The 69,721-nt window shown below is 42.0% G+C and overlaps 1 pseudogene; it reads right to left on the bottom strand.

The window, feature by feature from the left end:
• Window positions 1–14,582: 14,582 nt before the first annotated feature.
• Window positions 14,583–53,398, bottom strand: LOC118622483 (annotated as a pseudogene).
• Between the last annotated feature and the right edge of the window lie 16,323 nt (window positions 53,399–69,721).

A 69,721-nucleotide genomic window follows, 5' to 3' on the forward strand; every position in this document is an offset into this window, starting at 1 on the left:
TTCCTGGGGAAAATAAGATGTGGGAGAGGCGAACTTCCCAATATCACATAAAATGCATTTATTTCTCTTTCAGCTTTCTGGGCCTGTTATTGAACTTTCAAAATCATTTTTCCTCAGAATTTGAAGGCATTGCTTCAGCATTTTCTAAGGCACTGTGTTGCTGATGAGAAAAATGTCTGAGGCCAGTTGGATTCTTACCCCTTAATTGGTGGTCAGTTTTTTCTCTTTGAAATATTTTCAGATGGTGTATTTATTGTTATTGTTACTGAAACTTGGATTTCAGTAGTCCCATTCCATCCGAAGACACAGCATTTTCAGTTCTGAAAAGTTTTGTCCTCCTCGCACTTAAAAAGTATGACTTTTCTCTCTTAACTTTCTTCTTAGAACTCCTGCTGGTCAGAGAGTAGGCACCCTGGACTGCCTTTTCTCTTAATGCTTTTTAAATAATTTCCCATCTCACTTACTATTTACATTTTTTCCCCACGTGTACTTGTAATTCTGTGAAGTTTGAAATTCTTTCTTTTGACGAACACATTTTGGCAATCACATTTTCATTTCATAATGCTTTTTTGGTTTTTGTTTTTCAAGACATCCTGTTCTTATATTCACATATTAAAGGAAAAAGTACTTGAATCAGAAAAATATTTAAAATTTCTCCTGTTGAATCTTTAATAAGCCAGTTAAACTTTCTTTTAAAGTTCTTTTCTGTTTCCTGAATTTTTTTTTTTTTTTACTTCAGATCTCTTGCTCTGACTATTGTTTACTGTTTTAGGCTTTAACTTTCCTCATATGGTAATTGTTATTTGTTGAATGTATGTATGAATGAATAAATGAATGAATGAAGTAGTTGATTATTCTCACTAGCTAGTGTGGGGTAGCCTGTCGTTTAAATAGGTCCGATTTTCATGCGAGACACTCACTCGAGTGGAAGGTGTGACCGGAACTCGTGTGTGACAGGGCTATGCTCAGGGAAGTGTACTTAGACTGTCTCAGGACACTGCTGGTGGTCTGCAAACCATTTGTTACTGCTCCACAATGAGATAAATATAGAAGTTTGTGATGCTTGTGCAGATACTTTTGTAACATTTTAACACATTGCTGAGAAATGTGCTAAACCAAGCTCAAACCACTTGTTCCTGCTCCACAGTGAGATAAATATAGAAGTTTGGGATGCTCGTGGAGATACTTTTGTAACATTTTAACACATTGCTGAGAAATGTGTTAAACTACGCCGGCATGCTTAATGTCAGAAAATATGGTTGTACATCTGAATTTTGTAAAGGAGTATATTTTCATGATTCAATTAAAATAACAGGAAAATATTTTACCCACATTAAGGACATTGTGACAGAATGCAGTTCAGTGTACTACTTAATTCATGGAGACTTTTTTTCTTTTAAAAAAATCAGCCCAACTGAATTGTGCCTTAAGACCTAGTAAAATTTGAATTACGTAAATGCAATGTGTTATATTTGAGATTATTTTATTTATATTAGTGATAATATGGAAGTTGATTATGAACAACTATTAATGCTTGCTGAGCAGTATGGTTATAGAGGTGAAAATTCTGTTAAAAATGTTTGCAGTAAATAATGAACTCTTATTCTTTCTGCAAGACAGAAACAATTGTAGTCTCCATTTGAACAAGATATGAGTTGGCAGTCAGTCTTGCTAATCTTTCAATATCTTTAATAATTTAGAAATCATGACCAGACCTTTATGCAAAAGAGGAAACTAAGATGATTTTCCATGTCACATAAGATTAAAGAACAAAAATGATATTTTGATGTTTGAAAGAAGAGAGTCTGTATGGAGTGTTGTGAAATGTACCTACCTTATCAACAATGAAATTGGAGCTATTGATATTGTAGATCTGTTAAAATTTATCATCAAACACCTTAAAATTTGATAAAATATTATGAATTTTGTTTTCTACAAAAAGATGACTACATAGGAAATTCATATTCAGAATTCCTTTCTTTCATCAAAGGTAATTTAAATTTAAATAAAATTTAATAATAAATTGTTGAAACTGGTTACTATTGAATGGTGGAAGATAAATTTTGAAAATACATCATTATTTTGAATTAGAGTTAGAAATGAATATTCTGATCTTATTAAATTTCTTTAAAATCTCTTCTTACACTTCCATGAACATATTTCTGTGAAGCCTGTTTTGTACTGCATAGGTTATTAAAACAAAGAAACAAGTAATATCAGTGTAAATGGTAGAGCAAAGACACCCCAAAATTTGCCTCTGCATAAAAACAATGAAAAAATGAAATGCATCAGATTCATTTTCAGATCTCTTAAAATGCACCAAATGCTTGCAGCTACTCAGGGAGCATTTATTTGAGAAAAATATCTGACTCTTAGTAAAAATAGTAATCTTTGTGGGATTTTAATTTACCCTAATCCCACGTCCCACTCTAACTCCACAGTAACCCAGAAAAATAACAGCCACATTGCAAGTACTGAGTGGTAACAGAGCTGGATGTGTTTTCACCTCTCGTTCCCTAAGAACTGACCATCTAACCTGCCTGGGGGTTCCTTGGAGACTCTCCTCCAAGGCTCACCTTTATTCATCCTGACGTTAATCACACCAGGTGCTAAAAGTCTCTCCCAGCAGTGAGGAGGCATTTGTTGAAGCCAATTTCAGGCACGTCTTTTAGCTAGGAGGCTGCCTGGGATGGACAACAGTTGAGACAAACAGTGGACAAACCCAAAAGCTTAAGTGGAGAAATTGTGGATTAAGATGTCCATAGGCATTTTGAAGAGCTCAGACATATTCCTGAGAATCTGAAAAGTCATGGCTGTGCACATCTGTATATTCACTTAAGAAAGCCTGTGCCCGGGAGGGTGCGGGAAGACGCGGGTAAGGCTGACCCTTCTTACATCTCCCAGGGCCGGAATGGAGATGAACTGAGGCAGGGGACATTGGCATTACCAGTGGAGGTCCAGCGGAAGAACAGACACAGCAGGGGTGATGCCTGAGCGGCAGGAGGCCTGGTCCCGGGGCTGGGCTTCCCAGTCTGCAGCACCAGAGCCCCAAACAGCGGCCAAGGGGACATCCGGCTGTGAAGGGCCACAGGCCTCTGGACGCCAGACAGGAGCCAGGCAGAGAGAACGCCACAGGTTTTTTGTTTGTTTGTTTATCTAATAAACAGAAACCAGAGCACAGGATTTTTGTTTACACTCACTGTAAACTTCACAGTGACTCACCGGAGACCTCAGGGGAGAGAGGGCGGTGGGGACCCGCGTGCCCGAGGACAGGCTGGCGCGGGAAGTACTGGGGAAGGAATGGAAAGGCGCCGCAGGGGGACTTGAATCTCGCGGTGCCTCCCCTAGACCCAAGGGGCCACCTGTCCTAAGGGGCCCTGGCCCCTCCCAGAAGCGTAGCTCAGGTAAAGGAAAAAACCCTGCCCGAGGGGATACGGCTCACCCCACCCTCCCGAACCTGCCTGCCACACCCTGCATCTCGACCTTGCAGAGGAGACAGCAGTGGGGGCCCGGCCCAGGTTTGAACAGGATGGGGCATCGGTAACCGGCTTGTGGGTAGGGCCGTCTGCCCCACTGCCCTGGGAAGCTAACTGCTGCTTCCCCCTCCCGGGAGAGTTGATGGAGACTCCCCGTTTTCGGCTGACCCTGTAGGACCGCGCGCCAGGACCTCTGCCCGGCTGAGGGCGGGAGACGTTCTGGGTCACCCTTGGAGGAGCTCCAGCCCCAGGGCAGAGGCACACCCACCGCATTCCTTGAAAACTGAGTAGCATTCCCCTAAATGGAGACCCGGAGGTTTTCCACCCCTGATGACGCCTAAAGCTCGTTCAGAAACACTTTTCAGTGAGTAAGGTTGACAGCTGGCCAGCAGGCACAGGTGGATAGAGCTGGAGCCCCAGGCCAAGCTGTGGATAAACTGGCTTTAGAGTGCAGCTTGGCCTCCCCCTCATGCGCCCAAGTCCTGTGCACTTAGAGACACAAACTGTGCAGAGCTTGAAGCTCCAGACAGACAAAGGAGGATGGTTTCCGACTGTGGTTGGCGCCCGTGTAGGGCAGGATCCAAAGGGAGCTCCCATGAGGCACTAAAACTCTGCTGAGACCAACGCCCCTTCATTTTTTTATTTTTATTTTTTTTGACACAAATGCCACTTCATTCTCTCTCTCTCTTTCTCTCTCTCTCCCCCTCTCTGCATCGTCTTCTTTATCTTTCTTTTTTATTGATTTGATATTATTTTAGTTTTTGTGTTCTTTCCTTTACTCTAGTTTTTCTTCTTTCTCCTGATTAATCTTCTTTTTTCCTTTTCTAATGTTTGGCCTTTCTGCTTTCTCTTCTATTTTCCTTTTCATAATTTTTTCTTCCTCTTTTCTTTTATATCATTTTCATTCCCCCATTGTTTGTTCTTGTTTTATTTCTTTCACCTTTGCCCTTTCATAGTAACTTTTCTTCTCCCTTTTTTCTCTCCTAGTCTTTTCTTCTCTTTTTTTCTATTATTCTTATTCTCCTTTCTCCTTCCTAATTCTCTCTTCTTTTCTGGTCATTTTTGTTGTAGTTGTAGGGGTCTTTTGTACGTCTTTGCTATGTTGTGTTGTGTTTAGTTTTGTTCTGTTAGCACCTGCACAGCATTTCACATGATGTGGTCAGGGGCGAGCCTCATCATCAGCCAGCCTGAAAGCAGATCCCATTCATGAGTGGGACAACAGCATCCAATTATAACAGGAGCACCCAAATAACTCACACAAGGGTCATTCCTAAAGCACCCTGTTCAGGAGATCTAAGAGACTGTACCACTGGGTCCCACAAAACACTTTTACATAAGGCCACTGCACGAAAACTGGGCAGCATAGCAATTTGATCTAATACATAGAAACAAATACAAAGAGTCAGTAAAAATGAGGAGAGAAAGAAAAAAAATCCAAATAAAATAAAAGGAGGAAACTCCAGAAAAAGAGCTATATGAAGTGGAAGTAAGCAATTTATCAGATATTGAGTTCAAAGTAATGGTTATAAGGATGCGCAAGGAACTTAGTGAGAATTTCAAGAAACTTAATGGAAACAAGAACAGCATGAAACAAGATGTAAAAAACATAAATAAGAATCAGGTAGAAATGAAGAATAACATATGTGACAGCAAGAACACACTGGAAGGATTCAAAAATAGATTGAATGTGGCAAGAGACCAAATCAGTTATTTGGAAGACAAGGTACAAAAAACACCCAAATAGAGAAGCAACAACAACAAAAAAGAATTAAAAAAGTAGGAGGATGGTTTAAGAAAATTTTGGAATATGAAATGTAACAATATCTCCATCATAGGGGTACCAGAAGGAGGAGAAAGTGAACAAGGAATAGAGAACCTATTTAAAGAAATAATGACAGAAAACTTCCCCAACTTGGTGAAGGAAAAAAAAAAAATCACAGAAGTTCAGAAAGCATGGAGAGTTCCAATCAAGATGAAACCAAAGAGACCCACACCAAGCTGTATCATAATCAAAATGACAAACATTAAAGACAAAGAGCAAATCTAAAAGGCAATGAGAGAGAGAAAGTTACCCCCAAGGGAATCCCCATTAGGACGTCATCTGATTTCTCAGCAGAAACACTACAGACCAGAAGAGAGTGGCATGAAGTATTCAAAGTAATGAAAAACGAGGCCCTGAACCCAAGACTACTCAATCCAGCATGAATGTTATTTAAAATTGAAGGTGAAGTAAAGAGATTTCCAGACATAAAAAGGCTAAAGGAGTTTGTTACCAGGAAACCAGCATTGCAGAAAATGTTAAATGGAATGCTTTAAAAAGAAGAAATCAAAAGAGAGAGGAACATAGATATAAAGAAAACATGGCAGTAAAAATGTACCTATCAATAATAACCTTTAGTCCTGTAAATGGACTAAATGCTCCAGTCAAAAGACCTAGGATAGCTGGATGGATAAGAACATATGACCCATGTATATGCTACTACAAGAGACATGCTTCAAAACAAAAGACTCACACAGACTGAAAGTAAAGGGATAAAAAAAATATTTCATGCAAATGGAACTAAAAAAAGGCTGGAGCAATACTCATATCTGGCAAAACAGACTACAAAATAAAAGCCATAACAAGAGACAAAGAAGGGAATTATGTGGTACTAAAAGGACCAATCCAACAAGAGGACATAACTCATGTTAACATATATGCACCCAATACAGGAGCACCTAAGTGTATAAAAAAACTCATGATGGACATTAAGGGAGAGATCAATAGCAATATCGTGATATTAGGGGACTTTAACAACCCAGTGACATCAATGGATAGATCTTCTAGACAAAACAAAAACAAAAAACAGTAAACAGAGACCCTAACAACACAATAAATCAGATGAATTTAATTGATATTTACAGAACATTTAACTCCAAAGGTACAGAATATATATTCTTCTCAAGTGCACATGGGATATTCTCAAAGATAGACCACATGTTAGGACACAAAGTAAGTCTCTACAAGTTAAAGAAGATTGAAATCATATCAAGCATCTTCTCAGATCACTAAGGCGTGAAGCTAGAAATAAATTACAATAAAAACACTTAAAAACATGTAAACACATGGAGGCTAGTATAGCATGTTATTAAACAGTAACTGGGTTACCAAGGAGATCAAGAAAGAAATAAAAAACTTTCTGGAAACAAATGAAAATGAAAACACAACAACACAAAATCTATGGGACACAGTGAAAACAGTCCTGAGACGGAAGTTCATAGCATTACAGGTCTACCTCAAGAAACAAGAAAAATTTCTAATAAACTAACCCTAAAACTTAAAGAATTAGAAATAAAAAGAGAAGAAAAACCACAATAAGTAGAAGGAAGGAAATAATGAAGATCAGAGGGGAAGTAAATGGCATAGAGATTTAAAAAATAATACATAAGAGCAATGAAACCAAGAGCTGCTTCTTTGAGAAGATAAACATGATTGATCAATCTTTCGCCAGACTCATCAAGAAACAAAAGAGAGAGGACCCAAATAAATGAACTCAGAAACAAAAGAGGTGAAGTAACAACTGACACTACAGAAATACAAAGGATTATAAGAAAATACTATAAACAATTATATGCCAACATTTTGGGCAACCTTGGTGAAATAGTCAAATTCTTAGAATCATACAGACTTCCAAAACTCAACCAAGAAGAATCAGAAAGCCTCAATAGACCAATAACAACTAAGGATATTGAAGCAGTAATCAATAAACTCCCAGCAAACAAAAGCCCTGGTTCTGACAGTTTCACAGAAGTTTACCAGGCTTCTGCAAAAAAGAACTAATATATGCTCTCCTTAAAATACCAAAAAAAAAAAATCTAAGAGAAAAAAGAATTCCAAGCTTCTTTTATGAGGCCAGTATTATCCTAATTCAAAAACCACAAAGAAATTACAAAGAAAGACACAGGCCAATATCTTTGATAAACATAGATGCCAAATCCTTAACAAAATATTAGCAATTCAGATCCAGCAATGTATTAAAAAAAGTATTCACATGACCCACTGGGATTTATCCCAGAGATGCAAGTCTGGTACAGTATTTGCAAATCAATAAATGTAATACACCACATAAATAAAATGAAATATAAAAATCATATGATTATATCAATAGATGCTGAAAAAAACATTTATCAAAATCTAGCACCCATTTTTTATAAACTGTCAGGAAAGTGCATATAGAAGGATCATACTTTAACATAATAAAGGCCATAAATGACAAACCTACAGCTAATGTCATACGCAATGGGCAAAAACTAAAAGCATTTCCTTTAAGAACAGAAACAAGTCAAGGACGTCCGCTTTCACCACTCTTATTCAACATAGTACTGGAAGACTTAGCCACTATGATCAGACAAGAAAAAAAAAAAAGGCATTCAGATTGGAAAGGAGAAAGTGAAATTGTTATAATTCACAGATGACATGATATTGTTCCTAGAAAACCCTAAAGACTCAACCAAAAACCTACTAGATTTCATAAATAAATTTGTAAAAGTAGTAGGATACAAAATTAACATCCAGAAATCACTGGCATTTATACACACCAATAATGAATTCTCAGAAAAAAAATTTTAAAAAACAATCCCCAGAGATTCGAAAATGGTGGTGGAATGAATGAAGCTACACAGACTGTCCCCCAGTACCAAACTGAAATTACAACTAAAATAAAGACAAATCGCCCTGGCCAGTTTGGCTCAGCGGTTAGAGTGTCGGCCTGCGGTCCGGAGAGACCCGGGTTCGGTTCCCGCTAAGGGCACGTACTTCGGTTGCAGTTTGTCCCCGGCCCTGGATGGTCGTGCGGGTGGCAGCCACTCGATGTGTCCCTTCACGTCAATGTTTCTCTCTCTCTCCCTTCCTTTCTCTCCCTCCCACTCTATCTGTACAAAAAATGGAAAAATATCCTCGGGTGAGGATAAAAAAAATAAATAAATAAAGACAAATCATCAGGAAAAAGCAACAGAAAAGCAGCCTGCGAGGATCGTATAACCAGGAACACTGACTCAATCCTGGTAAAATTGCGGAGGCGTGGGGGGAGGGGGGCTGGGAGCCCACAGACAGCAGCGGCCTTAGCTGTGAGCAGCACTCTCGGGGTTAAACTCCCAAGCCCGCTCCACAGTGCAGAGCCCGGACAGATGCTAAAATAGCCACAGCCACTCACCATGGGCTCCAGCACAGGGAGGGCAGACTGGACTGGAACTGTGTGGGGACACTTGGGATTTGGAGGGCGCTCAGAGCTTTTGCTTAGTTGCAGTCATGCAGGACAATGGCCATCTTATTCCTTCCCAGGGCTCTGGGAAGAGGCAGCAGCCCCTCCCTTGGAGATTCAAACCTATCCAGATAGGCCATTGAAATGCAAATTGAAGCTCATTAACAACCAGCATCTGCCCCACCCTTGGGAAATCTTCTTACACTGAGCACCCGAGGGAGTTTTTCATTCAATTGACAACCCAAGGCTCTTCAAGTAACCACGATTAATAGCCTCCAGGCAAAAAGCTAGAGGATGACTGAACCATTCCTGGGCTAGCAACTCTTCCCAGGAAAGTAAGACTTGACAGTGGTGTTTAATGTGGGTCCTCCCTCACTCATCCAAACCCAGGAGAGGGAGCCACAAACAGCAGAACACCAACACTGACAGGGAAAATTTGGCAGACTCCAAAGCCCACTATAATAGGCAAAATGGTGAAACAAAGAAACAAAAGCCAAATGAAAGAACAAGAGACCTCTACAGAAGATGAGATAAATGTGGAGTAGTTAAGCAAGTTAGCAGAGCTAGAATTCTGAGCCATGATCTTGAGGAAGCTCAACAGCATGGGTAAGGACATCAACACCATGAGTAAAGACATAGAAATGTTGAAAATCAACCAACTGGAAATTAAAAACCACCAAGAAAAAATCAAGAAAGGCATATCAGAAATAAAGAACACATTGGAAGGTCTAAACAACAGACTAGAGGAAGCTGAGGACCGCATCAGTGAATTAGAAGACAGGGTAGAAAAAAATCAAACAATCAGAAAACCAAAAGGAAAAAACAATTAAAAAACAGGAAGTTAGCTTAAGAGAACTGTGGGACAACTGGAAACTTAATAATATTCACATCATAGGAGTCCCCAAAGAAGAAGAAAATGAGCAAGGGTTAGAGAATATATTTGAAGAAATAGTGACAGAAAACTTTCCTACTTTGGTGAAGGAAGAAGGCATTCAAGTTCAAGAAGCACAGAGAACCCTAAGTAAGAAGAACCTAAACAGGCCCACACCAAGACACATAGTTATTAAACTGCCAAAAATTAAAGACAAAGAGAGAATCCTAAAGGCATGACAACATGGAGGGACCTGGAAAGTATTATCCTAAGAGAAACAAACCAAGCAGAGAAAGACAAATATCACATGATCTCACTTATTTGTGGAATATAATGAACATAACAGTCTGAGGAACAGGGTAGACCCAGAGATGTGGAAGTAGGGTACAGACTGACAGCCCTCAGAAGAGGAAGTGGCGGGGGGGATAAATCACAGAGCTTATATGCATGTACGCATAACTGATGGACATGGACAACAAAGGTTGGGACGGGTGGGGGGGTATGGAGAGGAGGGTGTCAATGGGGAAAAAAGGAGAAACATCTGTAACAAAAATAATAAATAAATAAATAAATAAATAAATAAATAAATAAATAAAAGAGATAAGAATTGACATTAAAGCTCAACTCAGTAAAGTTAATCCTAGGCTAACTTGAACAAACTTCTGAAGAAAAGCTTAGAATTCCAGCAAATGGAGCATGGAACAAAAGATGTCTATTCACTAACATCTTTGTGCCTGGGACCAGGCATAAAGAGTAAAGATAGCTTGTTGCCATATAAACTCAAATGGAATTGTTCAGAACAAGAGTCTTCAAGATTCAGCATCTCTGATCAGAAGTTGTGAGAGATTCATATCCGCCACAAATCTGGCTGTTTGGCAGGCACCTCAGGCTGATGCCAGGCTGTTGAAGGGCACCCTCTGGCAGGGTCGGTGCTCGGGGACGTTGAAATGTGCATCAGCAGCACAACTTTATTGCATAATGTCATTATCGAATTGGATTTTGAGCAAATGTACATTACTTTCTTTTTAAAGGTAAAAAGCAATAAAAAAAATGCTGGGTTTTTTTAATTAAATGAGTGCCTAAAAAACATCAGCTTTGTTTGGCTTCTGGTTTTACTTATTTATTTTTTTGTTGATCCTCACCTGAGGATATTTTTTCCTTTTTTTTTTTAAGAGTGGATGGAAGGGACAGAGGAAGAGAGAGAGAGAGAGAAACATCATTGCGAGAGGGACCCAACCAGGGCTGGGAACCAAACCGCAACCCAGGTACATGCCCTTGACCAGAATGGAACTCACAACCCGTCAGTCTGTGGGCCAACGTGCTAACTGCTGAGCCCAATCAGCCAGGGCTGGCTTTTGGTTTTGTTTTCGATTGAAAACTCAGCACACCTACTGCCTCCTTGCAAGCAAGCAAGCAAGCAAGCAAGCGAAAGAACGAACGAATCTGTGGAAAGTCTCTACTAACTAAAGGGGAGAAGTTCTTCACAGTTTGGTTTTATTTTTGAATGATAGCCATTTACTTATTTTCAAGCACTTATAAGAAATTAATCAACACCTTTGTGTCAGTTTCTAACCTGCCTAGTACTGTGTTGGGTATAAAAAGTGATAGAGCCCTGGCCGGTTTGGCTCAGCGGTTAGAGCGTCAGCCTGCGGTCTGGAGAGACCCGGGTTCGGTTCCCGCTAAGGGCATGTACCTCGGTTGCAGTTTGTCCCCGGCCCTGGTTGGTCGTGCGGGTGGCAGCCACTCGATGTGTCCCTTCACGTCGATGTTTCTCACTTTCTCTCCCTTCCTCTCTCTCTCCTTCCCACTCTATCTGTACAAAAAATATCCTCGGGTGAGGATAAAAAAAACAAACAAAAAAAAGTGATAGAACATTTCTTCGATTCTCATGAATATCACACTCTTGTTGAAGGAGAAACTAAAACGTATTACAGTTAAAGGGCTGGTAAGTAATAATGTGTCAAAATCCCAAGTGCAAATTCAAAGAAGGAACCGTCATGAACAGGAGTGATCAGGGAAGGATTCGTGGTCCTTACCTGCCGCAATCATCCTTCATGCCTAAGATAAAAAGAAATATCTAAGCATCTGCTGCGCTCACCTCTTCTCCATCTAACAGACATTTATCCAGATCCAAACTGACTGCCCAACTTTCACTATAGCTCCTTGTTTCCTGTTAGATCCTTTAACACAATCTTTGTTTAACATCTTGAAGGCTGAATGGAGAGAAAGAAAATCTGGCCCGTGAACAAGGTTCTGGGAGCCGCACAGAAGCGACGTCACCTCCCAAGATGCTCGTCGCATACGCAGTTCCTGACATTCTTGCTTGAATCTTCCCTTGGTGGCCTTCACTCAGGCGTCATCTTTTGTGCAGCGACCCAGGCACGTTTCTCATAAACGTGAATCCTGTTCTCAGCCAGGTGTGTAGCTACAGGGCACACAGCCACAGGATGAGATGAGCCAGGACGAGACACTGTGCAGAGGAATTCTTACTCGGGCTTCTTACACATACAGCTGGGATGTGGGCCACAACACAGATGTACAGCCTAATCATACATGAGGCTGTTTCTTGAATTGAGGGTATGTGTCTAAGTGCACTATGACATACAGACTTTAGCCCATATACACATACTATTCACATACCTGATACATGCATGCCACACACGGCCAGGCTGGCTAGTTATGAAAGGACAAGTATAGTCGTTATGATTCTGATCTTTTGACTCATCAAAAATGTAACAATGAACTAAAGAACTTTTGGAACTTTTGATTCATCAAAAATGTAACAATCAACTAAAGAAAGAATCACTACTTTTTTTTCTAGTGTAGAGTGCTTTTATTTTCTCAAATTTTTATGATCACCATTGAGGAAAAGATTAAGTTCTGAAGGTGCCAAAACAATATGTTAATGGCAGTGTGGCTACCAGCTTGACAATCCAGGGGTCTTCATGGAATAGAGAAGCTAATGAAGACCAGGCAGCAGGGAAGATGGAACTTAACAGATCTTGAGTTCTAGAGATAGATCTACTATAGTCCCTAACATCAGCCCCTAGAAGGAATCATCACTTTACTTGGTATGTTTTACATATTTCAAAGACCGACAATGACTGGTCTTCATTTGTTTGGCAAACACTATTATTAAACACCAACTGTGGCCTTTTCTAGGCCGTTGTGGCTAGGCTGATTAACAAATGGTCACTGCCTTTTGGGTGCTCATTACTTTATAGGGGGACTCTAGAAGCAGGAAGGAAGGTCTCAGAGGGGGTGGCCTGAATCCGTCTTTAAAGATAAATTGGTCAACACAATTGGAGGGAAAGAGAGTTAGAAAAATGGACCTTTCAGAAAAAGCAAGTCCCTTGAGCCAAGGCACGGGCACAGGAGAAGCCAGAGGAGCTGAGACCTGTGAGACACTGCATGTGACTGAGTTAAGGAGCCTTCGAGAAATACGACTGGAGAGGTAGCGAGGGCCAGCGCCTGTGCCACACGAAGGAATGGCTTCTTTCCCTGTAGGCAGGAGGAGTCCATTGAGGTGTTTTAAACAGGCAGCAATGTAATCAAATTTACTCTTCGGAAAAAAGACCTGATTAGTTCTTGAGCTCGCATTTCTTCTCTTGTAAGTTCACCATCATTTTCTTGTCTGGTCTTCAGACTCTGTTATCGATCGAAATAAAGTGACGGGAGTGAAGAGGCCGTGCTCCTTACTCTCCAAAGTCTCAGTTCACACTGCTTTTAAAGAGTTACTGTCTTACCTGCTTTAGGAAGGCCTAGTCTGGCATGAGATTAAAGTACAACAAACGCAGAGAAGCCAGCTCGCGGTACTGTTGTCACTGACATGCCTGTTGGACCCCATCAGTTAGCCAACAGCGAGCAGATTACAGATGAATCAGTCTTTACAATCGGACCAGCTATGGACAAATTCAGAAAATAATAGGTCTAGCACAAACCTCATAAACCATTGAGTCTTTCATTTTATTTTTCTTTCATCTGTGTCCCAACCCAGGGATTCTGATTTCATGCATTAGCAATGTAGCCTGGGATTGGGGTTTTAAAATCTCTCCAAGTAATTTGAATATGCAGTTAGGTTTGGCAACCACTATTCCAGTGTTGTGTGGCTTTAGACACATTCTCCAGTAATATATAACTCACATTCTACATAGACCATACTGAAACATACAGAAAAAATGAAGGAAGCTGATAGTATCTGTTAAGGGTAAAACTGTATGTACATTCGACCAAGCAATCCTACTCTTGGGAATGTGTCTCTTAGAGATGATTGCCCATGTGAAAGGACGTGTACACAGAAATACCACTGCAGCGTTGTCCAGGTGCACAGAAATGGAGCGTCAGGTTTGGTCATCAGTGGAGGAATGATTGAATAAACTGCGGCACATCCCTAAGATAAATAATCTCAGATTTTTCCAGTTAGCTCAGGAATTCCAAACACTTTTATTGCGTGGGGGTAAAAATTAAGATTCAAAGAAAGATGAATTAAAATCCAAATGTATAAAACAAGGAACGGCCAAACATTCTGGAGGTGTGCATTTGTGTACATATTCATATTAAACCAGTGGGAAAATAACGTTCAGTTTCATTAGTCTTTTTTTTTAAGAGTCTATACATTTATTGAGTAAAAACAAAATCAATGTCAAACATATTAAATTCCGTTGGGTTCACATTTGGCTGTTGTCCATTTTGCAGCAGAGATGAGCCGGGTGAAGGGCAGTGATGCTGCCGGTGAACAGAAGCCCCCCTGGTATGATCAAAGCAGGCGCCACGCGCGGCGCAGGACGATGGTCCAGGAGCGGGCATCACGCGCGCCGCAGGGCCACGTTCCGGGAGCGGGCAGCGAACCAACGCTACCACTTCCGCGAGCAGAGGGCCAGTGCCCAGTGCCCAGCGCTCAGCGCCGCGGGAGCAGCTGCAGGGGCCACGGGCTCCTGCAGACCTGCTGGCTCACTGGGGAAAACAGTGACCACGTCGTGCCCTCCGGTGGCACAGTCAGCTGTGGTCGTGGTTTTTACCGTAGGTTTGATCTTCCACGAAGTGGCCCTTCTGTTGCAGGCTTGGGCCGCAGTCGGTGCACACACCGCACTCGGTGGCGGTGGCGGTGGCGGTGGCGGTGGCGGCTTGACAAACACACCGACAGTGCCAGCGCCCCATCTGTCACACGTGGGCAACTTCTGGGCATTTCCAATGATGCGGCCACTTTGGTAGCCGGAGTCTCAACACTTGAGTCCCGAGGGCTTGTTGGGTTCCCGTTGCCCCTCAGCCTCCAGGATTTCCTTCGAAGTCAGTGGACTGTTTCCGGGGCTCATTTAACTCCTGTTGCTCCTGAAGCAGCTTGTAAACCAGACTCCGCGGAAGAAGAGTGCACCTGGAGACTGGGGGTGCGCCGAGGCCCTCGAGGCGTTCGTCTCTGGTCCTGGCTGCCGCCTCGGGCTCCAAGGGCTGCTGGAGTCGGAGATGTTTTCCGAGGGGCAGAGGCCAGAGGGGCTGCTGTGCTGGTTTGTGACCACCCGGGGCCGAGCTGGGGGTGGTGAGCAGCGTGGCGCTCCGCTTGTGGGCAGTTCCAGTGTGCACGACCTCTTGCGGTTCAGAGGCTAAATTCATCTCGTGTGGTTTTTTCCTTCCTGTCACCAGAGGAGAGCCAGGTGGAATAAATTCATACAAAAATAAAGCAAGGAGGAGGGATAACAGGAGACAAGAAATTTCAACAAATTTCCTAAAGACAGAAAGCAGATGGGCAAGGCAGCTAAGGAGCTGGAGCCCAGAATATATCTGCGGTGGACACTGCGAGATGACCTCCCTCCCCAGGGAGGCCTGCGGAGCCTCAGGCCTGGGGAATAGCCAGCAGAGGGCAGAAGTGGAGGAGAAGGCGGACAGCAGAGGCCACGGCTGGATGTGCGTCCATGTGACAGCCGGGTCAGTCCCCTCTCTCCCCGTCCCTCCCCGGCCCCTCCAGAGCATGTGGAAGGCCAACATTGCCACAGTTAAAAATAACATTAAAGGAGGTTTTCATAAAAGAAAGGTACCGATTTACTTAGGAAGATGTAAATCTGTCCTAAACACTTTGTTGCATCGTACTCCTTCCAGCTCCACGAAGCCAGGACCAGCTCCAGCACGGTGCCCATGCCAGGGCACCGCAGGCGATCTGTGACGACGGAACAGCTCCTCTCGAAACCTTTTCAACCCATCACAGACTGGTACTTCAAAAAATACGATAAAAATGAATTATTAGAAAAATGAAATTGTGAAGGCAAAGACATACAAAGTAAAAACAAAGTGTTTTATTATTAGCTTCAGGACACACAAGATGGCATTTTAATCAAGGTAACAGGAACAAAATTAAAATAGGAAAGAAAGAATCACCAAAATGGTACACATTTGTTGAAAGTGTGCATATAGAAAATTTCAATAGAGGGCTATTGTTAGCGTTAATAAATGTCTGTCATTCTGCAATTGTAACCAGAGGTTATGAAGGACGTGATGTCCCTGTGCAAAAAAACCTGTAAGCATTGGATGGACACCATGTATAAAAACATTGCAAGTTTTTATTGTGAAAAAATGAGCCTGGTTTTGCTTTTCAATTTATTTAATCCATGTTGGACTATTGACAATGCAACTCACAGAGGATAATACGTATCTAAACTGTTTCCACATATTTTGTGAGGTATAATTTACACACCCCAACATGTGCCATTTTAAAGTGCACATTTCAGTGGTTTTCAGTATATTCACAAAGTCGTGTGACCATCGGCACTCATTCCAGAACATCGTCCTCCCTCCGCATGGAAACCTCATGCTTGTGAGCGGTCATTCCCTGAACTCCCTTCCTCCAGCCTCCGCTAACTACTGATCTACTGTCTTTATGAATTTGCCTATTAGGGACATTTCATATAAATGGGCTAATGCAATAGGGAGCTTTTTTGGCTCTAGCTTCTTTTACTTAGCATAATGTATCAAAGGTTAATTCATATTGTAACATGTATCAGTACTTCATTCCACTTTATGGCTGAATAATACCCCATTAAGTGAAAATGCCACATTTGTTTATTTGTTCATCAGTTGATGGACAGTTGTGTTGTTTCCACTTTTTTTCAGAAATTATCAACTGTTTTCCACAATGGTTCAATCATTTTATGTTCCTGACAGCAATTTATGAAAGTTCTAATTTCTCCACATTTTCACCAATACTTATTTCCTTTTTAAAATTATTATTACTATAGCTTTTCTAGTGTGTATGAGATGGTATCTCATTGAGGCTTTGATTTGCATTTTTCTAATAACTGACGTTGAGCATCTTTTATGTGCTTCTTGGCCATTTGTAAGTCTTCTTTGGTGAATGTCTATTCAGATCGTTTGTCCACTTTTAAACTGAGTTATCTTTCTTTTTACCATTGAGTTGTAAGAGACCTTTATATATTCTGGATACTAGGCTTTTATCAGATACATGATTTACAAATATTTTCTCCCATTCTGTGGGTTTTTTCACTTTGTTGATAGTTTCCTCTGATGCAGAAAAGTTTCCAATATTGATGAAGTGCAATTTTCCTGTGTTTGTCTTCAGTTACTTGTGCATTTGGGGTTACATCTAAGAAACCATTGCCTAGCCCCAAGTCATGAAGACTTACATAATGTTTTCTTCTAAAATTATTATAGTTTTAGCTCTTAAATGTAGGTATTTTATCCATTTTGAGTTAATGTTTGAATACAGTGTGAGGTAGGGGTCCACATTCATTCTTTTGTGTGTGGCTATTCAGTTGTTCCAACATCATTTGTTAAAAATACTCTTTTATTGACTTCCGGTCAAGACGGTGGGTAGGTAAACGCGGTATCGCGTCCTCCCACAACCATGTCAAAGTTACAACTAAACTACAGAACAACCATCATTCAAAACCACCTGAAATCAAGCTGAATGGAAGTCCTACAACTACGGGATTAAAGCAGCAGCCACATGGAGCCTGGCAGGAGGGCGGAGGGGACGGGCTGGTCCCACACCCACGTGTGGCGGATAAAATCAGGAGGACACCTTGGTTGGGAAGGTCCTCCCTGAGGACTGAGGGGTCCCCGTCCCACACCAGGTGCCCCGCTCAGGGTTCCAGTGCCAGGAAGAGGATCCCCATCACTTCTGGCTGGAAAACCAGTGGGAACTGAGGCTCAGGGAGGCTGAGGCGGCTGGAGCCCCAGGCAGCTCCTTAAAGGGCCCGCGCACGGACTTATCGGACTCTCTCCCTCTAAGCTCGGAGGGGAGGCAGCTCGAGGGGCGCCAGAGACACACAGGGAAGAACTGAGCTGTTTGGCACTGGAGCGAGGGCTGGAGACGGGGCTTTCTCCGGGACAAACGTGCTGTCAGAGGCCTTTGTTCCTTTGGTGAGCCCTTCCCTGGGGCAGCAGAGAGAAGCCATATCTGGGACTCCAGCAACCTCGTTCACACTGGTAGCCCCGTCCTGGTGACTCCCTGAGGTCCCACCCCACCCAACTTTCAGGCCCACCCAAGCTGTTGCCACTTGCTTAACCATAGGATTGGCCGGTCTTGGATCCTGCTTCAGGTTTTTCCTAAATTCTTTCAAACGAGCAGCATTTGGGCTCAGCTAGCCCCATACCGCTCGTTAAGTAATACACAGAAACAAACACAGGGAGGCAGCCAAAATGAGGAGACAAAGAAACAGGTCCCAAATGAAAGAACAGAACAAAACCCCAAGAAAAGAACTAAGCGAAATGGAGATAAGCAACCTAACAGATGCTGAGTTCAAAATACTGCTTATAAGGATACTCAATGAACTTAGTGAGAACCTCAGTGAACTTAGTGAGGGCCTCAAGAGCATAAAAAAGGACCAGTCAGAATTGAAGGAGGCATTAACTGAAATAAAGAATAATTTACACAGCTTCAATACTAGAGTACGTAAAACCAAGAAGCAAACCATCGATTTGGAATATAAGGAAGCAAAAAATGCCCAATCAGAACAGCAAAAAGAAAAAAGAATCCAACAAAATGAGGATAGTGTAAGGAGCCTCTGGGACAACTTCAAGCATGCCAACATTTGCATCTTGGGGGTGCCAGAAGGAGAAGAGCGAGAACAAGAAATCGAAAACCTGTTTGAAACAATAATGGCAGAAAACATTCCTAACTTGGTGAAGGAAACAGACATACAAGTCCAGGAAGCACAGAGCGTCCCAAACAAGATGAACCTTAAGAGGCCCACACCAAGACACATCATCATCAAAATGCAAAAGGTTCAAGATAAAGAGAGAATCTTAAAAGCAGCAAGAGAAAGGCAGCTAGTTACCTAGAAGGGAGTACCCATAAGGCTGTCAGCTGATTTCTCAAAAGAAACTTTGCAGGCCAGAAGGGAGTGGCAAGAAATATTCAGAGTGATAAAAAGCAAGAATCTACAACCAAGATTACTCTATCCTGCAAAGCTGTCATTTAGAATCGATGGCCATATAAAGAGTTTCCCAGACAAGAAAAAGTTAAAGGAGTTCATCACCACCAAACCGTTATTATATGAAATGATGAAGGGACTTTTTGAAGAAAAGGATAAAATATATGAACAAACAAAATGGCAATGAATACATATCTATCAACAATGGAATCTACAAACAAAATGAACAGGTAGATCAGAAACATTTTCATAGATACAGAGAACATTTTGTTGGTTGGCAGATGGGAGGGGGTTGGGAGAATGGATGAAAAAGGTGAAGGGATTAAGAAGTACAAATTCATTGCTAGACTGACAAACCTCAAAGGGAAAGGGATTGGGGGGGGGGGGGGTGGGAAGAAATAAACCAAAGACCTTATATGTATAACCAATGGACTCAGACAATAGTGTGGGAACAGACGGGAGGGTGGCGGGAGTGGGGAGGAGGGTGTCAATGGGGGAAAAACGTGGAACATCTGTAATACATTCTACATTCAACAACAAAGATTTTTTTTAAAAAAACAAAACTTTTTTTTTCTTCATTGAATGGTCTTGGCACCTTTTGTCAAAAGTCAATTGAGCCCTGCCGGTGTGGCTCAGTGGATTGAGATCCTCCCATGGACTGAGAGGTCCCAGTTCGATTCCTGGTCAGGGCACATGCATGGGTTTTGGGCTTGATCCCCAGTAGAGGTCGTGTAGGAGACAGCTGATGGATGTTCTATCTCTCTCTCTCCTTTCCTCTCTCTAAGTAAATCATTAAAAACATATTAAAAAAAAACAAGAATCAGTTGACCATAGATGCGGTGGGTTTATTTCTGGACTCTCAATTCTATTCCATTGTTTTGTGTGTCTATTCTTTTATTTTATTTTATTTTTTTATCCTCACCCTCGGACATTTTTCCATTTTTTGTTGATAGAGCGGGAGGGAGAGAGAGGAAGAGAGAGAGAGAGAAACATCGACATGAAGGGACACATCGAGTGGCTGCCCCCCGCACGACCAACCAGGGCCGGGGACAAACTGCAACCGAAGTATGTGCCCTTAGCGGGAACCGAACCCGGGTCTCTCTGTACCGCAGGCCGACGCTCCAACCGCTGAGCCAAACCGGCCAGGGCTGTGTGTCTATTCTTATTTCAGTACCACACTGTCTTGATTGCTGCAACTTCGTAGTAAGTTTTGAAATTGAGAAATGTGAATTAGTAACTTTGGTGTTTTTGTTTTGTCTTAATTGTTTCAGCTATTCTATATTTCTGTATGAATTTTAGAATCAGCTTGTCAATTTCTACAAAAGCAGCAACAAAGTTTTTTTTTAAAACTCACCCAAGGACATTTTGGCATTTATCTTCAGAAAGAGCAGGAAGGAGAGAAGGAGGAAGAGAGAGAGAAAAATCTATGTGAGAGACGCATCGACTGGTTGTCATCCACACGACCCCAACCGGGGCTGGGGACAAACTGCAACCGAGTGCCCTTAGTGGGAACCGAATCGAGGACTCTCTGGTCTGTGGGCTGACACTCTAACTGCTGAGCCAAACTGACCAGGGCGCTACGGAGACTTTGATAGTGATTCCACTGAAACTAGATTAATTTGGGTAGTAATCCCATCTTGACAATCTTAAGCCTTTCAATTCATGAATACGAGATGTTTTTAAATTCACTTATGTCTTATTTAATTTTTTTCAACAGTGTTTTGTAGTTTTCAATACACAAGTCTTACACTTCCTTTGTTACGTTTATTTATAAGTATTTTTTTAATTCAATTTCAAATTGGATTATTTTATTAATTTCATTTTTAGCTGTTTATTGCTAGTGTAAAATACAACTGATTTTTCTTTATTGCTAAACAAATTCATTAGCTCTAATAATTTTTTTTTGTGTGGATTCTTTAGGGTTTTCTGTATATAAGCTCTGTCAACTGCAAAAACAGATAGTTTTTATCTTTCCAATTTGGGTGCTTTTTATTGCATTTTCTTTCCTAACTCACCTGGTTAGAACTTCCAGTACAGTGTCTTGCTCCTAAACTTAGTGGGGAGGTTTTCGTCTTTCACCCTACATATGATGTCAGCTGAAGATTTTCATAGATGCTCTTTATCAGGTTAATGAAGTTCCCCTCAATTCCTAGTTTGGTATTTTTCATCATGAAAGTATGTGATTTTGTCAAATGCTTTTTCTGAATCCATTGAGATGATCGTGTGGGTTCTTTTTTTGTTTATTCTGTTAAAGTGGTGTAATACAGTGATTAGTTTTTTTATCCTCACCTGAGGACATTTTTCCTTTTTTTTTTTTTCTTTTTATCCTCACCCGAGGACATCCCTCCTTCTTCGTTCTGGTAGAGTGGGAGGGAGAGACAGGAACAGAGAGAGAGAGAGAAACATCGATGTGAAAGGGACACATCGAGTAGCCGCCACCCGCACGACCAACCAGGGCCGGGGACAAACTGCAACCGAGGTATGCGCCCCTAGCGGGAACCGAACCCGGGCCTCTCGGGACCGCAGGTCGACGCTCTAACCGCTGAGCCAAACTGGCCAGGGCCATTTTTCCATTTTTTGTTCAGATAGAGTAGGAGGGAGAGAGAGAGAAACATCAACGTGAAAGGGACACATCAAGTGGCTGCCTGCCGCACGACCAACCAGGGCCAGGGAAAAACTGCAACCGAGGTACGTGCCCTTAGCGAGAACCGAACCTGGGTCTCTCTGGACTGCAGGCTGACACTCTAACCTCTGAGCCAAACCGGCCAGGGCAGTGATCGATTTTTTTATGTTGAACCACATTGGAGAAAGATTTCCCTAAACAACCAAAGCCGATGAACCTTGAATCTACGTGCATTTTGGGTTATCCCTTTAACATTTGGCCAGACAGTGTACAATTCTGCCTTAGTCTCCACGTGCTGTTTGTGCAGAGCCTCAAGGTCAATTAGACTTGAGAGCTTAGACTTTCTTTCCCTTTTTTTGAAATACTTTTCCTTTATTGTTGAAGATATAACAGAAAGAAGATGGCGTGGGCAGGACCGGAGGGAGGGTGAGTGTGTGAGGGAGTGTGAGTGGACGTGAAGGTGGACGACCAAACCCGAGCAGTGTCGAGCCACAGAGCAGAAGGTCCCTGTGCTGTGGACGGAGCAGCTGGCTACTGCGGTGAGCGGCCCTTCAGGGCGCTTCTCCCTGCATCACGAGGAGGTCCCACCACTCTGGAAGATCCCGGGTCTTCCCTGGGAGGAGGAAGTGGGAGTGGCTAGGGCCCAGCAACCTGAGCCCACCAGCGCACCTGGCACCATCGGACTAGTGGACACTGTGTCAACACAGACCGGTGCACAGTAGTGGAGCTCCCAAGGTGGAGTCACAGAAGCCACGGACAGCCCGGAGCCCAGCACCATCCCCCACAGTAGCAGCCCAATCAGAGTCCAGATACACCCCCAGCAACAGAGACTGGGGAGCAGACATCCATCCCCAGGCAACAGAAGCACAGACTAGCAGATGAGACCCATCTCCAAAAACTACAGCAAAAGCTGAGCAGGAGTGGAGCCCCACAGGGCAGCAGCACTCCCCAGCCACCAGCTGCGGGACCTGGGGCTCCACAGAGGCCTGTGCGGTCCAGCAGCTCACAGGAGAAGTGGGAAGCCGGAGCCTGAGAGGGACTGGTGCGATCCAGCTGCCCACCTGCAGGAAGTGCAGAGTGTGGGGGCACCACAGAGGCCTGTGTGACCCAGCTACACACAAGATAGGCGTAGAGGATGTGAAAATGGAGGTGGAGTAAATGGAAGCAACATAGACGATCTCCCAGGACCAAACGGAAATTACAACTAAAATAAAGACAAATCCTCGGACAAAAGCAACAGAAAAGCAGCAGGACAGGACCATATAACCAGGGATACTGGTAGGATCTGTGGAGGCTCGAGAGGGTGGTGGGCTGGGAGCCCACCCAGAGCAGTCTTAGCTGTGAACAGTGCCCTTGGGGAATAAAGACCAAGCCCACTCCACAGCAGAGAGAGCCAGGACAGAGCGCTAAAATAGCCACAGCCACGCTCCTGGGGGCTATGGCAGAGGGAGGGCAGACTGGGCTGGAACTCTGTGGGCACAACCGGGATTTGGAAGACACTCAGAGTTTTTGCTGAGCTGGGGCCATAAAGGACAGTGGCCTGTGTGCTCCTTCCCAGAGCTGTGGGGAAAGGCAGCAGCCCCTTCCCTCAGAGATTCAGCTTTTCCCAGGTGAGGCAAAGAAATGCAAATTGAGACTCATTAACAATCAGCATCTATCCCACCCTCTGGAAATCCTCTTATGCAGAACACCAGGGCTACATTCCAAGGCACTGAGTAACTGAGCCTACTAGCTTCCAGGAAAAAGCTAGAGGATAACTGAACCTTTGCTGGGCTTGCAAATCTACCCAGGAAAGTAAGACCTGACAATGGTGTTTAACGTGGACCCATCCAGGCTCATCCAAACCCAGTAGAGGGAGCCACAAACAGCAGAACACCAACACTCATATGGAAAATTTGGCAGGCTCCAAAACCCACTGAGATAGCCAAAATGGTGAAACAAAGAAACAAATCCCAAATGAAAGAACAAGAGAACTCTATCAAAGATGAGATAAATGAAATGCAGTTAAGCAAATTATCAGAGGTAGAGTTCAGGGCCATGATCTTGAGGAAGCTCAACAGCATGAGTAAGGACATCAGCATCATGAGTAAAGATATAGAAACACTGAAAACCAACCAAGTGGAAATGAAGAATGACATAGTAGAAATAAAGAACACATTGGAAGGACTAACCAGCAGAGTAGAGGAAGCTGAGGACCAGATTAGTGAATTAGAAGACAGGGTAGAAAAAAATCAACCAATCAGAAAACCAAAAGGAAAACACAATAAAAAAACAGGAAGACGGCTTAAGAGAACTGTGGGACAACTGGAAATGTAATAACATTCACATCATAGGAGTCCCCATAGAGGAAGAAAATGGGCAAGGGTTAGAGAATATATTTGAAGAAACAGTGACAGAAAACTTTCCTAACTTGGTGAAGGAAGAAGGCATTCAAGTTCAAGAAGCACAGAGAACCCCAAGTAAGAAGAACCCAAACAGGCCCACACCAAGACACATAGTAATTAAAATGCCCAAAATTAAAGACAAAGAGAGAATCCTAAAGGCAGCAAGAGATAAGCAACAGTTTATTTACAAAGGAAACCCCAATAGACTTTCAGCTGACTTCTCAACAGAAACACTACAGGCCAGAAGAGAGTGGCATGAAGTAATCAAGGTCATGAAAAACAAGGATTTGAATCCAAGACTACTCTACCCAGCAAGGCTATCATTCAAAATAGAAGGTCAAATAAAGAGCTTCCCAGCCCTGGCCGGTTTGGCTCAGCGGTTAGAGCGTCGGCCTGCGGTCCGGAGAGACCCGGGTTCGGTTCCCGCTAGGGGCACGTGCTTCGGTTGCAGTTTGTCCCCGGCCCTGGTTGGTCGTGCGGGTGGCAGCCACTCGATGTGTCCCTTCATGTCGATGTTTCTCACTCTCTCTCCCTTCCTCTCTCTCCCTCCCTCTCTATCTGTACAAAAAAATGGAAAAATATCCTCGGGTGAGGATAGAAAAAAAAAATAAAAATAAAAAAAAAGAGCTTCCCAGACAACAAAAGGCTAAGGCAATATATTAACACCAAACCAGCACTGCAAGATATCCTAAAAGGACTGCTGTAATTAGTAGAAGAAATAAGAAAAATAGAACCACACTGAACAAAAATGGCAATAAATAAGTATATATCAATTATCACCTTAAATGTGAATGGCTTGAATGCTCCGATAAAAAGACACAGAGTAGCTGACTGGATGAGAAAGCATGACTCACATATATGTTGTTTACAAGAGACCCACCTCACAGCAATACTCACATAGGTTGAAAGTGAAAGGATGGAAGAAAATCTTCCAACCAAACAGAAAGGAAAAGAAAGCTGGGGTAGCAATACTCATATCTGATAACGTAGATTTCAAAACAAAGACCATAACTAGAGACAAAGAAGGCCACTACATAATATTGAAAGGATCTATCCAACAGGAAGATATAACCTTGAAAAACATATATACACCCAATATGGAGCACAACATATATTAAACATCTTCTGGAGGACTTCAAAGGAGGAATTGACAGCAATACAATCATAGCAAGGGACTTCAACACCCCACTGACATCACTGGATAGATCACCTAGACAAAAAATTAACAAGGAAACACAGACTCTAAATGAAGTGCTAGATAAGATGAATTTAATGCATATATACAGAGAATTACACACCAAAACTGCAGAATTCACATTCTTCCAAGTGCACCTGGGACATTATCAAAGATAGACCACATGTTAGGGCACAAACTAAGTTTCTACAAGTTCAAGAAGATTGAAATCATATCAAGCATCTTCTCAGATCACAATGGCATGAAACTAGAAATTAATCGCAACAAGAACATGTAAAGACATTTGAAAACATGGAGGCTAAATAGCATGTTATTGAACAATGAATGGGTTACCATGGAGATCAAGGAAGAAATTAAAAACTTCCTGGAAACCAATGAAAATCAACACACAACACAAAATCTATGGGATGCAGCGAAAGCAGTTCGGAGAGGGAAGTTCATAGCACTGCAGGCCTACCTGAAGAAGCAAGAAACATTTCTAATAGACTATCAGACCTCACAACTTAAAGAACTAGAAAGCAAACAAAAAGAAAACCCCAGAGCAAGTAGAAGGAAGGAAATAATAAAGATCAGAGCAGAAATAAATGACATAGAGACCAAAAAAAAAAAAAAAAAACAACAACAAAACAAACAAACAAAATTTCAAAGGATCAATGAAACAAAGAGCTGGTTCTTTGCAAAGATAAACAACATTGATGGACCCTTAACTAGACTCACCAAGAAACAAAGACAGAGAACCCAAATACACAAAATCAGAAATGAAAGAGGAGAAGTAACAACTGACACCACAGAAATACAAAGGATTGTTAACAAATACTCTAGCACACTGCTGGTTTGGATTGCAGACTGATGCAGCCACTATGGAAAACAATATGGTGTTACCTCAAAAAATTAAAAATTAAATTGCCATTTGAGTCAGTGATCCCACTTCTAGGAATATACCCTAAGAAGCCTGAAACACCAATCAGAAAGAATATATGTACCCCCATGTTCATAGCAGCACTATTTACAATAGCTAAGATCTGGAAACAGCCCAAGTGTCCATCAGTAGAGGAATGGATAAAAAAGCAGTAGTACATATACACGATGGAGTACTATGCAGCTACAAGAAAGAAAGATCTTTTATCCTTCGAGATGACATGGAGGGGACCTGGAAAGTATTATCCTAAGGGAAACAAGGTAGGCAGAGAAAGCGAATATCATATGATCTCACTTATTTGTGGAATATAATGAACATAACAGTCTGAGGAAAAGGGTAGACCCAGAGACGTGGAAGTAGGGTACAGACTGATAACCCTCAGAAGAGGGGGTTGTGGGGGGAGGGAAGAGATAAACCACAGAACTTTTATGCATGTATGCATAACCGATGGACATGGACAACAAAGCTGGGTATGGGTGGGGGAGATGGGGAGGAGGGTGTCAATGGAAAAAAAGGAGAAACATCTGTAACAAAAATAAATTCAAAAAAATACTATGAACAATTATATGGAAACACATTCAACAATCTAAGCAAAATGGACAAATTTCTAGAAACACATAGTCTCCCGAATCTGGACTGGGAAGAGATATAAAATTTGAATAGACCAATAACAACTATGAAAAAGACACTATAAAGAAAGAAAACTAGCCCTGGCCGGTTTGGCTCAGCGGTTAGAGCGTCGGCCTGCGGTCCGGAGAGACCCGGGTTCGGTTCCCGCTAAGGGCACGTACTTCGGTTGCAGTTTGTCCCCGGCCCTGGTTGGTCGTGCGGGTGGCAGCCACTCGATGTGTCCCTTCACGTCGATGTTTCTCTCTCTCTCTCCCTTCCTCTCTCTCCCTCCCACTCTATCTGTACAAAAAATGGAAAAGTGTCCTCGGGTGAGGATAAAAAAAAAAAAAAAAAAAAAAAAAAAAAAAAAAAAAAAAAAAGAAAGAAAACTACAGGCTAATATCCCTGATGCCCATTGAGTATGATGTTGGCTGTAGGTCTTTCATATATGGCCTTTATTATGTCGAGATATGATCCCTCTATTCCCACATTGCCGAGCGTTTTTATCAGATATGGGCGCTGGATTTTGTCGAAGGCTTTTTCAGCGTCTATTGATATGATCATATGATTTTTATCTTTCATTTTGTTTATGTTTACTATTTCCTTCCTTCTACTTGCTCTGGGGTTTTCTTTTTGTTTGCTTTCTAGTTCTTTAAGTTGTGAGGTCTGATAGTCTATTAGAAATGTTTCTTGCTTCTTCAGGTAGGCCTGCAGTGCTATGAACTTCCCTCTCCGAACTGCTTTCGCTGCATCCCATAGATTTTGTGTTATTGTGTGTTCATTTTCATTGGTTTCCAGGAAGTTTTTAATTTCTTCCTTGATTGCCTCAGTAACCCATCAATTCTTATCTCTTTTAATCTGTGCAAAAGTTCTCAAGGAGGATATAATCTATTATTTCTTCACTTGAAGCCCTGCATATTAATCACTACTTATAGCAATTCTTTTTTAGATTTGCTTTCTAGGAAAACAATTTTTTAAATCCACATTGTTTTTTCTGTCTGCTGGAAATGTTACACATTTCTCTCGTTTCCACTTTTGCATTGGCCTTCGGACTCTCAGAGCCCTGTTGTGTACTCAAACATCAAAACCATGTTACATGTTAGCAACATTGTATTTACTATATCTTTTCCTTTTGACCCTTTTTTTCCCATTTTCATTCTTTTATTAAGTTTATTTTGTGCTGTCTGTTATAAATTAATACTATTTTCAAGAATGGCAGGATTTCTACGAATGATAAAGCATAACTGTCTTTTATTGTCCAGCCACATTGTCTTTGTTTTATGCCTCTAGGAAGAAACGGACTGCATCTCTTTAAAAAAAAATAAGTAGCAAATGCTATCTTCTTCATGAGGTGAACCATAGTCACAGCATCTATACTGACAATAGACGCCTAAGAGCAAGGATTGCATTTGATAACCAGGAAATGTTTTTACACATCTTCAGTAGCTTCAGCCTCTTGTGTTCTTTGCCCTATTTATTTACTACATCACTCAGGAAGGGTGCACAAGTTTAGTATCTGAGAAAAGATAAAATTACACAGAGAACAATTCAGTTAGAATGATCATGGTTAAATAGAGCAACAATTAAATTAAATTTAAAATGTCAGTGTGTGTGTGAACGTGAGACCGGCCTGGATGATCAGCTCAGACTGTGGAGGGCTGCCTCACCAGGCCCTAGCATTAGCCTTCGATGGTGTGCGGAGCTCCTCCGCGTACCGCTCAGAGTTGAAGCAGAAGGTGTTCCTGCCAGGGACAGACACAGAGTCTCAGTACTCGAACCTAAGGATTGATCCAACAGCTTGGAACACAGATCGCTTAGCTACTCTTTTATAGTCCTTTGTCTCAGAGGGCCACTGGAATCAGTCACCTTTCATGATCTTGTTCTGTTTTAATAATATCTTAAGTTGGATCTTTTATCAGACACTTGAGAGAAGAACCTCACTATGTCAATCAATTATTAGTGGAAGGCAGCGCGCTATCCGTGCAAACGAAGGCAGCCGGTGAAGCCCTCTTGGAGCCACCTCCGTGGGCACTGATACCGTCCGCGCCGAGCTCCCCCTTGGGCGTCTGGGGCCTTGCACAGGCCAGCTTTCATTAGTTAAGCACCCTGGGTGCCATGTGTTTCCATCGTCTGCTCTTCCTGTGCTGTGTACTTATTATTTTTCCTATTACATCACAAGTTCCTCAAGTCTAGGAGCAACGCTGGTTTTCTTTGGCGATCCTGTACAGCGCAGTGCCCCGAGTCTCCGTGTGTCCTTTCTGCGTTGTGCGTGGCTCCCACCGTGCGGGGCGGGGTCACTGTCAGATTCCCTGGAGAAGCCCAGAGTGACGTCTGGCCACCAAGCACTGCAGCCCTTGGGCAAATGAAGTCCTCAAGCTCTCTGGCCTCAGTTTTCTCATTTGTAAAATTGGAGGATTGAAACGGGCTTCTGTTTCGAACAATCCCATTTGAGTTTATACTAGAACAATCTTTTGTACACCCCCTCACCCCTCCAACAAACATAAAAAGAAAAACAAAGGTGGGTCCTTCCTCAAAACCGTGTCCCCATCCGCGGCTTTAATGATACTGCTGCGCCCTCCTGTGGTTGAAGGTGAATTCACCAAGCTGTTGGGGGGAAGGCAGGGCTGGGGAAGAGGGTCAGGGATACACACTGCCCCAGCCGGTGATCCGTATGCAGATGAGTCTACCGATCCAGAAAGCACCGGATCGCCACCTAGACTGGCTGCTGAGTACAACTGAGAGGCCCTAGGTGCCAGCGGGCCACCTACGCTTGGTAACAGGAAATGGAGTATTTTCAGTAACTCCTAAGAATCTCAGCACGCTGATGACTCAGGGGAATCAGCTTTCCTTCCGTGGAACTGGCAGGTGAACCTCAGAAGAGGGGTGCTACCTACCCCACCAGGACACCTAACAGTCTGCTGGCAGGCCTCGGTGGAATCCCCCCACTTCCTGGTTTGGCTGCCCCCCGCTTCCCCTCCCACGTCCGGAGGCGTGGTCCGCTGACACTGGAGACCACTGGAAAGCGGGGCTCCACTCTGCTGCCCGGGGTGCGCTTCGATGGGACGGTCACTGAATCGCTGCCGGCTTCCCTGTTCTCGGCTGAGCGCCTGGTTCAGTCAGGTTGCCATGAGGTACAAAGACACGCCACGTGCAGAACCCCGGCACCGTGAAGGTGGGGTCCCCTTGCGCACCTCACGGTGTTCCACATATGTCTGGATTCCCTTCGTGGCACACAGAGCTGGTTTCCGGTCCAAGTCTGAACCACCTCTGTGGCCGTGACGTGGCTCACATCCTAGACTGTCAGAGACGGGCCACCAGCCAGGGCCGCTGCGCCCGTGGCTACCACCAGGAGGAGAGGAAGAGTCAGGGAACCTTTGGGACCCACTGTCACCATAAATGGACATTATTAACCACTCACTCTATTTGGGGCACTGTAATAGAGGCTGGGGACTATTAAGAAGAATAATTAAAGAAACCACATATTCCAGATTTTCATTGGTAGGTTCCCATAAGCATATCTGTGCTGCTCAGATCCCAGCCCTGGCTTTTGGTTCTGAAAGATGCTATAGATTTAAGACACGTTTTCTGCCTCGAAGAGATTTACATACTAGCTAGAAAGAAAAGGCAGATACAGAGATAACAAATAGTCAAAATATCTTTTAAAACATTAAAAATTGTGTGAAAATACACCTAATATAAAAATTTATCATTTTGCCCTGGCCGGTTTGGCTCTGTGGTTAGAGTGTCGGCCCTCGAACCAAGGAGTCTCGGGTTCGATTCTGGTGAAGGGCACGTGCCTTGGTTGAGGTTCGGTCCCCAGCCCTGGTCAGGTGGTGCGGGAGGCAACCAGTCGATGTGTCTCTTTCACGTCGATGTTTCTCTCTCTCTCCCTCCCTCCCTCCCACTCTATCTGAATATAAATGGAAAAATATTCTCGGCTGAGGATTAAAAAAAATTTTTAAAAGAATGTATCGTCTTAAATCAGTTGAAATTTCCGCATTGTTAAGAGCATTCACATTGCTGTGCAATCAATGTCCAAGACACTTCATCTTACAAAGCCGAAACTTCGTGTTTATTAAACACAACTCGGCATGCCCCTCCCTCTGCAGCAGGCAGTTCGACGGCACGAACGGAGTGGGGACCGTGAGCCATGTGTGGAAGGTCACCAGGGCAGAGGGCCCACGCACCTAGCAATGGGCAAAACTGGGAAAACAAGGGCCTCGCCCCCAGGGTGACTTCCCCTCTCTCAGCATGCTGTTGGTCATGTGGTGTAGCCCTCCTAACCTTTCACTGGTCACGTGGTTCAGACCCTCCCCTGACCTTTCCTCCCCTAGCGTGTCTCTAGTCATGGCCTAGACCCCCTTCGAGGAGGAGCAAGGGGGCCGGAGAGAGTAGCCTCATATGCCTCCTGATAAAAGCCCTTGCACGACTACGCCCTTAAATATTAAGTCCTCGAGACAATGATGCTCTGACCCACATCAAATAATCTTAGGGTTGACCACAGAGACCCAGTTTTGTTACGTTTCAGCTTCAGGCCCAGAAAAGCAGCAAGCCCGAGTGGAGGGATGGCGTGCTGGATGGGCGTGAGCTGTGATGACGACTGGCCTGCCCTGGTGCCGACCGATCAGCGGAGACCACACCCTGAAAGAACACACCTGCAGAGCTCAAGAATATGCCACTGAGGCCTCCTCTGGGACCTGCCCTAACATCCCCACCTTCAGACAGTGGGAAAACCCTCAGGACCGAGGACCCCGCGTGGGCTCTCTGGAGCACGCCAGAGCCTGTCCACCTCTCCTTCCCCAGGTGTGGTCTCTCTGCCTTTTTTGCCCCTAAGCAACTAGGGCAGTTTTTTTTTGCCTCTGTAACTGTTTCCTGAGCCCATGCAGCTCAGCTGGCTCACTTTTTCAATGGTTCACCTCTGTGAATTTCTAAATAAACCTTTGCTTGTATTTGAGTCTTGACTCTGAATTCTTTCTTAGCCAGAAGTCAAGTGCCAAGCTTGCCAAACTGAGGTCCAGTCTCAGGGAACACTTTGGTGCCCTTTCGCCGTAACACTTCCAGACCCTGGCAACCACCTTTCACTTTGTCTTGTAAAAGGGAGGACATTTTATTTTTCCTGTGTTAAAAACAAAATCTAACACTAAATTTGGAGATCCATTTGGTATTCTTAATCAATTCATACATCAGGCAACATCCCATCTACCAACTAGAAGGTCACTTGGAGGGGTTGTACAAAATAAAAGGTGTTTATTTATTTTTTTTAGATATCTTTATTTATTTATTTATTTATTTATTTATTTTATTTTTGTTACAGATGTTTCTCCTTTTCCCCCCACTGACACACACCTCTCCCCCCAGCATTGTTGTCTATGTTCCTGCTTATGCATACATGCATATAAGTTCTTTAGTTTATCTCTTCCCTCCTCCGTGCCCCCTCCTCTAAGGTTTGTCAGTCTGGACCCTACTTCTGTGTCTCTGGGTCTATTTTGTTCATCACCTTATTTTGTTCAGTATATTCCACAAATAAGTGAGATCATGTGATATTTATCTTTCTCTGACTGGCTTATTTCACTTAGCATAATACTCTCCAGGTCCCTCCATGTTGTCTCAAAGGATAAGGATCTTTCTTTCTTACAGGTGCATAGTACTCCATTGTGTACATGTACTACAGCTTTTTTATCTACTCATCTACTGATGGATGCTTGGGCTGTTCCCAGATTTTAGTGACTGTAAATAGTGCTGCTATGAACATAGGGGTTATGAAAGGTTTTTATTTTGGGGCCTGGACATCTCTTCTTTGGGGAAAGAGAATAGGAAGGTTTTTATCAGGCAGACTGCCGCATTTTTCTATGAGAATGGAGAGGGCCCATGTGACAGATTACCTTACTGATGCTTGGCCAGGGAAATTTTGGGCGGTTGATTCATGCGTTTTTTTGGGAGAGGTTGAAACTGCAATCGGATTAGGTGTTAGATGTAGGCGGGGTGTCACGGGCTTTGAGCACAAGTGATGCTATTTTAGGGCTGTGGCTTCCTCTTTAACACTTATAATGAGACTGACCAAAGACAGATTGACATGAGAATAACAAACGTTTACTAACACGTGCATGGCGCATGCACCCAGGGGAGCACCCAGCCATGGGTGCCCAAAGTACTGGTTAAACACGAGCTTGTGTGCCATCTAAGGCTAAACAAAGGAAAAGGGATTTGGGGCTTGTGGGTGGGAGAGACAGGTTCTAGAAAAGTGCCAAGGAAAACTGTGGTAAACAGGGTTGTTCAGTAAGGTTTTTCATACACATTTAACTCTTACTTTCTCCATTGATAAGAGTTGCTAAGAGCCCCTTTTTCCTGGTATGGGAGAGGGGGAAAGCTTTTACAAATAGAAATGTCCTTTATCAGTGTAAGTTTCCTTTACAAAAGGGCATTTTGTACGTTGTTTTTAGAGCTTTCCCTGCATCTGGTTCTCAATGGCTTTTGGCTCAAAATCCAAATGGTAAAGAGGCATATACTAGGGTGCTATATTCTAGTACCCCTCAGTCTCTATCAATTTGACTACTCCAGGGATCCCATATAAAAGGAATCATATAACATTTGTCCTTTTGTGTCTGACTTATTTCTTTTAGCATAATATTGTGGATGAGAAAGAGGGTTACATAGAAAGTATCCTCCCAGAGTGATCTGGTCATAAATTCCTAACCGGGCAGGTCATGGTGGGTAGTCAGTCATGCCCCAGGCACACAACTTCTTTAATAAAAGGTTGATCTTTGCCTTAAACAAGCCCTGTCTATTGTTTCTGTGAATCTAGGTCAATGCCTCTTTGAAATGCCTCTTTTCAGACCCTTCCTCTAAAGGGTGACCACCTTGAGAGACCATACTCATTATCTGTGCTGATTGCCTCCTGTTTCCACGTAATCATTCTCATGGTTCCCTCCTTAGCGTCAAATACACAAAAGACACTGCAAACCGTTACTCTCAGGACCATCTGAGAGCGTGTTTCCCAGCAGATGTCATCTTTTGACTCAAATAAACTCATAAAAATACTCCACAGGTTTGGAGGTTTCTTACATCGACTGTCCTCAAGGTTCATCCATGTTGCAGCATGTGTCTGAATTTCCTTTCTCTTTAAGGATTTCTTTTATTGAATGGATGTACCACATTTTGTTTATTTATTCATTTCTCAGTAGACACTTGGGTTGGTTTTACCTTTTGGCTATTGTGAGCAACGCTGGCGTGAACATGAGCATAGAGTCCCTGTTGGCAGGTCTTGGGTCCTGCTGGATCACACTAATCCTGTTCACCACCCTGCTATCCACCGTGGCTGTACCACCTTGCAGTCCTAGCAGCAGCAGTGCATAAGGGTTCTCAAGGTAACATTTTCAGTCTTTTTAAAAAAAGTTTCAAATCTACAGGAGAATACAAAGAATGTTCATTTTCCTTCACCAACATTCCCTTGACAGGACTAAAATTCTGAGATGTCCTGAGTGAAACTCCAGCGGGAGGGAGAAGGAGGAGACAGCAGTCAGCTGCCTGTAGCTGGGCCAGCCGACAGCTCAGGCTGCAATGTCGTGGGAGCTCTGAGCACCTGCAGGTGTCTCCCAGCCTGACCGCCAGCGGCACTGCGCCTGCGCTCCGACCTTGCAGGACTGCGGCCTGTACCCACCCGCACAGCAAACACGTGCTTCTCACAGGCCCACACCTGTGGTGGAACTGCCCTGAGCTGTGGCCAGTGCGAATTCTGTCACAGCCGCGGCCAGCTTTCCTCCCCAGACCCATCAGCTCCAGGGCGGGGGGCGAGCCCTGCTGCGGGGGCTCCCTTGCTGGCCCGCATGTGGCTCTGCGAACCCTTTCGCTCAGAAGAGTTCCGACTGCGAAAGTTTCTTTTGTTTGTCTGACACCCAGTTAGCATTTTACCACATTTGCTTCCTCACGCTTCTGTCTGTAGACACGTCTGAGTTCTGACATGAAGCCCCATCTTCTGTGAACACTTCGGTGTGTAACCCCGAAAACTGGAGCACGCACCCACGTAGCGCCTGCACACCCCTGCCGGCCAGGACGCCGCACCCGCTGAGCATCACGGGAGCCTCAGCTCACTCTCGCGTTTCCTTCTGTCCCGTGGGGCCTGGGCCAGGACTGCGCATCGTGTTTGTTGGTCACGTCGCATTAGTCCCCTTGAGGGAAAACGGAGACAGAGAATGTGGTGAGCGGAGTCATTCCACCGGGCTGCTAACATTCTTACCACTATTAAGGCTGAGGCACGAGGACAGACTTTATCCTTGTTTTAACTAGCCTGGGAACTTAAAACCTTTGACCTTTCCAATCCTGTGTCAATGCCTGGATATACACCTCGTCACACACCAGCCTCCAGGTAACGCTCTGAATGCCCTCGAAGGACTCATGTGAGCGGACCTCCTGACATCACCATTCACACCGCTGGTTCTGAGCGGACCTCCTGACATCACCATTCACACCGCTGGTTGTGAGCAGACCTCCTGACATCACCATTCACACCGCTGGTTGTGAGCGGACCTCCTGACATCACCATTCACACCGCTGGTTGTGAGCGGACCTCCTGACATCACCATTCACACCGCTGGTTGTGAGCGGACCACCTGACATCACCATTCACACCGCTGGTTGTGAGCGGACCTCCTGACATCACCATTCACACCGCTGGTTGTGAGCAGACCACCTGACATCACCATTCACACCGCTGGTTGTGAGCGGACCACCTGACATCACCATTCACACCGCTGGTTGTGAGCAGACCTCCTGACATCACCATTCACACCTCCGGTTGTGAGCGGACCTCCTGACATCACCATTCACACCGCTGGTTGTGAGCGGACCACCTGACATCACCATTCACACCACTGGTTGTGAGCAGACCTCCTGACATCACCATTCACACCGCTGGTTGTGAGCGGACCTCCTGACATCACCATTCACACCGCTGGTTGTGAGCGGACCACCTGACATCACCATTCACACCACTGGTTGTGAGCAGACCTCCTGACATCACCATTCACACCGCTGGTTGTGAGCGGACCACCTGACATCACCATTCACACCGCTGGTTGTGAGCGGACCACCTGACATCACCATTCACACCGCTGGTTGTGAGCGGACCTCCTGACATCACCATTCACACCCCTGGTTGTGAGCGGACCACCTGACATCACCATTCACACCACTGGTTGTGAGCGGACCTCCTGACATCACCATTCACACTGCTGGTTGTGAACGGACCACTTGACATCACCATTCACACCACTGGTTGTGAGCAGACTTCCTGACATCCATTCACACCACTGGTTGTGAGCAGACTTCCTGACATCCATTCACACCACTGGTTGTGGGAAGACCTGACATCTGATTGCTAACCATCCTGGCCCAGTCATAGGGCTAAGAATGAAGGACCGATCAGTTTCAAGAATGCACTTTTTACTATGAGAACTCCACTTCTCTTTCTTCTTTGGAACTCTTCTGGGTTTTGCCTAGCTGGGTGCTCAGTTTGCAAATGCTAAGACCCTTGAATACATCTTGATCATTTATTTCTAACAAAGCCAGTAGACTCATTTTGAGTTCATTCAACACCTTTCATCTGGACCAGTTCCTGTCTGTCTCTTGTCTGTATTGGTGTCCTAGCACTGGAATAACAAAACACCACAGGCTGGTGACATAAACAGCAGAAAGTCATTGTCTCACAATTCTGGAGGTTAGAAATCTGAACTGAAGGTGTCCGTAAGGTTGATTTCTTTGAAGGTAGCTCTCTGTGGCTTACAGATGTGCGTCTTCTCCCTGTGTCCTAATGTCCTCTTCAGTCATATTGAATCAGTGCTCACCCTAATGACCTCATTTTAATTTAATTACCTCTTTAAATATTCTGCCTTCAAATACAGTGCTGAAGGCTAGGACTTCCACATGTGAATCTGAGAGAGGACACAACTGAGCCGTAATGGTGGGCCTGATAGGCTTAGAGCGCACAGACCCAAAGTAGGTCTTAAAAGTTCTCAGCAGAAGAAAACAAGAGTCATAACTATTTGAGGCGATGTTATCTAAACTTATTGTGGTAGTCATTTTGCGGTATATACATATATCAAATTATTGTGTTGTACACCTTAAACTAACCCAATGTTAAATGTAGATTACACAACAACAACAATAATAAAAGCATAGGCCCCTTATTGTATAGAAAGATGCTCACTGGAGTCTCTCTGATGTTCCCTTGTGACCAGACTCAGTCCACACATTCATGGCAGGAATACCTCAGAAATTGCACAGTGTTCTTCTCGGGGGCCAACTAGATCCACCTGACCACTTCAACAACGCTGATCTTTATGAAGCGGTCAAGTTGGTATCGGCCAATTCCTGTGATAGTGTCACCATTTTGTTAGTGTTTGGGAGAGATATTTAATATTATGTCATTATTCTGGTCTTTGTCAAATCTCTGTTAACCTCCCTGAGCCATCAGAGTCCTGTTCCAGTGAGGAGAAGGCAAAGTGGAGGGTGAGGAAGAGGTGAAAAAGGAATGAAAGTTAAGAGCATTTTAAGGTACCTGACTAGAAATATTTAAAGGTGGAGATCAGTAACTTCTATTTCTCATTTCTAATGTTTCTTATACAGGCTGGGACAAAAGTAGGCTTACAGATGGGAATATGCAAAACAGGGCTTAATCTTGTATTGTTATTTATTAATGATGTTCCATACAAGCAACTGTAAACCTACTTCTAGCCCATCCTGTAGTAGTAATGCTTACAATAAACCAAGAAAATGTATTCCAAAGACAAATCTAATTGAGCAAAATTTTATTTATAATGATAAATCCAATGGATTTTTTGGGACTGTACTATGTCCTAAGGTTTCTCTAGGTATCAGCACCTGTAACTCTCACTGTCATCGGATGCAGTGACGTTACTGTGATTTCCATTCTACAGATGAGGAAACAGATATAAGCAGGTTAAGCTATTTATTCAATGTCCCACAGCTACTAAACCATCTTGAAATTTCTGAGACAAAAATCTGTGATTGCAATCTTTGTCTCTGCTGATATGTTGTCAAAATGTAGCTACTTAGCATCTGCCAGGCCAGAGATCTATGGTGCTATCTGCCAACATGAGAAGTTAAATTCTGAATTTAGGGTCCAAGGTGGAGTGGTTTCCAAAATTGGAAAATGAGTTCTCTGTCTTCTACCATAGTTAGAATTCTTGACATGTGTTTTTTTTTATCTTGTTTTTCAATTTCTAAATTTTTATTCTCAGAGATGTGATGCTTTGATAGTCCATTTCACCTGGCTAGCTCAAGAAGAGGAGTGTCTGCCCCTCTGGGAACAAGTAATAAGCTGAGTATTCAGAATATAGCTCAGCAGTGACAAGAGAAAGAGTCAACTTCATGAGAACCTGGTCCAGTAGGCAAGGGAGCCTGGGCTGAGTGCAGACTCCAGCTCCCAGACCAAGGGCATGCCAGACCAGCCCCGTTTTCTACCTACAAGGAGAAGGAGAACAGGCGTCTCTTGAAGCCTGCTGTAGACTGAGATGTTTCAAACACTCTAAACAACCACATGAAATTCACATTTTTATATTGATTTCTCTAAGAAAATAGCTCACAGAGATCAAATAGGTGGCTTCAGGTCATGCAGTTGGTAAGTACTGGAGCTCAGATCTAAACCCACATCTGTATGGTTATATCCAAAAGGTAGATTCTTTTATTTTATATCATGATGACTGCTTCTATTTTATTTATTTTAAAATATGTTTTTGTTGATTTCAGAGAGAGGAAGTAAGAGGGAGAGAGAGAGAGAAACATTGATGAGAGAAAAACAAAGATTGGCTGCCTCCTACAAGCCCCCTAAGGGGATCAAACCTGCAACCCGGGCATGTGACCAAGAATCAAACCGGCTACCTCCTGGTGCATGGGAAAATACTCAACCAACTGAGCCACACCGGCCAGACATGATAACTGCTTTTAGATTAGTAATACTCCATTAATATTTGAGAAGTGTGTTTCTCAACTCTCCAAAACCCATTTGCCAAGATCTCCTATAATTTGTTCAGAATGTTATGGGTTAGTAATCAAGAGACTGTGGAATGAGGTTCCTGAGGGTGAGCATGTGGACGTACTGCAGCTGGTGAAAATCCAGACTACTTCCAGCAGTAGGGTCTGGGTGCACTCCTTGACCCATGGGTTTGATAAGGAAGGGTACACATGAGAATGGGATCACAGTTGATTAATAGCTATTCGCTGAAATAGCTGTAGATAAGAGGTTTGTTCTTACAGACCCTGGGAAACTGTGGAGAATGTGTTGTAAGAAGAAAGACAGAGTTGAGGAGATAAGCAGCCTGAAAGTCCAGATGACTCCGTCACTCGGAAAGGAGATACATTTTGAAAGTAAATCAAGGACAGTACTGCCTAAAGCGAGACAGTTGTCGGGGGCTAATCTTCACAAGGACAATGATAGGAAACAGATCCTGGGAACACACACAGTTTCAGATTCTTTCCCACCCTCCAACCCTATATAACTGCTGGTTGGAGATGAGATGTCAAAGGGTTGTATTTTTCCCTTCAGGTGATTATACCTGCTGCTCCCTCAGATTCCCAGCATCTGAATAAAAGTACTTCAAAGATTCAACCTTGTCTCTACTTATTGACTCTAGTAGCTCAGAAAAGCTTTGCTCCAATTTCAGGTTCAGCATATAAAATGCAGATTATAATATTTGCCTCTTAGAATTGAGAGGATTAAAGAAAATACAAATAAATGCTTAAGACAGGACCTGGCAAATGATAAGTGCTCAATAAAAGTTGGTTATTGATATTTATTATAATTAAATGGTATGGCTAAAGAATGCTGACTAAATTGTCAGTGTCATCTGGACTCTTGTTTCTAGAGGATTACAGAATTCTACTCTAAGCCCATGCTCCTCCACAGTGCAAAAGTGACCTGAGCGAGGGGGTATATGCTACGTGAAATCGTCGAATTTAGGGTAAAAGGAAGCTGGAAGGAGTAGTGACTGCACTGGGTGACAGCGTCAGATCCAGAAAGCCTGGGCAGTAGTTGGTATTTAGCTGCATTAAAAAGTTGCCAACAACTCAGTGACTTTAACTAACAGTCACTTATGGTCAGCTGACCTCCGCCTTGGGCTGGGGACCCGCTGTACTCCGTGGGTCTCTTACCTTCCTCTTGGGATCAGCAGCCATCCCAGACACCGCCCGCCCGTGGTAACGACCAATCACAAGCATGCAAATCTATTCACAGAAACACTTCTCAAGACTCTTGTTTTCATGTGTGTTAACATCCTGTTGACCAGAGCGAGTTGAACGGCCAAGCTGGGAACTGTAGAATGATGCCAAGCCCACAGCATGAAGACAGTGCAAAGTTCATGGTAAAGGATACACAGAACACTGAAGAACTGAAATGATTAGTGCAATCTAACATGGGCTGAATCCAATGAGACAAAATTTACCATGGCTAAGTGTAAAGTTTTTGATTTGGGTCCCAGTTTTATTCCAGGAAGATAAGCCTAAACAATCGCATCTGTATGAAAGGCGTGTTTGCGATCATGTTTTGTGTAAGTACGAACACCATACAATGTATCACCCCAAATGGGGCTCTTGAGAGTATAAAAAGATGATTATTAATAGTTTTGCTAGGAAAGCAGAATAATCGGAGGCTGTCCTGGGTAAAGCAGGACCCATAATCACCCTAAATTTAGCTAACATATTGATATGGGAGTCAAAAAGCTAAAGTGTGTTCAGGCTGAATTACTGGATGTATACTATTCAGGAGGATGAAAATATAGCTCTGCTTTCCTTTGTACTGGTCTGACCACACGTGGAGTATTGTATTCAGATCTGAACTTTAAAACTTACTGATTGTTGCAACAGTCTGATTTCTCCAGAGAAACAGAACCAACAGGATGTGTATATATATGAATCACGGAGGTCCAAAAGTTCCGTGGTGTGTACTGGACCAGACGGAGAATGAGGAGAGCCAATGGCTTCATTTATTCTGAATCTGAAGGCCTGAGAACCAGGCGGCTGATGGTTCAAGTCTCAAAGTGAGACCTAAGGCTTAAGACCCAAGAGTGCTGATATATGAGGACAAGAGACTAATAATGGATGTTCACAGACAACAGATTTGCCCTTCTTCCAGCTTTTTTGTTCACTCAGGGCCTCCAGGGGATAGGTGCTATCTGTCCACATTGGTGAGGACCATCTTCTTTGCTCAAGACAACTCAAATGCTAACTTCTTTTGGAAATGCCATGAACAGACATTCCAGAAATAATATTTTGCCAGATATCTGGGCATCCCTTGATCCAGCCAGTTGATGCATAAAATTAATCATGTTTGAAAGATAAATGAGATTGTGAAGAGTATAGGGAACTTGTCACATAGATCTTGACTAAAAGAATAGAAAATAGTTAGCTAGAAATAGGAACCACTCATGGGAGACGTGTCTGTGTAAAAAACATGAAGACTTATTAAAAGAAGGGAAGTTAGACATATGTGGTATCATTTCATAGGTTACACCTATGGAATGCAAAACTGTTGAAATTTTAATGAGAAGAGCTGTGTGCGTGACCTTGGCTAAGCTTCTCTAAACCCCAGTTTTCTCATTTGTAAAGAAGCAATAATACAAAAATTAAATGAGAATGTGTTTGTGACTATACTTTGAAGTTATCAAGTGCTATACAATTTTGGCATCATAATATAAGCTTCAGATTTGAGTCCAGTTTTAAAAAATGGTCTCAAGAGTCAAAATGGATGCCTCGGGAGATGAGGAGACCACGTGAGCTGGTTGGAGACAACTGGGGGTCTCTGGGAAGGATGTTGTAGAAGGTTTCAAGCAGAGTGTGGGTCCTCAACCTGATTACCATGAAGGGCCCTTCCGCCCCAGGCTTTCTCTGATTCTGCTGAAGAAGAAAGATAGTGTCATTGGATAAGGAGAAAGCCTTGGTCAGACACTGGTCTAATCTGTAGTCTGGAACAGAGATTCAGGACAGCGGAGTGAAGTCTTAGAAAGAGCTGTACTTTTATCACCCTGGTAACTTTGAGTGTTATTAGACACTGTCCAACTCTTCTTGTGAAGGCCTCTCTTAGGTCAGAAACACACCCATTGGTGCTTCTGCATTCCGCTTAAAATGCCCCCTTTATTTTCCAGACCTGTTCCAAGGAGAAAATGTACGTGAGAGAAGCAGGTGGAATGACACTGTGGTGAACAGAAGCCAATGCAACCTTGGCAGAGGAGCAACCACTTCCTAGTCTGGGCTACCTGTGCCCACTGGTCATTTGAGGATGTGGTCATGTCTTCTCAGATATGCCAGTTGGCAACAGAAGTCAGAAACCTGGATTGTAAGTAAAATCTCCAAATTTAAAATGTCAGCAAATTTTTAAATGCCTAAATTATTTACTAGAATACATTTAGCCTTGATGAAATGCACATCACATCAGTAATACCATATTATAGATGAGAAAGCAACACAGAGTGGGGAGAAACTTGCACAGCCTCAGGCAGATAGGACTGAACCCGAGTCGGTGATATTCCAGTCCAACCCGTCACTAGGCCTTTTGTTTACTTGGCCTTCCAATAAGAGGAAAGCATTTTATTTATAAATTGCTTAAAATTTAATAAAATGCTTTCACACACTGCATCTCACATTTTCTCAGAACTAACATTTGAGTGAAGTGGGTTCATGACCATTCTTAAATAATATTAAATAAATACTCACACTTGAAGTCCCTTACTGCATAGGTGGTTTAGCTACATTGTAGCATCATCCATTTCCTGAAAAAAGATAAGTGCTCAAAGAAAGGCTACGTTGTACCTGGAGATGCCCTGCTGCTTGCATTACACCTGCGGGTTTTCTCTCTCGTAAGTATTTGATAGCATTGAATCGGCGTCATTTCGTGGGAGGATTGGCATGGATTTAAGGGTTTGGGAGAAACCCAGGTAGAAAAGTTAACTGTTCAATTATGTTGAGAAAGGAGAGTTACAGGAGAATCTTCAAGTTATCAGGTGCATTAAATTTGTGTGAGAGAAGACAGATTTCTCCCCAACCCCAAACAATCTCCAAACTCACAAAGAGCAGCAATTAGTAGATTTTGAAACAAACATTGAGCCCAGATTCCTCACAGCTTGCCCAAGGTTTGCCCAAGTGCCAGTGCCAACCCCTGAACTGGATCCCTTGTGCTTTTCTTACAAAGGAAAGTGGTGTTCCCTGTTTTCAGTCTTTCTATTGGAAAGGAAGTGTTGTTTCTGTGTGCTGAACCTGCACCTATCTGGATTTCACAGTGGCCTTTATTCCCAATTTTCTTGTCCTGAGAGTAGATCAAGCTGGTGTGAGGCTACAGCTGCTGTACTCTGAGTTATAATGGCACGTGGAAGCTGAAACATACTCACCATGTCCTTATGACGACTCTTGAAATGGATTCAGTTAGGAAAATAGTACTTAAGGAATTTTTTTGAAGGCAGGCTAGATTTGTTCACACTAAATTTGACTAAGTGTGGTGTGTGTGTGTGTGTGTGTGTGTGTGTGTGTGTGTTGCCACTTCTGGGAGGTAAGAGGATTCTTGAAAAAATATTGGGGCACTTTCTGAATCATTTGGGCAACCACAGGTCTTAGATTTCTTAATACCTGGGGAATAATTTTAAAAGCATGAACAATAATCAACTTGGTTGTCATTTATGTTTCTTATACAATGTATTCAAATGATGAAATATTATTTAGTCACTAAAAACTATGTACTTAAAGCATATGTAATAACTTGGGGAAGTATTTTACAATAGTCAGTAAAATCACATCTTCCTTATTTAAATTGTTTGAGTCACAGCTCTTTTGGTTGCCAGTAACATGGACACAGCTCACATAAAAGAAGCTTTAAGTATTTTCCAGAAGCGTAATGAGAATCAAAACATAGAAATTAAAGACAGATTGATCTCTTGGAAATTGAATCTGGAAAAGCACTGAACATAAGGATCCTATCTTGGGCTAAGGAATTTCCCTATTAAGCTCCCTCCCTGCTTCACCCCCTCTTCACCGTGCCGTGCATCCGCTCCTCAAACACAGCCGTTGTCTCACGATTGTGACTTGCACTAGTTCAAAGTGTTTTCCTCAGCTTCTCTTATATCTTGCATCTGTTCTTATCTTTATTACTCCTTGGCTTCATCTCTCGGTCTTCTAATTTAGTTTCCTAAATGGATTGGTTCAGCTCCTCTTTTTAAGTCAGACCACAACTTCTACATCCTTAGTCAACAAATGGGCTACCCTTGAGTCTGGTGGCCAGAGAGGTCAGATCACTTAGATTTGAGGTATGCACGTGTAGGCTGGGGGAGTTTTAAGTGAGAAGCATCATTAATGTGTCCACTAAAATGCTATATAGAAATACGTATTGATAGAATATAGAATTAGGGAAATAAACCAAAATATTAGCAGTATGTCTCTAGAAAGTGGTATTACCAAAATTTCTTTTTCTCCATTTTTAAACTTTTTTTTTTTTAAGTCACTAGGTTTATATATTGATTTTTTTTTTTTTTATCCTCACCTGAGGACATTTTTCCATTTTTTGTTCAGATAGAGTGGGAGGGAGAGAGAGAGAGAAACATAGATGTGAATGGGACACATCAAGTGACTGCCACCCACACAACCCAACCAGGGCCGGGGACAAACTGCAGCCGAGCCCTTAGCGGGAACCAAACCCGAGTCTCTTTGGACCTCAGGCTGATGCTCTAACTGCTGAGCCAAATCAGCTTATACATTGACTTTTAAGATTGTGACACTATTTTAAAAGAATTATAATTACGTCTTCATCGTCCTATGGAAGAAGCCTTCCCACTTAACGTGCCTGTAAACACCTGTCACTAGTATGTCAATATGACTGTTGATCTAATACTTGCTTAGTCTTTTCCATTAGAGAAAGTAGTACAGAGTTCTATAACACTTCAACTTGGCATAGCCACATTTTATTGGAAGGAGAGAAGAGTCAACTGGCCTAGAACACAGAGCTTGACTAAAAAGTTTGCAAGCCTGCCTGGAGTACCACCAGAGGTACACTGGTAAATGCTTAACAATCGTTTGTAGCAGGGGCCTATTTTCTTGTTGTAAACCTCCCACCATGGCCGATTTCAGGCCACCAATGTGATGTCACTGAATGCAGCATTAGAAAAAATGTGCACAATAGTCTCCAGCATACGACTGGAGCCCTGGACAGTGAGCAAAAAGCAAAAATGCACAAGACGTCAGAACAGTGGTGTGATGGGGTTCCACTAAACTCAGCCCAGGTGCCACCTTCTCCATGAGGTCTGCTTCGTGTTTGTCCTATTAGACCACAGAAGGTGTAACATTAACCAATGAGTATATCAAACACAAAAATCTGATTAGACAGTGTTGCCTCTGATTGGCAGTTGTGGACCTCCATGAGTGGCTCAGAGAATTAGTTAAGAGGATGAGTCAAACGTACACCCGAGAATGAACACCCTTTCTGTGAAGCGCTGTCCATCTTCACACGGCTCAGCCTGGCAGCCAGGCCAAATAGCTCTGGGTGTGTGAAGACTGAGCTCAGGGCCTCGCTCATTCTTGTTGTTACGCACTCACAGCAAGCTGAAAAGTCATCTCCAAAATCGTTGAGGTTACATATTTGTCTTCTTAGTGGGTAAACATCATTTAGTACTAAGAAGTTCGTGAGTTAAATATAAAAATATTTAAGGGAAGAAACTTGTATTTATAGTTTACTGCTGAGAAATAAATTACGTATTTTGAAAATTTAGTTATTTGTAATGTTTGAAAGAAATCGGCATATTGGAGCAACAGATTAACCTTATCATTCTACTAAAAGTACATTTTTAAATAGCTTATTTTGATTTGCTATTTTATAATAAAGTGTTACTAAAATGATATGCCTTTAAAATGAAATACCTTTAAAATGATACACATTTATATCTGCTTTGTAGGAGTTAAGTATTCAAAAAGATTTTGCTTATTAAATTGTAGTATTTAAAAGGAAAATTGAATATTTTACATTTATAAGTAAGTTTGAACTATTTGTGACAGTTTAATTAAGTTGTTAAATTTCCTTTGGTAGAGAGTGTTTAAATTTGCTAATCATGCTATTCATTTTATAAAATAATAAGATTTTAAATTGAATGAAAAGCTAAAGGAAAAATTAGATCTTACAATTTATAACTTTAATAAAATAAATATTAATTTTAAAAATATCCCTGACCGGTTTGGCTAAGCGGTAGAGTGTCGGCCTACAGTCCGGCCTACAGGTTCGGTTCCCGCTAAGGGCATGTACCTCGGTTGCGGTTTGTCCCCGGCCCTGGTTGGGTCTGTGGGTGGCAGCCACTCGATGTGATGTGTTCCTTTCACGTCGATATTTCTTTCTCTCTCACTCTCCCTCCCACTCTATCTGAACAAAAAATGGAAAAATGTCCTCGGGTGAGGATTAAAAATTAAATAAATAAAAAAATAAAAATAAACTTTGAGTAATATTTGGATGCACAGAAACCACTCCTGAGAATGGCAGCCTGTCGTTGACACCTGCTACCACAGGCAGAGCCCTTCCTCCTCCTCGGTCCTCTGCCCGCCGGGAGATGCAGCCACGCCCGCAGACCACCCTCCCGCCTGCCTTTCTCGCGAGGCCCTGCCCGGGGCGGAGGGCCAGCCCTGCCTCCCTCGATTTGAGGAACCCAGTGCAGGTCTGGGCGCTGGGCCATGTCTCAGTTAGTCGGGCTCCTGTAACAAATGTCGCGGAACCTTGGTTCCCAAACTTAGTTCATTCCAGAAAACTGTTAGAAACCGAAGCATTGTTTCCCATTAAAATAATGTGAATTGAACGACCAGACCCCAAATGATCCGTTTTAACCTTCCTTTATACAGTACATGCTGATGCGCTGTTTAACCTATAAACACTTGAAAAGTACATTAAAATTTAACCACAGGAAATAAAATGTACGGTAATAAATGAAAACTCAACAACAATGATAATAAGCAACAACAAAAGCAAAAACACCAACTCTTCGCAGCGCCGTTCCCTGGGGTATTCACATCGGTAGACTCCCCACACTCCCGCGCGCCCCTTTGCCGCCGGGGACGCGGGACTGATCACACAGGTGTCAGCAAGAAAGGGCCGCCGGGCGGAGGGGTGGACCGGTCAAGGCAGGAGACGTTGGAACCCTGAGGTTTGACTGTGCCGGAGACTGTGGCTTAACAACAGCCGTCCCTGCGCTCGGTGCTGCGGGCGGGTGCAGCCCGGTCGGGGCCTGTTGGGGACGCTCCCTGGCTGCAGTGCGGGTCCTCCCGTGGCAGGAAGACCATCTCTCGTGCATGCCTTCTGGTCAGAGCACTCATCCTGGTACGAGGGCTCCGCCCGTGACCTGGTGACCCCCTGTCTGCCGAAGCCCCAGCACCAGGGCCTGTGCGTTGACCATTAGGGTTCAGCACATGCATTCGGCTGGGGTGGGGCACAGACGTTCAGGCGACAGCAGCCACCTCAGGAAACGTTTGCTAAAGAAATACATGGCGAGGCAAGGCCGAGGTGCGGGCAGGAAGCAGCCCCAGGGCGAACAAGGGCGGCAGGGCCAGGCCTCACCCTGGCTGTCTGGGCCTGGACCCTGTCGCGGCTCCTCCGAGAGATGCTGCAGCTGTTCAGACGGCGGAGAGCTGGCTCCGCACTGCGTCGCGCTCTTCCCATTCCAAACGCTCATTCAGGGCGAGGTTAGACCAACCCTGTCATCGCCTGTGGAAGGAGTCTCTGTATTACGTCACCCGTGGCCCGAGGCAGCTGCTCCTGGGCCATCAGAAGTCACCCGCTCCCCGCAAAGTGGCCTCCGCGGAGCCGCAGCTGTTGTTTTCATTGTTCAGGGGCACGGGCAGCAGCCGGTCCTGGGGCACGTGAGATTCCTCTTCATTAGCAAACGGATTTGTTTTAGCTGCGTAGTTGGCTGAAAGGATACAGGAACATCCAGAATCTAGGCTGGTTGTGCCTTTTTCATCTCCATAATTCTACCTGGGATCGCAGTGCCTGGCACCTAATAGGCATGTGATGAAACATTTGCTGTATGAACAAATGTGAGGACAGAGGAGGAAAGTGCCCAATAAGGGAAGGGGTGACGTCTGTGTAGAGCAGAGTGGGTATACATGACATAGAGACAAATAAAATACAAAAGGTTTTTTGAAAAGATCGACAAAATCGATCTATCTCTAGCCAGACTCATTAAGAAACACAGAAAGAGGACCCAAATAAATAAAACCAAAAATGGAAGAGGTAAAGTAACAACTCACATCACAGAAATATGAAGGGTTGTAAGAAAATACTATGAATATCTATATGCCAACAGACTGGACAACCTGGGTAAAATAGACAAAGTCCTAGAAACAAAATCTTTCAAAACTCAATCAGGAGGAATAAAAAAAACCTGAATAGGCTGATAACAACTAATTAGATTGAAGCAGTAATCAGAAAACTCTCAGCAAAAAAAGTCACAGACCACATGGATTCACAGATGAATTCTACCAACCAGAGAACTAACGTCTAGCTCCTCAAACTATTCCAAAACCTTCAGGGGAAGGAACACTTCCAAGCTCCTTTTACAAAACCAGCATTATCCTAATTCCAAAACCAGACAAAGACACTACAAAGAGAGAAAATTACAGGGCATTCTCTCTCATAAACATATATGCTACAACCAACAAAATATTAGCAAATTGGATCCAGAAATACATTAAAATGATTACACACTTGACCCGAGTGGAATTTATTCCAGGAAAGCAAATTTGGTGCAATATTCGCAAAACAATAAATGTGATACATCATATAAATAGAATGAAAGATAAAAATAACATGATCATATCAATAGATGCAGAAAAAGCATTCAACAAAATTCAGCACCCGTTTTTTAATAAAAACTCACAGTAAGGTTGGAATAGAGGGAACATATCTCAACATAATAAAGACCATATATGACGAATCTACAGCCAACATCAAACTCAATGGGCAGAAAATAAAATTGTTTCATTAAGAACAGGAACAAGACAGCATTGTCTGCTTTCGCGACTCTTATTTGCCATAATACTGGAAGTCTTAACTGTGGCTATATTGTACTGGAAGTCTTAACTGTGGCTATATTGTATGTAAAACACCTTAAAGACTCTACCAAAAAAACTACTAGACTTAATTAATTAATTCAACAAAGTAGCAGGAAACAAAATTAACATCCAGAAATCAACGGCATTTTTATACACCAATAATGATCTCTCAGAAAGGGAAACTAAAAAACAATCCTATTTACCATTGCAACAACAACAATAAAATATAAGATACCTAGGAATAAACTTAACCAAAAAGGTAAAATATCTGCACTTGAAAAATTATAGGTCATTGAAAAAAGAAACAGAGGAAGATACAAACAAGTGGAAACATATATTGTGTTTATGGATCAGAAGACTTATCATTAAAATGTCCATACTACCCAAAGCAATCCATAGATTGAATGCAATCTTTATTAAAATACCATTAGCATACTTCATAGATCTAGAAAAAATATTCCAAAAAATTATATGGAACCAAAAAAGACCTCAAATAGTCACAGCAATCTTGAGACAGAAAAACAAAGTTGGAAGGATCACAATATTGAATATAAAACTATTATTACTAAGAAAAAAAAACCCATTGTAATCAATACAGCCTGGTACTGGCACAAGAATAGGCATATAGATCAATGAAACAGAATGGAGAACCTTGAAATTGACTCAAGGCAATATGCTCAATTAATATTTGACAAAGGAGTCTGGAGCATACAGTGGAGTAAAGACAGACTCTTCAATAAATGGTGTTGGGAAAATTAGACAGATACAATGCAAAAATGAATCTAGATCACCAACTTACACCATACCCAAGAATAAAGTAAAAATGGGTAAAAGATGTAAATGTAAGTTACAAAACCATAAAAATCCTAGCAAAAAACATAGATAGTAAAATCTCAGATATCTCATGTAGCAGAATTTTCACTGATACATCTTGTAGGGCAAGAGAAACAAAGGAAAATCTAAATAAATGGGACTACATCAAACTAAAAAGCTTCTACATAGCCTAAGAAACCATCAATAAGATGAAAAGGGAACCCATGGTATGGGAAAACATATTCACCAAGGAAACATCTGATAAGGGATTAACTTCCAAAATATATGAAGAACTCATACAACTCAACAAAAGGAAGACAAACAATCCAATTAAAAAAGGACCTATATAGACACCTCTCCAAGAAGGACATACAATGGCCAAGAGACATATGAAAAAATGCTCAACATCACTAATCACCAGAGAGATGCAAATTAAAACTATAATGAGGTATCACCTCACACTTGTCAGAATGGCTGCCATCAACAAATCAGCAAACAAGTGCAGGCAAGAATGTGGGGGAAAAGGAACCCTAGTATGCTGCTGGTGGGAATGCAGACTGGTAAATCTACTGTGAAAAACAGTTTTCAGTTTCCTTAAAAATTAATAATGAAGCTGCTGTTTGACCCAGCAATCCCACATCTTGGAATATATCCAAGAATCCAGAAACACCAATCATAAAAGAGATATGCGCCCTTGTGTTCATAACAGCACTATTTACAATAGCTAAGATCTAGAAACAGCCCAAGTGCCCATCAGTAGATAAGTGGATAAAAAAGCTGTGGTACATTTGCACCTGGAATACTATGCAACTACAAAAAAGAAGGATATCTTGCCTGGCCTGTGTGGTTCGCTGGCACCAATAGGTCGCAGGTTTGATTCCCGGTCAGTGCACATGTCCAGGTTTTGGACCCAATCCCCAGTCGGGGGCATGCAGGAGGTGGCCAATAGATATTCTCTCTCATCAATGTTTCTATCTCTCTCTAAAATTAATAAAGAAAAAATATTTTAAAAATAAAAAAGGATCTCTTGCCCTTTGAGGCAGCATGGAAGGACCTGGAGAGTATTATGCCAAGCCAGATAAGATAGTCAGAGAAAGACAAATATCACATGATGTCACTTATATGTGAAATCTAATGAACAAAATAAACTGATGAACATGGATGCATGGAACAGACAGACAGACTTCAGAGGGAAGCAGGGGGGTGGGGAGTGGGGGAGTAGATTAACCAAAGAACTTATAGGCATATATGCATAGCCCACGGATACAGGCAATAGTGTGGCAAAGGCCTTTGGTGAGAAGGGGACTGGGTGGAGGAGGGCAAAAGGGGGAACATGGGGGACCTCTCTAATACTGTCACTAATAAACATAAAATTTTAAAAAATGCTTTTGTAGGAGATGGTGGTAAAGATTGTAAGTGACAACTCATTTATCTGTATATAAGAGTAGCCCTTCTTCGAGGAGCTCCCTCATTTCAGACTTGAGTAGGAGTTATAGTGATTGGACAGAGCTGGCCCTGGGCTAGCCCAGGAGCCTGGGTGGGGGTGTCTGTCATTCAGTGTGTCCAGTGAGGAGAATAAAACTGGTCAAAGAGAAAAAAGAGACAAAAGACAGCATCCTTGGGGCATTTCAAGTCCTGGTTTTATAAATTCCCAAGGCCAAAATGTTCCCTTTGTGATAGTGCTAATAATAATGGTGACTGCTTTGAGTGCTTACTGTGTGAGAGACATTTTTTTAACATAGAAAATTATTGTTAACGCACCCAATGCTCACAAAAATCTCACAAAGAAAGTTTTATTACAATTGAATTTTTCACATAAAGAATCAGGACTAAGTTAGTTTCCATGTCCAAGTTCACACAGCTGGGAAGGAGCAGAGCCTGGGTTCCAATCTAGACAGTCGACTGTAAGTGAGTTCCCCCAAGGCTGCTGAACGCCTGTCCGGGCTCCCGTGCCGGAGGGTGGTGATGGGCATGGTGCCTCCTCCGGTGTTGCATCAGGAGAGGTTCTAACCCATCAGTGGGGTGTTGTGGGGTCTCAGATAAACCAACCAAGCCTGGAAAGGTGGGAGGATGCTCAGAGTGGCCTTGACGTTCGGGTTAAATGTTGTGTGCTGCTAAACGTGGATGCATTGCTGGGTTGAGGGGCTTTTCCTTGGTCACCGCAGGGTATTCAGGCCTGGGGATAAGGTGGGAAACTAGTCTGAATGAACTAGTGACCGAGGGGGGTGGAATTAATGTGTCCTACGCCTGTTAGAGCCCAGATGGCCACGGTTCCTCACGTTTGTATTGATTCACAGTCGGCAAATAGATACCACCTCATTTCATAATCATTACCGCTATCACATAAAAGGTGGTTAATATCCGAATCCTTGCTGACACCAAAAAACTCTGGTGCACCCTCGAATAGAATGGTCACCCTACAGATTCTGCTATACTTGGGAACTTGGGAGTCTCACCATCTTCCAATTTACAGATGATGAAGGAACCTAAGTTACTGGCAATGTGCATTTTTTGAGAATATACATTTTTTGTTGCTACATAATTAACAAATCATTATATGAACATAATGATTTGATATTTGTACATATTATGAAATGATCACCACAGTAACTATAGTTTAAGAAATATCTATGACTATACATAGTTACAAATTTTTACTTAAGATTTACTCTATTAGCAACTTTCATATGTGCAATACAGTGTTATTAACCATAGTCACCACACTGTACATGACAGCCCGTGACTTATTTATTTTATAACTGAAAGTTTGTACGTTTTGACAGCCTCCGTCCATTTCTCCCATCTTGTTCCCCCATGTCTCTGCCATGCACCAATCTGCTCTCTGTATCTATGGACTCAGATTTCTATATTTTAATATTTCACATAAAGTGGGATTATACAGTATTTGTCTTTCTTTGTCTGTCTGATTTCACTTAACAAAATGTCCTCAAGGTCCATCTATGTTGTCCCAAATAGCAAGATTTTATTCTTTTTATGGCTGAAAAAACATATCACGTTTTCTGTATACACTTTGGTTGTTTTCATGTCTTGACTATTGTAAATAATGCTGCATTGAATGTGGGAGTACAGATATCTTTCAAATTCATTTATTTCCCCTCAGTAAATACCCAGAAGTGGAATTTCCGGATCGTATGGTAGTTCTGGTTTTTACGTTTTGAGGAAACTTTATATTGTTTTCTTTCTTTTGTTAGTTTTAAAATTGAATTGTGTGCCCACCACCCAAAGGCAAATCATCTTCTGTCACCATATATTTGGCCCCTTTCCCCTTCACTTCTCCCCACTCCCTTCCCTTGGTCACCACCATACTGTGGTCTGTGAGTTTCATTTTTACATCCCACCCATGAGTGAAGTCATATGGTTCTTAGGTTTTTCTGACTGACTTGTTTCGCTTAGCATAATATTCTCAAGGTTCATCCATGTTATCACAAATGGCAGGATTTCATGTTTTCTTACGGCTGAGTAGAATTCTATGGTAAATATGTACCACATCTTTATCCAGTCCTCTATCAAAGGACACTCTGGTTGTCCCCATGTCTTTGCCATCGAAAATAATGCTGCAGTGAAAATAGGTGTGCATATATCTTTGTGAATAACTGTTTTCGAGTTTTTCGGGTAGATACCAGAAGAGGCATTGGGTCATATAGTAACTCTATTTTGCAATTTTTGAGGAACCTGCATACTGTTTCCACAGTGGCTGTACCAGTTTGTATTCCTACCAGCAGTGAATGAGGGTTCCTTTTTCTCCCCAACCTCTCCAACACTTGTAATTACCAGTCTTCTTGATAATAGCCATTCTAACAGGTGTGAGCTGGTATCTCACTGTAGCTTTATATGCATTCCCCTAATAGCTAGTGAAGTTGAACATCTTTTGATGTATCTGTTGGTCATTTGTATGTCTTCTTGGGAGAGGTGTCTGTTCAGGTTCTCAGCCACTTTTTAACTGGATTGTTCATTTGTTTGGTGTTGAGTTGTATGAGTTCTTTATATATTTTGGATATTAACTCCTTGTTGCAGCTATGTTTGCAAATATCTTGCATTTGGTTCGTTGCCTTTCTGTTTTGTTGGTGGTTTCTTTTGCTGTGCAGAAGCTTTTTAGTTTGATATAGTCCCATTCATTTATTTTTGCCTTTACTTTCCTTGCGTTTGATGTCAAATTCATAAAATATTCTCCATGACCAAGTTCTGTTAATTTAGTACCTATGTTCTCTTCTACATAATTTGTTTCAGATCTTGTGATAATTTTCAATTAATTTTTATACCTGGGGACAAACTGAAATCTAATTGCATTCTTTTGTATGTAGCTTTCCAATTTTCCTAGCACCATTTACTAAAGAGGCTTTCTTTTCTCCATTGTGTGATTTTGGTTCTTTTGTCAGAAATTATTTGCCCATATACATGTGGTTTTATTACTGAACTCTCGATTCTGTTCCATTGGTCAGTGTGTCTGTTTTTCTGCCAATGTGATGCTTTTTTGATTGTCGTAGCTCTGTAGTATGTTTTGAAGTCAGGTAGTGTGATTACCCTGGCTTAGCTCTTTGTTCTCAGGATTGCTTTGGGTATATGAGGTCTTTTTTTTATTTTTTATCCTCACCTGAGGACATTTTTCCATTTTTTGTTCAGGTAGAGTGGTAGGGAGAGAGAGGAACAGAGAGAGAGAGAGAAATATCGATATGAAAGGAACACATCAAGTGGCTGCCACCCGCACGACTGACCAGAGCCGGGGACAAACTGCAACCGAGGTACATGCCCTTAGCGGGAATCGAACCCGGGTCTCTCAGGACCGCAGGCTGGCGCTCTAACCGCTGAGCCAAACCGGCCAGGGCGGTATATGGGGTCTTATGTGGTTCCTACAAATCTGATGTTTTTCATTTTATTTCTTTAAAAAATGATATTGACATTTTGATGGAAATTGCATTAAATCAGTGCATTGCTTTGGGACACATGGTTATTTTAACTATGTTGATTCTTCCAATCCATGAGCACAGAGTATCTTTCCATTTCATATTGTCTTTTTCAATGTCTTTGAATAATGATTTATAGTTTCAGTATATAGGTTCTTCACATCCTTTGTTAAGTTTATTCCTAGGTATTTTTATTTTATTCTTTTAGTTGCAATTGCAAAAAAAATATTTTTTCATTTCTTTTTCTGAAGTTTCATTGTTAGTACATAGAAAAGGTGTGGGTTTTATACAATGATTTTGTGTCTTGCAACTTTACTATATTTGTTTATTGTTTCCAATAGTTTTTTGGAGTGAGTCTTTAGTGTTTTCTATAAACAGCATCATGTTATCTGAAAAGAATGACAATTTACTTTTTTCATTTCCAGTTTGGAGGGTTTTTTTTCTTGCCTGAGTGCTCTGGCTAGAACTTCTAAAACTATGTTTAAGAGTGGTAAAAGTGGCATCCTTCCCTGGCTGCTTTGGTTCAGTGGTTAGACCATTGGCCTTTGGACCAAAGAGTCCCGGGTTTGATGCCAGCCAAGGTCACATACCTCAGCTGCGGTTCACTCCCGGCCCTGATTAGGGTCGTGTGGGTGGCAACCAGTCAATGTGTCTCTCTCACATCGATGTTTCTTTCTCTCTGTCTCTCTCTCCCTCCCACTCTGTCTGAAGATAAATGTAAAAATATTCTCAGGTAAGAATTAAAAAGAGAGTGGGCATCCTTGTCTTGTTCCTTCTTTTTAGAGGAGAAACTTTCAGTTTTTCACTATTGAGTAGATATTGGCTGAGGGTTTGTCATGAAAGGCCTTTATTGTATTGAGGAACTTTCCTTTTATACCCATTTTATTAAGAGTTTTGATTAAAAAAATGAATGTAATATCTTATAAAATGTTTTTTTCTACATCTTTTGATAATATCATATAGTTTTTACCCTTTGTTTTGCTAATGTGATGTAATACACGGACTGGTTTTTGTATGCTGAGCCATCCTCGTGCCCCTGTAAGGAGCTGCTCTTGACCGTGATATATCATTTTTATAATGTATTGTTGTCTTTGATTTGCTGGTATTTTGTTTAGAATTTTTTTAAACTAAATTTCTTTTATTTATTTAAAATATTTTTATTGAGCTTTTTAAAAATCATTTTCTGTTTTTCAATTATAGTTGACATACATATTCTATTAGTTTCAGGTGTACACCACAGTGATTAGGCATTATAAAATTTATTAAGTGATCATTCTAAAAAATCTCTTACCCATTTGACACCATACACAGTTATTAGAATATTATTGACTATATTCCCTATGCTGCACTTTATACCCCCATGACTACACTACAGCTACTTTGTACTTCTAAATCGCTTCACCTTTTTCAACCATCCTCTGAACCCTCCTCCCATCTGGCAACCATCAAAATGTTCTCTTTATCTGAGTCTGTTTATGTTCTGCTTGTTTATTTTGATTTTTAGATTCAGTTATTGATGGATATGTGTTTATTGACATTTTATTGTTCATATTTCTGACCCTTTTTTCCTTTTTCTTAAAGAAGACCCTTTAACTTTCATATAATACTGGTGGTGAACTACTTTAGATTTTTCTTGTCTGTGAAGCCCTTTATCTGACCTTCAATTCTAAATGATAGCTTTGCTGGGTGGAGTAAGCTTGCTTTGGGTCATTCCTTTTCACCACTTTGAATATTTCTTGCCACTCCCTTCTGGCCGGTAAAGTTTCTGTTGAGAAATCAGCTGATAGTTTTATGGGAACTCCCTTGTAAATAACTGACTGCTTTTCTCTTGCTGCTTTCAAGATTCTTTCTTTGTCTTTAACTTTTGGCATTTTAATTATGATGTCTGTTGGCGTGGGCCTCTTTGGATTTATCTTGTTTGGGACTTTCTATGTTTCCTAAATTTGTATGTCCATTTCTTTCATCAGAAATTTTTCTCTCATTATTTTTTCAAATAGGTTTTCAATTTCTTGTTTCCTCTCTTCTTCCTCCAGCACCCCCATGATGCAAATGTTGGTATCTTCATATTTGTAATTATTTTTTCTTTTTGCTGTTCTGATTGGGTGTTTTTTGCTTCTTCATGTTCCACATTGCTGATTTGATTCTCAGTGTCTTCTACTCTCCTGTTGATTCCCTGTAAATTATTCTTCATTTCAGTTAGTGTACCCTTCATTTCTGACTGGTACTTTTTTACGCTGTTGATTTTCTAAGTTCCTTGAAGTTCTCACTAAGTTCCTTGAGCATCCTTATAATCATTGTTTTAAACTCTGTATCTGATAGTTTGCTTGCTTCCATTTCATTTAGTTATTTTTCTGGAGATGTCTACTGTTCTTTCATTTGTGACATGTTTCTTTGTTTCTGCATTTTGACTTCTTTCCTGTGTTTGTGTCTATGTATTAGGTAGAACTGCTATGTCTCCTGGACTTGGTAGAGTGCAGTAGGTTTTCTGTAGGGCCCAGTGACTCAGTCTCTCTAGTAACTTGAGCAGGGCACTCCAAGTGCATCCCTGTGTGGGCTGTGTGTACTCATCTATTGTTGGGCCTTGATTGCTGTTTGTGCCACTGGGAGGGACTGACGACCCCCAGGCCAACTGACTGTGAGCACCAGCTGTGACTACAGCAGAAGAGCTGCTGTGCAGCAGCCAACCCCGTGGAGCAGGACTGTTTCAGTGCGGCTTTGGTGCTCGCTGAGTCTGTCCTTTGTGTTGCTCAAGGATGTGGTAGGGTTGCAATCTGGGGTGGTCTGAAGTTGACCACTAGGTGCATTGACTCTGGGGCCTCCTAGGAGGGGCAAAGTCAGCTATGGCCTGTGCCCTAGCTGGGGCCACCAGCACAAGCTACAGAGTGATCTGCAAATGGCTGCTACTTGTATAGGGCTTGGAGGTGCTCAGGAGAGGCCAAGCTGTGAACCAAGTCAGGCTGCTGCTAGTGCCAGGCCTGGGGCTCTTAGTGAGAGTCACAGAACATGCTGAGGCTACATGCTGCTTGTTTGAGAGCTATTAGGAAAGCCAAACCTGTCTATTTATATAGAAAAGCCTCTGGAAACAGCGTGGGTGGGCCTGCAAATGGGATGGGGCAGGGTCTCAGGGAATCACTAGGGTGGGGCGAACAGTTTCAGTCGAATTGATCAGTCTCCACTTGTTGGCTCTGTGGCGGGGAAGGCTCAGCAAAGGAACAATGGCCTCTGCCAGCACTTTTGTCTGGGAGAAAGCTGCCCCCCTCACCCCAGCTCTTGCCTTGATACCAGATAATTTAGTTCCTCCCCATATGTCCCTGGTTCCTTTCAAGCTGCTTCCCCAGTGCCGGAGCTCAGAGGTGGTGCATCCAAGTAAGTCTGTGCACAGGCCTTTTAAGAGGAACTGCCTGGGACTCCAGAGCCTCCATGTCACTCAGCCACAATCCCGCCTTGTTTTTACAGCCTGAAGGTATGGAGACTTCTTTTCCTGGCACAGGAACCCTGGGCTGAGGGGTCTGATATGGGGCTGAGACCCCTCACTCCTCATGGGAGGAGGGCCTCCACAGCCAAGATATCCCTCCTGATTAAAAACAGCCACATGTGGGTGTGGGACCAGCCCACTTCATGCCTAGGCCCCTCCTACCAGTCTCAACGTGGATTTTTCTTTAATTCCCTACTTGTAGGACTTCCATTCAGCCAGATTTCAGGTAGTTCTACATGATGGTTGTTCTGTAGTTTAGATGTAACTTTGATGTGGTTTTAATTTTTTTTTTTTTTTTATCCTCACCCAAGGATATTTTTCCATTTTTTGTACAGATAGAGTGGGAGGGAGAGAGAGGAAGGGAGAGAGAGAGAGAGAGAAACATCGATGTGAAGGGACACATCGAGTGGCTGCCACCCGCACGACCAACCAGGGCCAGGGACAAACTGCAACCGAAGTACGTGCCCTTAGCGGGAACCGAACCCGGGTCTCTCTGGACCGCAGGCCGACGCTCTAACCGCTGAGCCAAACTGGCCAGGGCAACTTTGATGTGGTTTTAGAAGGAGGCGATTGTACATTTACCTCTGCCACCATCTTAACCCTCTACTTTGTTTAAGATTTTTGCATTTATATTTATCGGAGATTTTGGTGTGTGTGTGTGTGTGTGTGTGTGTGTGTGTGTGTTTTGGTATCAGGGTTATGTTGACCTCCTAAAATGTATTAGGAAATATTGCCTCCTCAATTTTTGGAAGAGTTTGGTAGAATTCACTAGTGAAGCCATCTGGTCCTGGACTTTTATTTTTAGAGAGTTTTTTTTTTATAGTTGTTTCAATTTTCTCACTGTTTACTGGTCTATTTATATTTTCCAGTTCTTCATGATTCAGTCTAGGAAGGTTTTATATTTCTAGGTACTTACTCATTTCTTCTAGGTTATTGAATTTAGTAGCTTATAGTTTTTCATAGTATTCTAGTATGATCCTTTGTATATCCATGATGTTTGTGGTAACTTCTCCTCTTTTATTTCTGATTTTGTTTATATGGGTCTTTTTTTGTTTGTTTCCTTAATGAGTCTTGCCAAGGGTTTATCAATTTTATTAATTTTTTCAAAGAACCAGCTCTTTGTTGTATTAATTTTTGTATAGTTTTTTTGTTCTTTATTTCATTCATTTCTGCTCCAGTTTTTATTATTTCCTTTCTTCTGCTGATTTAGGCTTGCTTTTGTTCTCCTTTTTTTTGTTCTTTAAGATGTAATGTTAGGGTGTTTACTTGGGGTTTCTTTTTTTTAGATAGGCCTGTAATGATATAAACCTCACACTTGTTACTGTTTTTGCTGCATTCCATAAGTTTTGATATGTCTTCTTTGACCTAATAATTTTTTTAGTATTATGTTGTTTAATCTTCACATATTGGTGGGTTTCTTTACTTCCTTTTTGCAGTTGATTTCAAATTTCAAAACATTGTGGTCAGAGAATACACTTGGTATGATTTCAATCTTCTTTCATTTGTTGAGGCTAGTTTTGTGACGCAACAAACATATAATCTATCCTTGAGAATGGTCCATGCGCACTGGAGAAGAATGTATTATCTGGTGTTGTGAGAAAAAATGCTCTGTAAATGTCGATTATATTCATTTGGTCTAAGTGTGTCATTTTGTCCTAACGTTTCTGAATTACAAACAGAGAAAAAAAGCCGGGGAGCCTGGGTACCTCATAACCTCCCAGAGCTCTCCTCCCTTCACCCTTGGTGTCAGGCTGTGGAGCACTTATCTGTGAACCTGAGAGCTGGTGCTAAAGAATCACCTTTTCCCTCATCAAAATCTGCACTGTGATTGGTCCTGATGTGCGGGTGCTGGTGGACCTGCAGAGATCTGAGGTTGCCATCACCAGGAGTGCAAAACAACAAAGAAGCCAGCTGGGTTCCCCCAGCTCACTCCAACCCACACATTGTAGCTATACTGATAGCAGCATCTGGCTGCAGGGGACAGCACTAGGATTTCACGGATTTAGAGACCAAATGCCCACCGCATTCCACTGAAGGGTTTGTCTCCTGGGACTGTGGTGACTAGATCACAGAAGAGGCACCCCTACCAGAAAACACCACCCCGTGGAGATCTGAAAAGACAGAGAAGTGCAAGAAAGCTAAGTAACTTGTGAGGCAGCACCACCTACTGAAAAATAATAGAACAACCTCTTCATATTAAGTGAAGAGGGAAATATCATTCATACATAGATGCCTAGACAGAGAAGGAATACATCAAATACCATAAATAACCAAGGTAGCAAGGCAGCTCAGAAAGAAAAAAAAATATTCAAAAAACAAATGTAAAGACCAGGAAATGTTGTATAAATGAAAGAGAATTTAAGATTACAGTTCTGAAAAAAACTCAACAAGATGCAAGAAAATAATAGTCAGGCAGTTTAATGAGCTAAGAAAACAAATCAGAATGACAGTGGAGTGAATGGAAGATACACAGACCATCTCCCAGGAACAAACTGGAATTACAACTAAAATAAAGACAAATCGTCAGGAAAAAGCAACAGAAAAGCAGCTTGTGAGGACCATATAACCAGGGACACTGACTCCATCCTGGTAGGATTGCAGAGGCATGAGAGGGGGGCTGGGAGCCCGCGGACAGCAGCGGTCTTCGCTGTGAGCAGCACCCTTGGGGTTAAATTCCCAAGCAGCTCCACAGCACAGAGCCGGGGCAGGGTACTAACAGAGCAACAGCCACTCAACTTGGGCTCTGGCAGAGGGAGGGCGGACTGGACTGGAACTGTATGGGGACACTCAGGATTTAGAGGGCAGTCAGAGTTTTTGCTGAGTTATGGCCACACAGGACTGTGGCCATCTTACTCCTTCCCAGGGCTCTGGGAAGAGCCAGCGGCCCCTCCTTCAGAGATTCAAGCCACCCGGTGGGCTATTGAAATGCAAATTGAGGCTCATAAACAACCAGCATCAGCTCTCCTCCAGAAATCCCCTTATTCTGAACATCTGAGGGAGTTTTTCATTCAGCTGAGAAACAAAGGCTCTTTAAGTAACCAATATTTGCAAATCAATAAATGTGATACACCACATAAATGAAATGAAGAATAAAAACCACATTATCATATCAATAGATGCTGAAAAAGCATTCGACAAAATCCAGCACCTATTTCTGATAAAAACACTCAGCAATGTGGGAATAGAGGGATCATATCTAGACACAATAAAGGCCATATATGAAAGACCTACAACCCACATCATACTCAATGTGCAAAAACTAAAAGCATTTCCTTAAGCACAGGATCAAGACAGGGATGTCCACTTTCGCCACTCTTATTCAACATAGTATTGGAAGTCTTAGCCACAGCAATCAGACAGGAAGAAAAAATAAAAGGGATCCAAATTGGAAAGGAGGAAGTGAAACTGTCATTATTTGCAGATGGCAGGATATTATACATAGAAAACCCTGAAGACTCCATCAAAAATCTACTAGACTTAATAAATGATTGTGGCAAAGTAACAGGATACAAAATTAACATCAAGAAATCGATGGCATTCTTATATACCAATGATGAAGTCACAGAAAGAAGAACTAAAAAAAAAAAAACAAAAAAACAGTCCCATTTACCATCGCGGCAAAAAAATTAAGGTACCTAGGAATAAAGCAAAGAAGTAAAGGAACTATTTGCAGAAAACTACGGGACATTGAAAAAAGAAATAGAGGAAGATATAAAAAAAGTGGAAGCACATACCCTGTTCATGGATTGGAAGAGTTACATCTGAATGTCCATATTACCCAAAGCAATCTATAAATTAAATGCAATCTCCATCAAAATACCAATGACATATTTTACAGAACTAAAACAAATACTTCCAAAGTTCATGTAGAACCAAAAAAGACCCCGAAGAGCCACAACAATCTTGAAAAAGAGGGACAAAGTAGGTGGGATCACAGTACCGGATATTAGGTTATACTACAAAGCTACTGTAATCAAAATAGCCTGGTACTGGCACAAGAACAAGCATATAGACCAGTGGAACAGAACAGAGAACCCAGAAATGGACCCAAGACATTAAGCTCAATTAATATTTGACAAAGGAGGCAAGAGCATACAGTGGAGTAAGGACAGCCTCTTTAGTAAATTGTGTTGGGAAAACCGGACAGCTACATGCAAAAAAATGAAACTAGCCTACCAACTTACACCATACACAAGAATAAACTCAAAATGGATAAAAGACTTAAATGTGATCCGTGAATCCATAAAAAGTCTAGAAGAAAATGTAGGCAACTAAATTTCAGACATTATATGCAGCAGAATTTCACTGATACATCACCTAAGGCAACAGAAACAAAGGAGAAAATGAACTCATGGGACTACATCAAACTCAAAAGCTTCTGCACAACGAAAGAAACAACACCATAATGGAAAGGCAACCCACTGTATGGGAGAGCATAATTGCCAATGATACATCAGATAAGGGGTTAATTTTAATATATATAGAGTGTCATACATCTCAACAAAAGGAAGACAAAGAACCTAATTAAAAATGGGCAAAGGAGCTAACTAGACACCTCTCCAAACAAGATATACTAATGGCCAAGAGACATATGAAGAAATGCTCATCATCACTAATCATCAGAGAGCAAATTAAAACAACGAGGTATCACCTCACACTTGACAGAATGGCCACCATCAACAAATCATCAAACAAGTGTTGGTGAAATTGTGGAGAAGAGGGGACTCTAGTACACTGCTAGGGGGAATGCAGACTGATGCAGCCACTATGGAAAACAATATGGTGTTACCTCAAAAAATTAAAAATTGAGTAGTCATTTTATCCAGTGATCCCACTTCTAGGAATATACCCTAAGAAGCCTGAAACACCAATATATGTACTCCCATTTTTATAGCAGCACTATTATAATAGCTAAGATCTGGAAACAGCCCAAGTGTCCATCAGTAGACAAATGGATAAAAAAGCAGTGGTGCATATACACAATGGAGTACTATGCAGCTGTAAGAAAGAAAGATCTCTTATGTTTTGAGACAACATGGTGGGACCTGGAGAGTTTTATCCTAAGCAAAACAAGGCGGGCAGAAAAAGACAAATACTATCACATGATCTTACTTATTTGTGGAATATAATGAACATAACAGTCTGAGGAATAGGATATACCCAGAGACGTGGAAGTAGGGTACAGACTGACAACCCTCAGAAGAGGGGGTGGTGGGGTGAAGAAAGAGATAAACCACAGAACTTATATGTATGTATGCATAACCGATGGACATGGACAACAAAGTCAGGTATGTGGTGAAGGGAATGGGGAGGAAGGTGTCAGTGGGAAAAAAAGGAGAAACATCTGTAACCAAAATAAATTAATAAACCATTATATATATAAAAAGAAAACAAATCAACAAACAAATTGAGTACTTGACCAGAGACTGACCTTTTAAGAAAGAACCAAACAGAAATCCTGGAGATAACTCAATAAAAGAGATTAGGAATTAACTGGGAATAATAGGAAATAACATTGACCAGAGGGAGGAAAGAATCAATGATATCAAAGATAGAAATCTAGAAATGACGGAGAAGAAAGAAGAAAGAGCATAAAATAATCGAAAGAACTATCTGACTCCATCAGAAGGAGCACTATAAGAGTAATAGTCACACCAGAAGAGAAGAATTGGAGAAAGGAACAGAAAGCCTATTCAAACAAATAGTTGAGAACACACCAAACCTATGGAAAGAGCTAGATCTTTGAATCCAAGAAGCAAACTGAACACCTAATTACCTCAATTTAAAAAGACCTTCTCCAAGACACATTGTATTAAAACTGTCAAAAATTATTGACAAAGAAAGAATTCTCAAGGCAGCTAAGGCAAAGGAGACAGTAACCTACAAAGGAAAGCCCGTTAGGTTTTCATTGGGCTTCTGATCCGAAACTCTGCAAGCTAGAAGAGAGTGGAACCAAATATTCAAATTACTGAAAGAGAGAAATTACAAGTTGGGAATAATATATCCAACAAAGTTATCCTTTAGATCTGACAGAGAAATACTTTCCCAGACATACAGAAGCTGAGGGAATTTGTCACCAGAAGATCTCCATTGCAGGAAATACTCAAGGGGGCTATTCTACCTGAAACAAAGAACAAAGGTCACAAAACTAGGAGTAAGATCACCGACAAACTTACAGCATAAACAGGGATAATTTGTGACAACAAAAACATAAAACGGGAGGTAGAAAGTTCTGGATGTGCAAAGGATGAGATCAGATGCATTAAAGAAAGAAGAACTACTGTATGTATGAAATTTTCTTTTTTATAAAGCTAATGATCACACATACACACACACACGCACGCACACACACACTGAGACACGTAGCTTAAAAAAAGAGAAAAAAGTATGGAGTACCACCAAACAAAATGGACAAAAACACAAAGAAAAAGAAATAATGGAGACATAGAGCTACCAGAAGAAAGAAAAAAAAAAAACGATAAAATGACTATAGGAAATCCTCAGATTTCAGTAATTACCCTAGATGTAAATGGATTGAATCCACCAGTAAAGAGGCACAGAGTAGCAGACTGAATAAAAAAAACAAAACCCAACCATATGCTGCCTCCAGGAGACACATCTAAGCTGCAAAGACAGTTAGATTCAAAGTAAAAGGGTAGAAAATGATTTTCCAAGGTAATAATATCCACAGAAAAGCAGGTGTAGCCATACTTATATTTGAAAAAATAGATTTCAAGATAACAAATTAATAAGAGACAAAGATGGACATTTTGTAATGATAAAGGGGACTACATCAAGAAGACATAACACTTAATATATATGCACCAATTAGGAAGCACCAAAATATATAAAGCAACTACTAACAGAATTAAGGGAGAAACAGACAAAAACACAGTCATATTTGGGGACCCTAATACTCCATTGACAGCTCTAGATCATCCAAACAGAAAATCAATAAAGAAGTCTTGGTTATGCTGCTCTTCATGTGGCTGCACATATTTACATTCCCACTAGTACATGAGGGTTCTTTTTTCTCCATATCTTAATCAACCATTGTTTTTTCTAGTCTTCTTAATACTAGCCATTATAGCAGGTACGAGGCAAAATCTCATTTTGGTTTTGATTTGCATTCCATTGATAATTACTGATGTTGAGCACCTTTTTGTATGTCCATTGGCCATCTGTATGTCCTCTTTGGAGAAATGTCTATTCAGGTCCTCAGCTCATTTTTTAATTGGATTGTTTATTTGTTTCTGATGTTGAGTTGTATGAGTTCCTTTGGTATTTTGGATATTAACTCCTTATCAGACATATTATTTGCAAATATCTTCTCTGATTTAGTAGTAGGTTGTCTTTTTGTGTTGATTAATTCCTGGCTTTGTAGAAGCCTTTTAGTTTGATGTAGTCCATTTATTTTTTTTTTGTTGTTGTTGTTTTGCTTTGGTTGCCATTGCCTGAGGAGACAATCCAAAAGTATATTTTTAAGGCTGATATCAAAGAGTTTAGAGCCTATGATTTCTTCTAGAAGTTTTATGGTTTCAGGTCTTGCATTTAAGTCTTTAATCCACTTTGAGTTTATTTTTGTATGTGGTATAAGAGATTGGTCCATTTTTATTTTTATTTTTTTACATGTGTCTGTCCAGTTTCCCCTACACTATTTACTGAAGAGACTGTCATTTCCCTCTGCCTTTTTTGTTGTTGTTGTTGTAGATTAAGTGACCATAAAAGCAAGGGTATATTTATGACCTTTCTATGCTCTCCTAGGTGTCCACTGAAGATAAATTGATTAAGAAGATGTGGTATATGTATATATACACAATGGAATATTACTCAGCAATACAAAAGAATGAAATCTTGCCTTGGCTGGTTTGGCTCAGTGGTTGCAGTGACAGTTCTCAGATCAGAGTCTCGGGTTTGATTCTGGTCAAGGACATGCACCTTCATTGCAGTTTGTCCTCAACCCATTTGGGGTCTTGTGGGTGGCAACCACTCGATGTGTCTCGCTCACATTGATGTTTCTCTTTCTCTTCTCCTCCCTCTCTCCCTCCCAGTCTAACTGAAGATAAATTGCAAAAATGTCCTCAGGTGAGGATAAAAAAAGTAATTAAAAAATAATAATAATGTAAAAAAGAATGAATTCTTGCCATTTGTTACAACATAAATGACCTAGAATGTATTATACTAATTGAAATAAGTCAGAGAGAGAAAGACACATGATTTCACTTATATGTGAAATATAAAAAATCAAAACAAATGAATAAACAAAACAAAAACAGACTCATAGAAACAGAGAGCGAGCTGATGGAGGCCAAAGGGGAGGGTGGTTGGGGAATGGGTGAAAGGGAGTAGGAGGTACAGTAATAACATAAACAAGTCACCGAGATGTAACATGCAGCACAGGAAATATAGTCAATAATGTTGTAATAACCTTCCACAGTGACAGATGGTTATCAGACTTAGTGTAGTGATCATATCATAAGGTATATAAATGTCAAATCACTATGTTGTCCACCTGAAACTAATATGCTATTATATGCCAACTATACTTTAATAAAATAAAAAAGAAATATAGTAAACAAATGTATATTAAAATAAATAAAAAGTATTATTATAAGAACTAAAAAGGTATTATTGTAAGAACTATTTCTTATAGTTATACAAAATGAATAATATGCCTTGAAAACCCAAAGTGTTTTATAATTTTGCCTAGAGAATCCGATTAATAAATCAGACCACTCAAATTCTACAATTAACTGGATAATTTTATTTATGTGATAGAATGAGAAAACTTTTTTTCTCTTGGGAATCGCCTCTCAGGTAGTCCTCAGTCTGGTTTCATACATGGAGATTTACTGCTGTTTTATTCCCAAAATCATTCTGTCAAAGAAAAAATGATATTTAAAAATGAATAATTTTATAATAAATAGTTCAGGCTAGAAAAGATGTAAATTATGAAAGCAACCTTGACAGAAAACCCTGGCTTGCTAGCATTCCACATGGACGTAGTCTGTGTTGCTTATGCTAGAATTGTGATTCTTAATTGGTGGGAAGAATAACTGGTGTGATACGAAAAAAGCGAACTCTGTGATGTTGGCCATGCTACAGAAGTAATAATAGTAATATCAAGAATAATACCAATACCAATAACGATAAAAACTACTCCACCAATATTAGTAGCAGCTTACACAAGCAATGTAAAAAGTGCAGACTGGCATTTAAAATCTATCTCAGCCACTAAACACTTGGTTAGTTTGGGTAAATTACTGAAATTTTCTGCAATATTTTTCTTACCTGTAAAATGGTACTTGTGTTCAAGAGTGGTGCTATAAATAAAATTTAAATGAAAGTGAATAAATCCCTGGCTCATAGGACACTAATCAAGTCTGTCAGTAGCTGCTGAAGCTATTCTGTTGAAAATGTTATTATGGAAACAGTGTATCCTACACCTTTGCTGATACCTGGGAGAGGTGCTCCACGGAATCCGAAGGGCTAGGGCAGGTGTGTGTGCTGAGCAGAGGAGGAGGTGGGTGCAGCCCCAGGCCTCCTTAGGGAAAATGTGTGCTCTTGGCCTAGGTCTACCAGGCAATATAGGATTCTAGGGGAGTCTGGGAATCAGAAAGAAGGGAGACGTATATTTTAAGGAGAACAGTGCTGACGAGACATAGCATTGGCGTCAGGGAGGCTGTGATCACTGGAACCTGGACAAGGGCAGTGGAGTGAGGAGCTGTTCTAGACTCTGTCCGAGCAGAGGGAGCAGCACGGGAGGGGTGTGGGCAGCTAACGCGTGAGGGGCTCACAAAGCACCAGGCCGTCTGCCTGCTTCACATGCCTTCAGTTGCTTAATCCCTATACTTGCCCTAGAGGGAGAAAACATCACATGTCCCTGGACCCAGGTTTATTTATCAAGGTGACTGAATGACAACAGAGAGGTCAGTGCCACTGAAAGGCACCCCCTCCGCACAGGGCGCGTGGAGGAGTGTGGAGGCCCCCTGGGAGGCAGAGGAGCGGAGGAGAATATGTGACCCAGAGCCTTCACCGTGGTGTCTGCGGGAAGGAATGGGTACGACCGGCCAGGCAAGTTTGAACAAACTCAGAATGGGACGCTGAATAATTTTGGTGGGCTCTGTGCTATTGAGGGGGTCTCGAGTTGTCCAGGAGCTGGCCCGTGGGTGACTCAGCTGGCAGAGTATCGTTTGGTACGTGGGAGTCCGCCAGAGGCAGCAGTTGGGGTGCGCCTCTGGATGGACTGGTCAGCATGGGAAAGGCAGGCTCTCAGGCAAGTTGCTCACCAGGCACAGGAATCAGCGAGCCCCGGGCCCGCAGGCTCTCCCCGACCACCTGCCGGGACCCCAGGAAGTCCAGCCATCAGGAAATACAGAAAATAAAAACACATGATTAACACACCCCCTTAACAGAGAAGGGAGTTCTGACACAGAATGGGCGATAAAGTCTCGTAAGGCCACACAGTTAAGTGCTGAAATTTGACATTTAATCAAGGAATTGTTTGCGCACAATCATATAACTGCCTCTAGCTAATGTTGATATTTTACAGAGTTCCATTATTTCTGGCAAACAGTTCTTTACAAACCAGTCAAGTGCATATAATGGCATAACAGAGAATGGGAGGCAGCTCTCCAAGGTTCACATGAAGGCATATCTACTACGGCAACTTGACTAAATACATCTCATGTTCATGACCCAAGAGAAAATGCCGTCATCATATACCAGGCTGCCTTCCAGAATTCAAGAGGGCACATTTGACTCTGATGTCATCTCGATTAATGAGGAACAGGTGGCAGGCCAGGCTAGACGAACTCTTATCTCCCACGGGGCTTCAGATTTAGGCTGTCCTAAAGCAGAGGCGGTCTTGGATGACTTTCCAGAGTTCGCGGGGACACACCATGATTCTCTAGTTTACACATCTCACGGATCCATATTTCCCTCCGGATTTACACAAAATGAGCCAACAAACCAACTATTCAAAGTAATTTCTGCACTTTTCATGGAATCGTGAATATCTCTACAATTTATTTAATTCCTTTTTCTTTCTTTTTTTTTTTTTAATCCTCACTCGAGGATGTTTTTCCATTTTTTGTACAGATAGAGTGGGAGGGAGAGAGGAAGGGAGAGAGAGAGAGAAACATCGACATGAAGGGACACATCGAGTGGCTGCCACCCGCACGACCAACCAGGGCCGGGGACAAACTGCAACCGAAGTACGTGCCCTTAGCGGGAACCGAACCCGGGTCTCTCCGGACCGCAGGCCGACGCTCTAACCGCTGAGCCAAACTGGCCAGGGCTATTTAATTCCTTTTTCAAAGTCTGTCTTTAAGTGGAAATACATATTTAGATGAAAACTGCAAATTCACAACCAAGAATATTTCATCTTCTTCTGTGAAAAGTCAAATTTATCCTTGCTTTCCTGAATAAAACACACAAATATTTTTATTTCAAACACTTCTTTCATTTGCTTTTATGGAAGGGAAAGACAGACAGAAACTTAGAACTAAACCATTTGCTTAACATGTGTTGGGGTCTAATTTAGTGCAATTAAGCACACATTTCTTGGGTAGCTGTTATGTGCAAGGCATTGTATTAATTAAAACATCTTATTTTAGCATCTTGTTTATAGATGCCTTAGCTCATTAATTCACATAGCAACCTGCTGAGACGTGTAGGTCGGACTGTGGTAGGTATTGTTTTTGTCTAACAAGTCACACTTCTTATTCCGCAAATAATG

This window comes from Molossus molossus, unplaced genomic scaffold (assembly GCF_014108415.1).
Source record: "Molossus molossus isolate mMolMol1 unplaced genomic scaffold, mMolMol1.p scaffold_m16_p_9, whole genome shotgun sequence".
Classification (NCBI taxonomy): Eukaryota; Metazoa; Chordata; class Mammalia; order Chiroptera; family Molossidae; genus Molossus; species Molossus molossus.